The sequence below is a fragment of the Lytechinus variegatus genome, chromosome 10, assembly GCF_018143015.1.
Source record: "Lytechinus variegatus isolate NC3 chromosome 10, Lvar_3.0, whole genome shotgun sequence".
Taxonomy (NCBI): Eukaryota; Metazoa; Echinodermata; class Echinoidea; order Temnopleuroida; family Toxopneustidae; genus Lytechinus; species Lytechinus variegatus.
In genome coordinates this window covers 33179345-33249030 of record NC_054749.1, presented here as the reverse complement: position 1 = coordinate 33249030, position 69686 = coordinate 33179345, and the positions used below count along the sequence as shown (strand labels likewise).

The 69686-nt window shown below is 36.2% G+C and overlaps 2 protein-coding genes across 3 annotated transcripts; one reads left to right on the top strand and one right to left on the bottom strand.

Annotated features, from left to right (window-relative positions):
• Nucleotides 1-1894: 1894 nt before the first annotated feature.
• Nucleotides 1895-32131, bottom strand: LOC121422598 (ras-related protein Rac1). The gene is made up of 8 exons (XM_041617748.1): nt 31937-32131; nt 17512-17583; nt 16086-16203; nt 15052-15249; nt 13444-13591; nt 13252-13253; nt 4460-4657; nt 1895-2748 (listed from the first exon to the last, which is right to left on the bottom strand). The coding sequence occupies exons 1-8, from the start codon at nt 31969-31971 to the stop codon at nt 2587-2589; spliced, it is 933 nt and encodes a 310-aa protein (XP_041473682.1). The 5' UTR covers nt 31972-32131; the 3' UTR covers nt 1895-2586.
• A 6463-nt stretch (nt 32132-38594) lies between these two features.
• Nucleotides 38595-68157, top strand: LOC121422278 (U4/U6 small nuclear ribonucleoprotein Prp31-like). 2 transcript variants are annotated; one of them, XM_041617201.1, is made up of 12 exons: nt 38595-38658; nt 41457-41645; nt 42288-42345; nt 42701-42784; nt 43150-43247; nt 44577-44735; nt 56156-56273; nt 57508-57665; nt 58319-58536; nt 65924-66125; nt 66806-66904; nt 67335-68157. In XM_041617201.1, exons 2-12 carry the CDS (start codon nt 41475-41477, stop codon nt 67449-67451), a joined length of 1482 nt encoding a protein of 493 aa, XP_041473135.1. In that variant the 5' UTR covers nt 38595-38658; nt 41457-41474; the 3' UTR covers nt 67452-68157. The 2 variants fall into 2 exon arrangements, with proteins under 2 accessions (XP_041473135.1, XP_041473136.1); XM_041617202.1 differs by having other exon boundaries at nt 38625-38676.
• The last annotated feature ends 1529 nt before the right edge of the window (nt 68158-69686 follow it).

Sequence of the window (69686 nt, the reverse complement as noted above, 5' to 3'; positions counted from 1 at the left end):
GTAAGTTGGCTATGATAGCAGAAAAGTAGAATATACATTTTGAAAAATCATACTGGTGAAGGTTTCAAAATTAAAAAAAAGCAATTAATTTTTTTTTCAAAGCCAATTGCAATCATAGATATACATCCTCTGACAGAGTGATTCGGGGGGGGGGGGGCACTTCCATTGACGAGTGGATATACCACTGCGTATAAACATGGGGTTTCGAAAAGCACCATAGACGCATTTTCCTAACCGGCCCTAACCCTATTGCTTTTTAAGTTTTTTGAATTATTATACATTACCATAATTAAGAATTACCATGGCTCAACTTGACCCATGTTGGCTGGCTCAATTTAATTACCCCAGTCCGAACTTCATGCAATATTTTCACATCCACACATTTCTTATGCATCCATCATGACTGTAGAAGACTATATGACATGAGAACCCATATACCTGGGCTAACAATATTGTTCTTATTTCTTCATTAGGAATTTATATTTAAAGACTTGTGTGGGTAAAAAGCACTGATCTATTTCACACTCTTTATTACTTTGTTTGCTGAAATTTGTATTTTTCCCTCTAAAATTACTTGTTTCAATTAAAGTTGGAAACAATGTGGTGGGGTAAAGGGTTATATAATGGGTAATAAGACACCACCACAATGTCCGACTCATTCATTATTGGCCTGGGGTGCACATGGTGGCTCAACTGGCCCCTATGCTCAACTTCCCTACCCTTTTTTTTTTCCAGCATTTTAGTGTTTTTGACGCCCTTATTACGTTACGTGTTTTCTTTGGTATATCAATTCGTCAATGGAAGTGCCCACCCCCCCCCCCCCGGGAGCGATTGAACTTGTGAAGCCGTCATTGAATAGAAGCAAACTGATACAGCAAACCAACCAACGACATCTAGAAACCATATTCAGAGTATAATTTTGATAAACACAAGACAGGTATTTTATTCAACATGTCCCGTGTAAAAAAAAAGGGAGGAAGTAAAGTGGAACACAATATGGGGAAGCTGCATATGCTCACGATGTGGTCACAAATCAATCAAACTTTAAATGTTATTCTTTGACGATGATTTTTAATAATAACTTCCAACATATTTTTCTCTATTTTTCTGATTTATTAAACCAACTTATCCTTCTCCTTTGAAAACATTTCATTCCTTCTAAAGAGTGCATCCAAAAGTGTTCAATTGTCGAGTGGATGTAAAAATTAAGAAAAAAAAATATCATTAGGTTGATCCTTCGCTCTCTTGATATAATTTGAATATTATAAACAGGCTAGGCCTATTCTTGGCCACTGGAAACAAATCTATACATCGGCCTAATTTCTGAACTGGGTCGAGAGTAAAAAAGTATAGACCGCGGTGGGATATCGATCACACGACCCTCTGTTTATTAAGGCGAGAGTCGGGACCACTACACCAAGGCTATGAACCAGGGGCCGATTGCACGAAAGGGTCTTTCCAAGGACCGTCTTTCGTGTCGCCCATCTTTTATAATATACGCTATAGGCGGGGTGTTTCTGAAATTTATGATAAAGAATAAGATTCGTTAGCTTGCTTTTAAATCAAATTTTATACAATTTCATGATGTATCACACCATTTTATAAACAAATATTTTGTTTATTTTAACGGACGAATAAAACATGTTTGCAGATGATTTATCTAAAATGCGTTTAACATGGCGCATCATAAAAAATGGGCGACACGAAAGACGGTCCTTGCAAAGACCCTTTCGTGCAATTGGCCCCCGCTCTCTCCCTCTCTCCCACTTTCTCCCTGCTACTTCCTCTCCAACCCCACTCTTCCCCTTTCTCCCCCCTCTCTCTCTACTACCCCTCTTTCCATCCCCCTCTCTCTCTCCATGGAAAAAATATCAATCAAATAATCAGTCAACAATCATATTTACCTTTTATTTCCCTTTATAGTTACATTATTAATGATTACATATTTTTATCATTTCATACATTGTTCAAATTATTTTAACAAGATTATACTCAGGTGATAATGAATATCTAACATTTGCTTTCAATGTAATATAAGTTTAGCCGCACAAACCCCAATATCAAAAGGTATACAAATTCAACAGCTGACTATTTCTACAAAAAGTGCAAACATTACGTATAACGCATGAAGCTTTCTTTCCGGTAGTTCGTATTAATTTTGATCATCATGGTAAAATACAGAAAAATGGCAAACAAATCAGCTGTAACTTGCTTTTCTTACAAATTCTATAATACAAAATCTGGGTAATATAACATAAAAAACCAAAGAAAGAATAATGGAAGAATGAAGTTACATTATGGAACAGAAATACGGATCCCCAAAATTAGATATGAAGTACAAATAAAATATGCATAAGTAGGCCTACAAAGTTTGCTGTATGGAGGTAGGCCTACAACCTCTTGATATTTTTTTTACACCATACATTTCTGTTACAACCCTTTGATCAAAATGACATACTTTTTCTCAAGTAGAAAAATAATTATATCACGTGAAGTGATATTTCCTGACGCGTATACGGTTATGACAGATGTATTATAATTTATATAAGAACTTAAATTGAGGTATATAGACAACCTTGTATATCTTCAGATTAATTTACAACTCTTGCCCTTCTTCTTTTTCTTATGTTGATCTGGACAAAGTACCGCTCTGATGGCTTCATCAAACACTGTCTTGAGGCCCTTTTGAGTAAGAGCAGAGCATTCCAAGTACTTGACACCATTGATCTCCTTCATTATCTGCAGACCCTATAAATCAAAATAATTAATAAAAACATAAATAAAAATGAGTCAATTTTATGCCAGATTTAACAATACTTTATAATGTTTGAGTTTGCATTTTAACATTTCTGATTTTGTGGTTTACAGAGAATATTTAAGTTGATGATTAATTCAAATTCATATCAATCATTTCCTGCATTGGCTCCTGTTTAAAAAAATTATATGATATATTTTTAGATTGTAATATACTTCAGCCCAAATGGGAGAATTCTGGCTTCGGCAAGGAACGTGATTTGGGGCTTCGGGGCATGCAAACTTTGGGCTCATGGTTCAAATAGCATACACATAAGCTATATGACACCCTGAATAAATTATCTTGAGCCAGAACAAGATTATGTTTTCATTTACAAAAACATATTCCCCCTTATAGACAAAGCACTGACCTTTTAGGTAAATGAACTTCTCTGTTGTTTTTCGTTTTCAGATGATAATTGAAAGTTTGCATAATGGTAGTATGAACATTCGCGGAAGTGGCTTACGGACTCGTACGCCATTTGTAAAGTCTTGGGAGGACTAAGAAAAAGTGGATAGAGGTAGAAGTCTTTCTCCTGAAGACGGACAGTCAATTTGTTCTACAGTGCGCCCCCCCCCCAAAAAAAAAAAAAAAACTATACACCTTTGAAATGACTGCCAAATAAAAAGTATATTCCTTTAGGGAAAGAGACTTATACAATGGAAAGCCAATAAAGTCATCTTTCAAATGACACCATAATGTTTGAAAACTATTCATGTGTGAGTAAGCACTACCCACTTAAACAAAGGGTATGAAAATTAGGGTGGGCAGGAATTATAGCCTTTCGGTTTCTTTCAGTTTTTGAGAGGCGAGTCCCTTGGAACTTGCAAACTTGAGGGTGTTGTGATGAATTAATGGTCATTCATTATCAATTTAAATTGTTAGAGCAAATTTCATGAAAATTATCAAAATGAAATTCCATGCATGAGTGAGCGTGAATTGCAATCTTTAGTGCAGCATTTTAACTTTACAATGTGGGTCTCAGCAGTATGTTCATTGGAGTCAGGAGAATAGGGGTAAGAAACGACTTCAGTGGGTGAAGTAAGCTGATGGGAAAAGGGTCGACATAACGTTTAGTCTCGTACCCTTTAGCTTCATACCCTTTGTTTCAGTGGGCAGTATCAAGCATGAATAATTTTCCAACTTTTTGGTGTCATTTGAAAGTTCACTTTATTGGCTTCCATATATATGTGTTTTCCCCCGAAGTGATATATTTTTCATTTGGCAACCATTTCAAAAGTGTATTTTGGGACGCACAGTACACGTTGAGTCTTCTCTCCTGTTCCTTCTCTACAGCTCTATTCGCCGTCTCAAGCCTATCTCAGTGAGAGAGGCTCGAGTCGGCGAATGAAGCTGTTCCCTCTCCAATAACTCAATTAGCCTTCATCTACTCAAGTATTCTCAAGCTTTCCACTCCTGGTTTATAGACACATTTTAGGACTACACTCATTACGTAAGAAAACTCTCCTTCCTAACCTCCACTTTCTCGCCTCTCCATTTACCTTTTACCTCCCAATAGACTGCTAATTGCATCTTCACTACAATAATCTAAAATCTATGAGTGGGATACTTTACAAGATCAGAAATACACCCAAGTATAACCTGAAAACTTGGGATGATGGTGATGTGCCTATATATTGCTCAGGAGAAATTTGTATTAATTACCATGGCGTATGTGATGGGTCTGAGTTTCCTTTGGGCTAGCTTATCAACCGTCTCTTTATCTTCCCGAAGATCCAACTTGGTTCCTACCAAGATGATAGGTGTGTTGGGACAATGATGGCTAACTTCTGGATGCCACTTGGCTCGCACATTTTCACAAGATGCAGGGCTCACCAGTGAAAAGCAGATAAGAAATACATCCTGGAATTTGAAAGAAGAAAACAAGTAATGGACTTGAATGTATTGGTTATTTTCTTTGACACAAAATCACATCTATTAAGAAATATTCCAACCAAGTCCGTAGACATGGCAAACATTAATTCTTATTATCAAAGTGATTTAATATCAGTGATGCTAATAATAAACATCATCATCATCATCATTATCACCACCGGCGTAAATCCTTGCGTGCACACACATTGTTCAAGGGGGATCTATTTCACCCCCTACTTGAATACCATGACGTCACAAATGTACGCCCGTGATCATCATCAGAACCATGATCACGTACAGTCAGCACCACCATCATCAATAATCATCATCATCTTTATATCATCATTATTATCATCATCGTCATCTTTATATCATCATCATCATCACTAATCATCATCATCATCGTCACTAATCATCATCGTCATCATCACATCATCATCATCATCACTAATCATCATCGTCATCATCACATCATCATCATCATCACTAATCATCATCATCATCATATCATTATAATCACTAATCATCATCGTCATCATCATCATCATCATCATCGTCATCATCATCTTAATCAGCATCATCATCATCATCACTGTACCACCGTACCATAAACAACAACCAACAAATTATCGCTATAATTTTTTTATTAATCAGAGCTTACAGATATTCATGCACGCTCACATTACATTTATTTAATAAAGTGACCAGGGGGCCGTTTCATAAAGCTGTTCGTAAGTTAAGAGTGACTTTAAGAACGACTGGTGATCCTTTCTTACGCGCTAAACCATCGCCTATGGTGTATACCATTTACCAAGAGAAAGGATCACCAGTCGCTCTCAAAGTCGTTCTTATCTTACGAACAGCTTTATGAAACACCCACCGAGGGAACAATCCACAAAAAGTCCGAAAAATTTAGCTGAATTTTGTTAAAAGCTATAAAAGTCCTTGCTTTTAATCGGCTCGGAGCAAATTTGTGTGTGAAAACATCTTTGCTTCAAGCAGCAATCATTTTTTTAATCCAGCATAGAGAGAGAGATGGAAGGAGATAACTTACTGTTTGGGGGTATGAGAGTGGTCTCAGCCTGTCATAATCTTCCTGACCAGCAGTATCCCATAATCCTAAGTTCACTGGACGCCCATCAACCATCACATTGGCAGAATAGTTATCAAATCTAAATGAAAAAAAAAAATATATGACAAATGCACCTGCAAAAGTATTATTCCAAGGTTCAGACTATATAACAAAATTATTAGCATTATTGGCATTTCAGTGGAAGTTTTCATACACATACATAAAACAAAAACTCTACAGTACTTTAACAACTCATTATGGTGATTAATGTTTTCTTAATTATTGTCACTGATATGTTTTGATGCGAATGAGCGTGAAGACGTGTGCGTGTACGTTTTCCTATGTGTTCCGTGTAAATCTTTTTCATGAGTGTAATGTGTTTTATTTTGAAGCTTCTTATTCCTTATACAGTATATAGGCTATATGTCTAAAATGGACAATAAGAGAAGCAGCAAAAGAGACCACTAAATGTATTTTTCAATGACCTAAAAGATCATGACTGGAAAGAAGTGCTGGATTCAAACGATGTTGATTGCATATAGTAATCTTTTTACATGACTTTCAATATTTGTGATAAAAGAGCGATCTCCAGTGGATATGACAATATAAAAAAAAATCATGGATTACCCGAGCTCTTTTTAATTCTTTGTAAACGTTTTCATTCAAAGCCAACATGTGAATGAAGACAGGAATATTTCATAAATTTAATGCCCTTATACGTTCTGCAATAAGGAAATATCTTTATAACAAATTTAAAAAAGAATAAAAGGTAATAATATCTAGAGAAAACATGGACGTTCTTGATTAAAATTCTTTACGTATAGAAACAAACTGTCAACAATGAATGGCATGATACACTATGCTGTACAAATATATTTGATGTGGCAAATGTATTCAATTACTTTTGCTTTATGTAGGGGAAAACCTTACTCAGCCTTTACCGAATTCAAATTAAATATTTTTTAAATTTCATGCCAAAAGATAAATGCTTGTTTTTAAAACACATTTCAGAACATGACGTTGCTAATATCATAAAGAATATCAGTCCCGGAAAGAGCCCGGTACTTTGCCAATTGATATGATTAAACCTGCTGTGTATTTTATTACCCAATCATTGACTCGCATAAATAAATAATATTTCTACAAAAACCTGTTTTTCCTGATAAGATTAAGTTAGTAAAGGTTGTACCAATATATAAAAAAGAGATCGATTTTGATTTTATCAATTATAGACCGATATTTGTTTTGCCATGGTTTTCCAAAGTCCTTGAAAGACTATGTATAGTAGGCTAAAATAGGTTATACAATTTCTTGATCTCCAATAATCTACTCAACCTCAATGAATTCAGTTTTAAGCAGACTGTTCACTGAGTTTGCATTAATTGAACTGATTTTAATATTGAATTATATTTATTGAAATAAATATGCAATCGTTATTTTTTTCATGGATTTATCAGAATCGTAAATATACTTTGTCACACTCCATCTTGCCACTTAAGGTATCTTTTTATTGGGGCTTGCCTCGTTTTTGGTTCTGTAGTTATTCAAAAAATAGGAAACAATTTAGTATTACCATGTACAATGCATAGTCATCAAATTCAAAAATAATTTCTTCAGGTGTTCTCCAAGGAAGCATTGCTTGACCCTCTTTATTCTTAATTTACATAAATTATGATAGTCAACTGTTAAAAACTTCTTTAAATTTGTACAATTTGCAGATGAAACCTCATTGTTTGCCTCTCATATAAACTTTCGATCTTCAATCCACATGATCAATGTAGATCTAAATTTTGACTGGCTTGTTTGCAATGAATTGTCATTCAAAATATTTTGAAATTGTCTGTATGATTTCAGAAATAAGCAAAATAAAAGATTAGATATTACTCTAGTATTTCTGGGAATGTAGTGTTGTAATGCATTCATATATACTTACACAGTAGGAATGTATTCTGCTGTAATGCATTTATACTTACATAGGAATGCATTCTATTTATAAAGTGTTCATACTAACACAGTGGAAATATATTCTATAATGTATAGGTCTATTCTGTAATGTATACTTACACGGTGGGAATGTATTCTCCAGGGAAAGCATTTGTGGTGTAACTGATGAGAAGACATGTCTTACCAACAGCTCTGCAAAGAAGAAATACAATAGCATGTTAGTTCAAGGGCTCCCTGGGAGCATTTCAGGGGCGACTTTGCCCTGAACCCCAATGTAATTTTTTCCCGTAGAAAAGAGGTCGGGGGAGAAGGGGGGGGTCACTTAGGTACGGTTAATCACATGCATGACCTCCTCTGAACGAACACCATTCATTAATACCATTCATCCATTATACATGTACTTTCAGTTCTGTTCATCTTTTTGATAAGTGTTATCTCAAAAAAGGAAATTTCTGTCACAAAAATCCAGAGTAACACAAAGGATAAAAAATAATCAATTCTATAAACATTATCCCCCCCCCTCATATTTGGTTTGTAGATACCTCAATGTGCAGTGCATAAATAATCGAGACAAAATGAATATTCAATAAGCACCAGATCTACTCTACTTAAGAATTTCTCAGGTCAATAGTGTATACTCGTGTTTTCAGAAAAACAAAGGAAAATTAATTTCAGCTTAAATTCATATGATTTTGTTTTCATTAAAGTGAAGGGTTGAAAAAAAATGCTCGTCACTTAGCTTTTTCAAATCTTTTGGGACCACAAAATCATGTTGAGAAATTTGATTTGGAACAGGTTTTACATAGTCTGGTATAAAATGGGGGTGAAAATTAAACTTTAAAATACCCACGGAAATGTATCACAACCAAAAGAGATGTGTTTTGATGATTACTAGATTTATCTCTGTGTAAAACAAAGCTAATGTTTATTTCTTTTTTATCATTTTTTCTATCTTTATATGAACCCTATAAAAGGCCTAAAGCCTACACCTATGGCAATGTGTTGACATCAAAAGTCCACCTTTTTACTGCATTGCCTACCTCTGGAAAAATGAATTATTGAAGATCTCCATAACCCATATTTCCAATCTTCATAACACTCCTTCAAAAGAGTGTTTAAGATCAGTCAATTTCAATTCAGAAATTAAGAAATAATATATATATATCACCTAGTTGGTTCAGTCATTCACTTCCTTGTTGGTATATTGAATAATATACACAGGCCTAAATTCTTGGCCACTGAAAAAAAATACATCAGCCTAATACGTACATCCCTCTCTGACAAAAGATATAATAAAATGGTGATTTTTATTTAAAACACATATATCCCAACCCTGCAGGCAAGCAGAGTTTGGTCTAATCCAATGTGGACTTTCCAAGGCAACTCAAAGAGTACTCAGTCAAATCAATGTTGCATGAGGTGTTACATGTTTCTTAAATTAAGATCGGTCAACAAATTTAGTTTGGTAGAAATGTTATAGTTAGATACAAAAGGAAATGCCTCGTTATGCTATGCAAACAAAAAACTCGTCTTACTTTGGGATTTCAATGTACCCTCCTCTCTGCCACTCCACCCCCTCCTCTTTCTCTATCTCTCTCCAATGAAAAAAATGTCATTCAAGTAATCAGTCAACAATCATATTTACCTTTTTATTTCCCTTTATTGTTACATTATTCATGATTACATATTCTTATAATTTTATAGTGTTCAAATCTAACAAGATATAATATTCAGGTGATAATAAACTGGAAAATATTTGTCTTTTAGATACATAAAATCTTTCTATTAGGCACAAAAGTCATGCAATGCTTGTGATACAGATAATAACGATATAGTTGTATTGGGGCTAAACTAATAATCAAACATAATTATGTACTACATACAGGTGATAAACCAAACTTAAGATCAGGTCGTATATAAATTGCGCTTTGAAAGAATTTTCATGTAAAAACAGACAAAAAAATAAGATCATGTTTTAAAGAAGCCCAAAAGAAAAGAAAATATTTGTTTTGTATTGTTATCCAGACTGGTTGTTGTCTGAACATTGTGACCACACGGGGTGGTTTCATAAAGTGTTATGACAGATAAACAGCCATGATTAAGTGCCAACATGCATTATTTTCACAAAGATTAAAATGAAACTATAAATGGAACGTAAATTCCCAGTCACATTATGTACTAAAACATATAATTCCCACTGGAGTTAATCATTAAGTTGTAGTATGTAACTCAAATGGGAATTAAAATGCTATTTTAGTCACATTCAAATACTTGTGAAAATAATAATATAGGGTATTTTTACAGTGCATGTATCCACCATGTTAGGTATTCAAGGCACTCCTATATTACATCCCCAACTAGGCAAAAGATCGAAAGGGAGAGCCATTGTGTCTTAACAGTGGTAAGCCCAATCAATTCTTTGTCTGACCTCAATAGTCTGACAAGTGTGTTAAAGAAAACAAATCAGTCTGTATTAACTTGTGCAAATTTAAAACATGACATTTAGCAGAAAAAAAGATATGTTTGATCAACATTACAACAAATTTATTGGGTAGACTAACAGAGATAAATAAGAAAAATTATGAAATATACTGACCTGCATATATGATTATAGTGGTAAATTCATGCTAATTCATATCAAATGAAAAAAAAAAGTTGTGCACCTTCATACAGACTAAAATATGTTTCGCATTTTGGAGCCTGGAAGAAATGCTGAAATAAACTTCACAAAATGTCAGATCTGAAAATTTCTGATAATTCAGCATGGGGAATTCAAAAAATCTATTTACAGTTTGCATAATGTATGAAATGTAATATAAATCATGATAAAAAAAGTTTTGAAAAATGGATTTTCCAATCCCTTCACGCCCCCCCCCCCCCCTCCATATCAGGCATATCAGAATCTTGCAATTATAAAGACCTAATGTACTATCCACCCCACCCTCTCTTTCCCCCCCCCCCCCCACCCCCCGCCTCATCTGCCCTTTCCTGATATTGGTATGGTGATAATTACCGTACGTTGTTTCATGTTTATGTACAGAACACACTAAAACACTTAAAACATGATATTCAAATTAGATGAGGAAGAGAAAAGTGAAGCAGTGACAATGTGGTTAAAAGAAGGCCTGGGAACGAATTTACCATTAAAGTTGTCAAATTATTTTGATTATTTATATTTCGTGCAATTTTGCCCATGCAATTGGGATTTGCTGTGCAGATACATTAGATGACATGATCGTGCCATGAAGAATTTTGTCAAATACACAACGCAAAGCAAAAATGATATGGCATTTTTTATTGTCTGATGTGATACATCACTATTGGTGGGGGAACTACCACCACTCTGGAATGAATATTCAAGCAGTGAAAAAGTAACATTTCAGGTTTTAGGTTGGTGAAGAGATACATGTATTTAAACATCATCCCTAGGCCTAGAGAAAAGCACTTTAAAATATAAAATCTTCATATTCTAATAAATCAAAAGTCTTAGGCGCGCATTGTATAAAAACTGTTGTCCCCGATTCTTATTTTTCTTGTTGGTTGGAATTCTATCCCTTCCCGAAATAAAAACAAACCAATATCCGTTTCATTTTATCTACAATGGAAAAATTGCCCATCATACAAAATCTATATACATATTTCATGTACAAGAGGAACAAACATTGCAAACAAGCCGTAGGATGACTAGCAACTATACTCTAGACTCGCAACTAAGATTTTTTTTTTCAAATGTAAGTTTAGCCGCACAAACCCCAATATCATAGCTATACAAATTCAATAGTTGACCAAATATTTCATTTCAATATTTAAAAAAAAGTTATGACATGCAAATACATATGCATGAAGCTTCTTTTCAGTAGTTTGTATTTGATCATATCATGGTGAAATAAAGAAAAATGGCAAACAAATCAGCCATACTTGCTTTCTTTTCAAATTGAATTTATGCAATATCTGCGTAATGTGACTAGAAACTGGAAAATTTGTAAACTTCATAATCTATAACGACTTTGTGGATATATTCAATGGAAGACATTGGTAAAAAGAACATGTTTGTCTTTGGAATGTGGGAAACAAACAAAATCATAAGCAAAATAATGTATTCTGAGAGGAACCTCAACATGTACTCACTTGAGGGGTTCTTGCAAGAAAGTCTATATGGCACTGATAATCCATGGACCTATGCTAAGCTATGCTTGCAAAAGGTTTTAAGTTATTTGCGTGATTTAAGAATAGAAAACGTATCAACATTGGAGTGACAAAACCTTGCAATTTCAATAAAATCAATTTTTTTGTTCTGATGACATAATAAACAATCAGATAGAATCCTGTCCAAATTCCTGTTGTCAATCTCATCATTAAAACACTATACCACGTCAAAGGTTTTGATCCTACTGAAAAAGAAAGTCTGAAGTCTGCCATATCATTCCTCATTAGAACTTTGTTTTTCTTTACTGAGATAGGTTTTATTTTTCCAAGTAATGATAAAACATTTACCCTTTCAACAGAGAGTTACTCCCTTTTGCTAATGAAAAACAAGCCATTGACTAAGAAACCAACATTATAGTTTCCTCTGATCTTGTCTGCAGCATAATATATACATGTATATATCTCTGGTTATGAATCTTTATTGCGACAATAATAAAACTATGGATATAAGTAGACAGTCTTTTACAAGTAGAGTAAAAGTCTTATCATTTAACACGTGTAGTGTCTCTGGTCATCTGACAAATAAATTCATCTCATACCGATTAATCTATATGCAAGAATGTTTGAACTGTGTTATTTAAATGCCCCATACTATCCCTTTAACTCAAAATGCTTGCAGCTTATCTTCAATCAATCAAAAGGCCTTTAAATTGTTTGATGTCGAATGATCTTTGAAATGTTTTCATGGTGTGCGTCTACAGTACATTACCATATGATAACTGAGATCAGTATTTTTCCATGGGTAAAAGCTACCAGTATCTCGTAGAAGAATATAAAGTTTTTCCTTCAGGATTATCACATGATGATATACCATAAGCCACTCTATTATTGTTTCTTTGTTGTTCCAACTTCCCATGCAAAATCAGTGTTATAATCCACTCATCAAAATATTTTTGTTCAAATCTATTCTTTGCTTGATTTAAGTTCTGAACATTAATACATAATCCTGTAAAACAAGTTAACAAGTAAAATGCTAACTCCAAACTCAAATTAATACAAAGTTTATACATATAAAACGCATGCAAAACTGAACCACATTATCTGTGCAATTAATTAATTTGAACTTTCACATACACCTTGAAAAAATAAAACTGTTTACTTCATCAAAACTGAAACACATTGAGACCACAATTGACATGGCAATCTTTTAACAGTGCTGTTTTTATCAAAAGGTCATGGTTTGTTGCTCAACAAAATATGACCTTTCGATAAAAACTTTCAATATTTTATGACGTAAAAAAACCAAAGAAAGAATAATGGAAGAATGAAGTTACATTACAAAACAGAAAATTGTAATCCCACCAAATTAAATATAAAGTACAAATAAAAATAAGTACAGAGTTTGCTGTGTGGAGGTAACACCTCTTGATACCACAAATATTTGTTAAAACCCTTTGATCAAAATGACATAATTTTTCTGAAGTAGAAAAATAATTCTTTCACTTGAAGCGATAATCCTGGCCCGTATAACGTTTATGCCAGAAGTATGTATTTGTATAAGAACTCAAACTGCAGTATGAAGACACCCTTGTATATCTTCAGATTAATTTACAACCCTTGTTCTTCTTCTTCTTCTTATGTTGATCTGGACAAAGTACCGCTCTGATGGCTTCATCAAACACTGTCTTTAGGCCTTTTTGAGTAAGAGCAGAGCATTCCAAGTACTTGACACCATTGATCTCCTTCATCATCTGTAGACCCTATAAATCAAAATAATTAACCAAAAATAAATAAATAAAAATGAGACAATTTCATGCCAAGTTTAACAATAACCATAATTCTAATTTTGGGGTTAACAAAAGAATATTAATGTTCAAGATTAGTGCAAATCCATATCATCCACTTCCTACTGTGGAGCGTTGTAGTCCAGTGGATTAGTCTTCTCACTTTGAAACAGAGGGTCGTGGGTTTGAATCCCAGCCATGGCGTAATTTTCTTCAGCAAGAAATTTGTCCACATTGTGCTGCACTCGACCCAGGTGAGGTGAATGGGTACCTGGCAGGAATTTATTCCTTGAAATGCCACCGCACTGTAAAAAAGGCTGCGGGGATAAAACCAGGGTAATAAAGTCCTTTGGAAGTGCATAGGGATGTTATGACATAATGTGATATTAATATACGAGAACTGCGTTGTTGTTGTTATTATTATTAGTTTGACTACTTTTTTGTAAAATTCTTTTAACCTATCTATTCTATTTTATTTATTGATTAGATTGTATATGTCTGCGTTTTATTTGTCAGCCCATCAGCCCATGTGAAAGAATTCTCACCTCGGCATGGAACGACTTTGGACTCCAAAGCATGCACATGGTTCAAATCTTGAGCAAGAACAAGATTATGTTTTCAAAACCATATACTACACATGTACCCTCACTTGCCTTATATATTGCCCCATTTACACAAATCACTCCTTTAGTGTTGGAAATGAACTTTCTATGTTGTTGCTCTTTTTCAGATGATGTTTGAAGGTTTGCATATGGTATGAACAATCGTGGAAGTGGTTAACGGAACACAATGTGTAAATTTTTGGATAGAGGTAGAAGTCCTTCTCCTGAAGACAGAAAGTAAACCTGCTCTCCTGCTCCCGCTCTACAGCTCCATTCGCAAACTCAAGCCAGCCTTCTACTCGAGCCTTTCTCACCTCTCAAACTCAACCAGCCTTCTACTCGAGCAAATCACCATGCCAACTACTCAAGCTTTCCACTCCTGGTTTAGAGTCCTTTTAATGACTACACTCACTCTGAAATACTCTACTTCCTATTAAACCTTCACTTTCTCACCTTTCCATTTCACTTCTACCTCTCTCCACTTATTATCTCTGTCCTTCCAAGAATTTAAACACGGTGTACCATAATCCACATCAGCAGTTGCTTGTTTTGTTTTAAAGCAAGGTGGACACTGCACACTTTCTTAATTTATGTACCATAAATTCTATAAGAACTCTTTTATCTACATGTGGTAAAAGACCGTATTTCACCAGAAACCCCAAGGGCACATAAGACTGTAATCACAAGATGAAATTCACCCAACAGCCTAATTGCATCTTCACTACAAATAATGTTATGAGCGGGATACTTTGCCAGATCAGTAATACACCTAAGACAATCTGAAACTTGGGATGATGGCGAAGTGCCTTGCGAGGAGAAATCTGTATTACTTACCTTGGGGTATGTGATGGGTGAGGTGTTCCTTTGGGCTAGCTTATCAACCGTCTCTTTATCTTCCCGAAGATCCAACTTGGTTCCTACCAAGATGATAGGTGTGTTGGGACAATGATGGCTAACTTCTGGATACCACTTGGCTCGCACATTGTCAAAGGATGCAGGGCTCACCAGTGAAAAGCAGATGAGAAATACATCCTGAAATTTGCAAGAAGAAAAACTAAGTTAGTATTGGACTGTAATGGACTAGATGTAGGGTCGAATGTATTATTTATTTTCTTTCTAAAAAGAAATAATTCAACAAGTCTAATAGATGTGGCAAAAAAGTACTCCTCGTAATGTTTAAGTGAATTAATGGCAGTGGTGCTAAAAACATACATAAACATCAACATCATCATCATCATCAACTTCATCATCACCATTATAATAATCATCATCATCATCGCGATCATCATCAGCAGCAAAACCATCATTTTCTTTATAATGGTCATCATCACCATCTGTTCTCATCATCACCATTGTCTGCATTATCATCACCATAACAGCATCATCATCATCATCACTATTAACAGTAGTATTACTTCGTTGATGATGATAAGGTGCTACTTTGTACCTCCTCATCATCATCATTCCACCACCACCAACTACAACAGCATTTCTTGTCATTCATCATAGCATTCAGATATTAATATTGGTTCACATATATTTACTTTGATTAAAAAAGGTCCCGGGTCCCATAACACAAAGGTTAGCGATTAATCGCTCATTTGAAAGAACACGATCGGTTCCTTGTCAGTCTACATGTACCTAGCAAAATGCACATCGGCTGTTTCTTAAACCTTTGCGTTATGGGCCCAAGGGGAACATTTCATAAAACAAATTTATAGCAATTATCACATAAGCTCACTACGATCCTTGCATTTGATTGGCTCAGAGCCTTTTGAGTGAAAATTACTATTTGCTTCATGTAGCAATCCAAGTTTTTTTTTAATCCAGCATAGAGAGAGATGGGAGGAGGTTACGAGATAACTTACTGTTTGGGGGTATGACAGTGGTCTCAGCCTGTCATAATCTTCCTGACCAGCAGTATCCCATAATCCTAAGTTCACTGGACGACCATCAACCATCACATTGGCAGAATAGTTATCAAATCTACATGAAACAAAAATGAAAAATTGAGAAATTATATGACAAATGCACAGGCACAAGCTCTACTTCAAGGTTCAGACAATACCAGTGCAAGCTATACACATAATATGAACATAAAGGATTCTGACATTCTCAGATCAATACTTACACCAAATGCACAATCTTATAGTAAATAATATTTTCTTAATAATTTGCACTAAATTGAATGTGTTATGCTGTGAATGAGTGTAAATAGGTGTGTAGTGTACGTATTCCTTTCTCATGTTCCATATAAATCTTTTTCGTGAATGTAATGAGTTTTTATCTAATATAAATTGATTCCATGTAATTTAGAAGCTTCTTATTCTTCAATACAATAACATGTCTACAATGGACAGTTAGGAGAAGCAAAAGAAACCATTATAGAAAGATGGCCCATATTAAAGACAGGTCTGACTGGCCTACATACATGTACACCTCCCTTTTTTCTTGTTATTATGTCATTATTTACACACATGTAGGACAATTGGATGACGTTTTTAATTTGGTGTTCAAGTTCAAATGATTCTAAATCATCATTGAATCAACACAGGAAAGTCTGAACATGCAATTTTGAAGAAAAAAAAATTATCTGCATTCCACTTTTTTTTGCAAAATTAAACACATGGTAATACTACATAAAGTTCTGTTTACACTACATTTAATTGTATCGTCAATACATGGAAAATTACATAGTACATGTAGTGATGGTATTCATCAATTTATACATAAGGGTGTGTTTTACAAAGATTGAAGTATGACTTAGAGTCACACTTAAATGCCTTGTTGCGTGTGTTATGTATAAGTCATGACCACATTGGTCAGATAAGGTCAACAGGACGCGCACTACTGCGTATAAGCGTATTGATCAATAAGACTGCGCGTTGCCTGTCATATACGCTTCAGCATTAAGTGCGAATCTAAGTAATACTTAAATCTTTGTGAAACATCCCCCCCCCCTGGTAATATCTACATGTACATGTACATATTTCTCCATTGATGTGCTTCAGTAATACTTCAAGCATACCAGCTGCTAAAACAGCTGTTAAGGAGAGCAAAGTTCTACATGTACTATACTACTGTACTCATGCTTGTGTTGGTAAAGGAAATGTATGCTATTGTCAAGTCATCCATAGTGGAATGAATTCTGATTTATTACAATGTGGAAATAGGGTCCTGGGAACGATTTTAACAAGGGGTGCTGGTTTAAATTTGTGGTTTAAATTTGTGGTTTAAATTTGTGCTTCATGCTTACAGATTTATCTATACCGGTAGTACTGCATTCATACTTACACAGTTGGGATGTATTCTCCAGGGAAAGCATTCGTGGTGTAACTGATGAGAAGACATGTCTTACCAACAGCTCTGCAAAGAAAAAAGGATAAAAAATAAATTTATTGTTGCATACAACACTCTAACAAAATATAATTATTTCAATCTGAGGTACATGTACATTGTATATCAGTTTGAAAATGTGTACACCTACATGTACATGTATAAGAGAGGCAATGCATTTTTTCCCTCAGAGCTACTTTGAGCTCACCAGCCCCGGTGGGGGGGGGGGGGGCACTTCCATTGATGAGTGGATACCATGCGTGACCATGGGGTCTCGAAAAGCACCCTAAAGACCTAAACACATATTGTCCATATTCTGAAAATGCACCCCTTAAAGGACAAGTCCATCCCAACAAAAACTTGATTTAAATAAAAAGAGAAAAATTCAACAAGCATAACACTGAAAATTTCATCAAAATCGGATGTAAAATAAGAAAGTTACATGGCATTTTAAAGTTTCGCTTATTTTCAACAAAATAATAATATATGAACGAGCCAGTTACATCAAAATGAGAGAGTTGATGACATCACTCACTCGCTATTTCTTTTGTAATTTATTAAATGAAATATGAAATATTTTTATTTTCTCGTCATTGTCATGTGAAATGAAGTTTCATTCCTCACTGAACACATGGAATTCCATTATTTTAACATTTTTTGCTTCAGGCAAGGAGGTCCTAATCGTCAAATTCGTAAAAATTGAAATATTGTATAATTCAAATAAAAAACAAAAGAAATAGTGACATCATCGACTCTCTCATTTGGATATAACTGGCTCGTTCATATAACTATTTTGTTGAAAATAAGCGATACTTTGAAATGTCATAACTGTCTTATTCTACTTCTGATTTTGATGAAATTTTCAGCATTGTGCTTGTCTGATTTTTCTCTATTGATTCAAATCAACATTTTTCTGAGGTGGACTTGACCTTTAACAAGAATTGGCGTAATGATGTAGGTCCGGTTGTACACATGCAAGGGCGTAGGCTGGTGTGAGCATGGGGAGGTGGAACTAAAGTGGTACAGGGTGCACATTTTGGAAAGGTGGAAACATAGTTTGGAAATCAGCTGTTGAAAGCAGAAGGAATACAAATTTCTTTTTGCTTCGTATAGTGTCGGAACTCCTCTGCTTCAGTGCACCCTCCCCCAAGCTCTTGACATGCATGACCTCCTCTGAAAGCACACTATTCATTCGTAAAAACAATACCATATCTGAATGATACATGTGCCTTTGATGTACACATTCACATCTTATTTAACAAGTGTAAACTTAAATGGAACTTTCAGTCATAATAATCCAGAACAACACAGAGGATAATTCAATAAACTCTATTTAACATTGTTTATCCTCTCATTCTTTGGTGTGTAGATACCCTTAATGTGCATTGCATGATTACTATAGAAAACACATAGAATACAGTGGCAAGATCTGACATAATTGAATAAAGCACTACTCTGCTTTAATGCATTTCTCAGGTCACAAGAGTCATGTGTGTACTTCAACAATTGAGTGTCTTGTTCCAGGAAAAATGAGCATTATCTAAACATCTGTGCACACTCATATTTTAAGAAAAAGAAATTAAAATATAATAGATTTCAACTTTAATTTTGTATCAATTATTTGACGGCTGATTCATCATAATATTCACTATGCCTAAAATATATGCTGCATTTGCATTGGACTACAGTGTCGGCACAATGAAAGGAAAACAACCGTTTTGAGGAATTCTACACATGAACCACATTAAACGATTCACCATGCAGCCATCGTAGGCGAAATGTGACTGTGCCATTATTCAAAACTTTTAGTACCACAAAAATCTTTTAAGGAGAAATTTGACTCAAAACTTAGTAACTTGTATAAGACAGGCCTAATTTAATCTGGTCTAAAATGGGGTTTTATATTGCATTGTACACAATCAGGGTTGTAATAAATAAATGTTTTTCATTAAAAAATCAAATAAAATGTTTTTTATTGTTTAAATACATTTTAGATTGTTATTAAACATATTTTTCCAATGAATGATGCAATTTTCTGTAAATCAATTAAACCATACACTTTTAATACAATATGATTTAAGCTCTTGACGTTTTGAATAATTTTTTTGGAGTAAGTAAGAGAGGACTACATGTGCAATTTTTGTTAGTGAATTTCCAACAGAAAAGTTCATATTTCCCCCAAAATTACTAAATCATGGAAACTGAATGCCTAAAATCCCCCACTAAGTTGAGATTTTATAAGTTTATAGACCAATTTCACAACGTGAGAGGGCAGCAGACTGGTCGCCATGCTGCGGTGGGCGAATCAACTTTTATAGTACACAAGTCAATAGGGTATTTGGTACATTCGTTCGATTTTTTTTTATTTTGGATCAATTGAGCAGATTTCTTGTAAGATTCACAATGAGCATTAATCGGAGAAGTTCAGGTCGCAGCTGTGCTATGTTCAATTGCCACAACAATTGGAGAAAGCTTCAGGATTGGAAGCAAAGTGAATGTGAAATTCACTCGCCTTGGACTCATGAAGCCTGTTTGTGTGTGAAGCCGTACTCCCTGCATAGGTTTCCAGGCCGTGATGAAGGAATGCGTCGCCAGTGGATAAAAAACATCAACAGAAAGGACTTAGATGGAAATATCAGTCCCTCTCTCTCTCTCCCCCTCTCTCTCTCACACTATCCCTCTCTCTCTCTCTCTCCCTCTCACTATCCCCTTCTCTGTATTACACTATCCCTCTCTCACACACTCTCTCGCTAGCCCCCCCTCTCTCTCTCTCACTACCCCCCCCCCCCCTTCTCACTATTCCCCTCTCCCCTCTCACTATCCCCCTCCTCTCACACATACTCTCCCCTCTCTCATCCTCTCTCACTCTATGTCTCGTTCACTCTCCCGCACAATTTACTAGCAACAAGAAGTGAGCTCCCTGATGAAAACCAACAGCGATTCTTGGTCATCAACTCACTTTTACTGACAAAACTAAGGGGAAAAAGTAGCCAAAGTGCAAAAATTCATCATACCTTCATCGGTCAGATATGGCCATTGTCTTACATCGTCTACCCAGGTGTCCATGCTTTATTTTATTGTTTTATGATGAATGTTAATGACACAATATCAGAGCTTATCTGTAATCTTCCATTGAATTTGTACACAGAACCAATCGCGGTCAGCGCACTTGCCCACCGCAGCAATGGCGTCGCCGATAGAGGGCCAAATACATAAACCGGCCGTGAAATTGGTCTATACCTCATACATGTACATGTAGAATGTACATCCCCATGTAGTCCCAGGGTATTTTGCGAGTCTTGTCAATTAATTTAGGGGGAGGGAGAAGAAATTGCACAATGAAAGAAATTGACATTCCTTATGGGGTCTCAAAACTTACTTTCATTAAATCAATATCAATTATGCCAATTTCAGTGCATGAAATACAAATTTGGGTTTAAATCTATAGATATTAAGCCCTTAAATTGCTTATTCTTTTAATTGAGAAATTCTGATCAAAGGCATATTAGGAAAAAAATCAATATTAATTTTTTCCCTTACATGTACATGTACACTGTAAATCCAGATTGTTTGTTTTTTATTGATTTTTTATTAAAATTATTTTCTAATCATTAACAAAAAGTACAAATAATGATACAGATACAAATTTTGGCAAGAATTTACATTGGTTTTATACATGTACATGAAGTAATATTTTGTAACGATTCGGGGTGTGACATGCACTTGTTATGTAATCATATTAACCGCATACCCATGCATGAATCCCCAAAATAGTTTTAAACTATATATTTCACAGCCCTGTCATGTTTATGGATTTATAATATAATTTTTTAGGGGACCATTAAGGTCCCCTAGGATTGTAAAGGTAAAGGTTTGGTAGCTGGTTTTCTTATACTGTTAAAGGTACTTTTCTTCATCTTTACGAAGTGCAAAGTTTCACCAACTTTTGTGTGTACCTCAAGAATATAATGTCAGTTTTATAGTCTATTTGTAAAATATTATGATGCTTGTGCAATGCATCCATATCATTCAAGTACTACTATTACACGCATTTTAGCTTATTTTAAACAGTGTCTTTACCTGTCTAAAAAGTTAGCACAACACTGAGACATGTTTGTTAAAATGAGAATAGTCTTGATGTGCACAATTGAACAGAGAGGAAAGGAACATGACAAAGTGATGGAGAAAGGGAGAATAAAGGGGGAAAGAGAAAGAGGAGCAAAATGAGGTGTTGAGAAAGAGTTTTATTTAATTAGAGAAAAACAATACACCTCTTTAATAAGAAAATATTTCAAGTATTAAAAAAACATTCATTTGCGATAGCTCAGTCGGTAGAGCGGGGGTTTCGGATTCCGGTGACCCAGGTTCGTTTCCCAAGTGGTGCGCTTACTCCCTTTGGTAAGGCATTTATCCTCATTACCAGGTCCCTTGGAGAGGAACTTAAGCCGTTGGTCTCCTGGTTGCTTGCTCACAGGCATTCGTGCTTTCTTAGCAGTCAGGTAAAATACCTCGATATACATGTATGACTATAAAATCACATCCTTGCAAATTTACAACACACAAGTCTATGTGGTGTTTCAAAACAAAATTTAACGGGTGTTTTAAATGCGTTTTAAAACATGTTTTAAAACACAGTTTTAAACGTGCCAACCCTGTACACAATGTACATGTATGCTTACACATGCAATCTTATGTCCTTATCCCAGCAATATACCGGCAGATGAAATCAAAGTAATTATCCTCATTGAAATTTCCTGTCTATGAGTGCCAATTCAGTGATTTGATAACAAAAATATGCAGAATTAAATCACTCTGCAGTACATAAGTAAACATCAATTGCCATTATTGCTTCATGGTATGCAGCCAATATAGAGAGAAATATTTCCCAGGAAATATGGTGCAAAGGCATTTCCTTGTTTCCTCCTACGTACAAGTGTTCAGGACAGCTACATGTATGTACTGTATGAATACAGTATACAGCATGTGCAGTCTCAATAAATGTAGTTCAAGCTACATGTACATGATTTATATTTTGGTCATAGGCTAATTTTAATAGTGTCCAATAGTTATCTTTACAAAAGGATCATACATAATACATGTACACATAGTTGAAATTTGGACTACATGTTTGATAAAGTTTCTGACAAATTACAAAAATAAAAGCTTTGTGTATTTCTACATATATACATGTACTAAGCATGTACCATAAAATCATAAAACTGTGATTGAATGATCAATAATAAACGTGGTAAATGTATATTGAAGTTGGTAGAACAAAGCAAGGATGTACATAGAAATGTACAGTGTAACCGACATACACTTTTAGTGAGCAAGATACGTGTAATGTTTTTTTTTCCCTCATTGTTAGGAATACATCCTGTATGTGGTCAATGGAAGTTGAAGAGTACCGGAAATATTAGTCTAAAAACAATGACGAGGTCTACACGTACTCTCTCCAGATGTCATTTAAAGGGGAATTCAAATTTCCAACTGCGGTAGGAAAGAGATGTCTCAAAAGTCTTTAATTGACTTTACTCATGTAGATTTTTTTCTCACTCAGACCTTCATATTTTCTCATCTTCATAAAGACTATACTAGAAATGCCCTCTGACTCCTCTATTTAAAGGACTTAATGTGTATGCATTTCCCGAGCAAAAAAAAAATTAAGGATGCAATGCCAGACCTCCTTTTATCTTTACAAGCTTGATGTACATTTAACTATTGTATATGCATGCCAGTCACACATACCCTATTTAGTCTTGATCATACACTTTAGTTACAAGGATTATTAAAGGCTTTGCGATATCAGCAAAATATCACACAGTCAATAATATTCTCCTTTGCTTACTACATGAAATAAAAAATAGATATATTCCAATAGATATTAACACCCCCCCCCCACAAACAACCCTGGTGCTGATCCTGCAGTAGTGTGCATGTACATGTAGGTGAGGGAGTTGGGAGGGGGGGGGGGCATTTTACAACTGTAGTGCTTTTATACATGATGCCATGAAAGACTGAAATATGACAAACAAAATGGGCGTTTTTAATCATTTTAATTGCATTAATTATCCAAATTTGCAATATAGGCTACAGATGATCATCAACATTCTTCCAGCATTAGCAAGTTTACTCACTGTATTACATCATGCCATTGTTTTAAACAGTGCCATACAGTACATGTTTAATGCACTTCGGTGAAAAATATGTAAGAACGAGTTTGGAGCTTGCTAATAAAAATATAATATGCTTCACTCACGATGAAAGATAATTTTTTCTACACGGCAGACAACACATAATTTCCACAAGACCACGTCTCTCAATCTTGCTGCTGATAATTAAAACATGACAGGTGTATTTATCGAGGTTATATAAAATAGACAAACGACCCAGGTTCTGAAACTTGCTTACCAAATACCCATTGCTAAACACAATGGCATCTCGATACCAAATGAGCCTGTCGGACTGGAGTTCCACTAAAATGGGAATTTGGTGACCTTTTGAGCAACATCCATAGGTGGTTTCAGACCGCCTCGAAGTTCGTCAGTTCCAGGTATTCTCTGATCGGGAAATTTACCCCGATCAGAAAATACCAGGTGTTTTGGTAATGTGAAAGCAAACTACGCGTAATATCCCCGAAAGAAAATACCCGCTAAATAGTAGGTACTTGGCGAAATTACGAGAACTTTCGCGGGGATTTTTCCAAGGTCGCAGGTATTTTGGCGATGTGAAAGCAAATTACGGGAACTTTCAGCCCAGCGTGTCGTTGGGCGTGGCGGCGTGAGTGGCTGCTGGGCTAGTGATTTTGAATCTCGCGCCTTGCCTGCTTATCAGACCATACTTCGCATGCTAGCAACTTCGGGAACTTATCCCGAAAGGGTATGTTTCAGGGCGGTGTGAATGCAGGAATAATTAATGGGTATTTTTTAGCCCAAAAAAGTTCTCGTAATTTAACGGGGATTCTTGTGATCGAGGCGGTTTGAAACCACCTCATGTCAACGTAATTAACCACAACACAAATTCAGTAGTAATAGGATACTGTGATCTCCATTTCCAGTCAAGGTATTAAAAACATAAGCATCAGATTTGACCTTTACTTCCCAGGTCATCTTGCATTGTGCAACTAGCTGTAGAGCTGGAGGAAACAAGTTAAATCTGTGGTTTGAGAACACAAGAAGCATGGGGCAGAGATGGTGAGGGCAACTTGTTTCTATAAAATACCAATTTTCAATTATTTCTGCACATCAGATTCCCTCAATATACACATCATTTTATTATGTACCGAATCAGAACTTTGCGAAATCATTAGTTATTCCTGACAAAATATAATCTGTAGCCAATATCTGATCAGATTTTCTTCCTCATATTGATATTAATACATTATTTCATAATACATTTTTATATTTAATCAGTTCAACTCCAATACAAATTTTAAAAAATGGTACGTAGAAATTTATCAATTTGTAAGGAAAATATTGTTTTGAACTTATTATTAACAAATTTCAATGACTATGACCATAACAGTAACCTTTTCATCATTTCATGCTTTATTATTTTCAAACAAATGATGCTTGTGCATTTCTTATGAGTACAGACCAGTCATTACATTTGTATACATGTAGTTCATTTTTTAGTCTAACCACTTGTAAACAAGCGGTTTTGGTATTCTGTATGGAGGCAACCTCTCCAAACTTGTTGAAAATCCTCACATCACATCCACAAAACGTCTGTCTATTGTCAAAGTATTTTGATTTGTTCATATACTTCCTAGATTGTTATTAAATTGCCTTCTCTCCTGACTCTGACATGTCAATTTCTATACATAAGACTATTAAACATCAACTTGGACATGGATTTAGAGTGTGCTTCAAACCAACTAGAACTTTATAGCAGTTCTTGTAGCTCCAAAAGACAAGACTTGTAAGTTGGTGTGATATATCTAGGATTCCTTGCCAAGGAATAACTTCCAGTGGCATGTGTAAAGAATTCTATATAGTGATAACAGAACGATTCTAGTTAAATGCCCAAAAACTATGTTACAGTCATAAGTCTATCACCACTTGGCTAATCCTTACCCAATGGTAAGATGACTAACATACACAAATCAATTCATAGCAAATAGTGCAATTCATTTGTATTCAATACAAACATTAGTCAATGAAATAGTGATTCAATATCGAAAAACATACAACTTGTACAAATAGTGAGTAATTGTTTTACTGACTGGCCTTGTATTGCCGAACGCGTGCATTTACACATCAGAATATAATTTCAATACGACCAAATCTTTGCATCATCTTTCCAAAGGGAATTCAAATAGAATATGTTGAAAAAGGGCCAAAACGCATTATTTGAAGTCTTTATTTTCTTAAAAAACAACAAAATATGACCAAAATAGCTGATCAGTGACTTTGTAAATTTTCTAACTTTTCCCACAGAAAACACACGTTCGGTAATTAATACACTACCATTTTCAAGTGACCAAAATATTTCATTTGTAAGGTGGAGTGTGCAGTAAAATTCATGTAGCGTCGACATGGTCTGTTAGTGATGGCACCAAAGAAATAACGGCGAGTGGTTAGAGATAGACACGAAATAAGTTACAAGGATTATGACTCATCAAGATGACGAATGGGTTATGGTACAAAGCACTTACAACAACTTATACTCACTTGACATGTGAAATAAGTTCGAAAATTAATACACTTTTCAAGTGACCAAAATATTTCACTTGAAAAGTGGGGTGTGCAGTAAAATTCATGTAGTGTCGACAGGGTTCACCATAAGTTAGTGATGGCTCCAAAGAAATGATGGCGAGTGGTTAGAGATAGACACAACAACAGTTACAAGGATTATGACTCACCAAGACGACAAATGGGTTACGGTCCAAAGCATTTACAACTTGTACTCACTTGACATGTGAACTAAGGATGCCACACGGTAGATAAATAGCAGGTTGCTTGTAGTGGGCTTTAGTTGTAAACTAAGGTGCCAGGTGCAGGAGAAGCTATAAAGATGCATGCATCCACACTCGTTGGCATCTCTGGCTCTTCTCTCTTCATATGGCTGATCCCTGACCTGGCACCAACTTCTGTGTGTGCTGAGCATGCATGCACGTACAGTGTAGCGGGCGATGTGAGAGCACCTTTTCAGGCTGTGCTCCTTACACGTATAATTTACACACGAACTACTATATGTGTAGACTAATACGCATTATTGACCAGTACTAAATGGTAAATATACAACAGGTGCGATAGGAAGCTGATATCATAAAAAAAAAAAAAACTACATCTCGGCAAAATACAAATGCGTTTTTAATTTTTGTAGGTATTTGTGTATTAATGGTGGAAGCTTGATAGAAAATATTGTTTGATATGATTGATTGAATCTATGAAAAGTAATATGATCCACTGACTAACTCTTTTGAACGTGCAGCAGGCAATACAAGAGGTCACAGTATGAAGTTTTCAAAACTTAAGATGCTCGCCCAAGGCGAGGCAAGATGCATTCAGCCAGCGGGTCATAAATGACTTTAACTCACTCCCTGACGAGGTAGTTACAGCTCAGACAGTCAAGTGTGAATAGCTTCAGGATTAGACTGGACAAGGGGTAGGCAGGGCAGACCAGAGGTTCTGCTCATTAGAAGATGCAGATCTGAGCAAAAATGACACTGAGCAGACATCAAATCATTGGGACGGATGAAAATGCCACAAAAATGGAAGCCTGACTGCTGGGATCTAGAGCACTCTTCCAGAATCTCAGGAAATGGTAGAGGTAGAATAAAGTGCCCAGAATTTGACATGTGCTTCCATTAGACATGGCAAACTTAATCACAAGCCAGCACAGTCAATCACCACGAAACACACCAAACACCATTATCACTCACCCTATGAAAGTCCCGATTTGAACTCAAAAACCCCCTTTAAAAGGTCAAATATTGCCTTAAAAATGCGGAATCTGAGCCATAATTCCATGTACGCTTAGCTCCATTTAAAAAGAAGGGTTGCAGCAAAATGCGCTAAAAATGAAGAAATCTGTACCTTTCGTTCCGAGTTCCTGAACGTTCTCACAAAATTAGGATGGTATTTTCAAAGTGACCAATCATAAAAGATTTTAAAAAAGAAAAAACTAAACCGCATAGATGTTGCACAGATAAGTTGAAAAGCCTTCAATCAACATGGGGTCGACCGCCTTCACACGCCGTTGCGTCTACCCTGGCACGCAAGACGAATCGAGAGTGCAGTCAGTGCATAGCTAGTACGTGATATGATGAATGGCGTGCGTGCATTGCATACACTGACAGTGTAAAAAAATCAGGCCTTTTTTTCTCAAAGAAAAAGTCAAAGAGAAAATAAACCAAGCACTGCCAACCTTCTTTTGCCACACATGGAGTAGTAACAGATAAAAGGTAATATTTACATGTACAACCTTGTTCATTGAATGAGTGGCGATATACATTTCAAAATTTTAGAAAGATTGCGATAGAATAAGAAAGTGATTAAGGAAAAATTTATAACTTACAATGGGGTCTTGCACTATGCAAATTTTTAAAATAAAAAGACTTTGCAGAACAAAAAAAATTGCAGAAAAGATTATGAACATGCATACATGTAGCAAGGCTCGACATTAGCGGTGGCCCGGTGGCCCGGGGCCCCCAAAAATTCATCTCGGGCAACCATTATTGAAAAAATGTTAAGTTTTGGTGGCCCGAATCGGGCAACCAATAATTTTCAAATTAGCGCAATTTTTCTCCCGATTTTGCATGCATTTATCAACCTTCTACAGTTAAAATTGCAAGCCAATTCGTCATGCGCCTTTTTTGTTAATCTACACACAAATACACACACACAAAGATTACATAGTCATGACAGTATGTAGGCCTACCGCTAGCATACAGTAACTATTATTCAGCCGGCCACGCCGGCTGTCTGGCTGAGCTAGCTTTGCATGCATGAAACCACTGCAGCTAGCTGTGCACGAGCGGAGTATTCAGACCCAGGGAGCTGCGATACGAAATGTTACTGCTAAGAAATATTCCCGAAAACTTTGAAAATCTACGTCAAAGTCACATTTTACACCAATGAAATGCCCTTCTACAGTCCATATTACTGAAACCTGATTAATTGCAAGCTTTAAAAGGAGGAATTATGACCTCTCTTTTGACTCCAAAAGACCGATTTCCAAATGCATTAATACACATAAAACACATAGGTGAGTACATCACAGTCCCATATGTGCATTTGTATGTATGTTGATATTTGGTTTATTTCGAAGCTGTGTCTCTTCGAGCTATAAATAAATAGGCCGCTCTTTCTTCCTTGTTTACAAATGACTTCTTAAACCACTATTAAGAAAGTAATTACTTTGGGAAGGCATTTCATTGATATGACATGTGAATTTTTTCCATCATTTTGTCAAATATAGGGAAGGAATTTTCTCACTGTTTTTTCCAGATAACTTGCCATTTTATTTTTTTCTTTCTTTTTTTTCAGTGATTAAACCATTTATACCCCTTCCCATTGAAAATGCCTGATTAAAGAACATGTTTCTACTGAATAATAATAATTTTCCCCATTTTTGATAATTTTGTTTTATTTATTTTTCTTAAATTTTCTTTTGTTTTTTCTCAAATTTTTTTTTAGGACCTGTTCTTTGTTTTTTCTTTCTTCATTTTTTTCTTTTGTTTTATTTCACTTACCGTATTCACTTTTACAATTTTTGTTTTCTTTTTTCAATATACTATTCTAAAAATTATTTTTGTTTATTTCCCCCTTTTACACATTGTTCTAATTCTGCAGCATGTGATTTTCTCCTGCTATAATATGCTGGAAAAGAGAAAATAAACTGGATTTGGGGCCTGCATAATCTAGGTTTTACAATCAAAAAGGAAGAAAGGAAAAATCATTGTTTTGTAAATCTATCTGAGTTTGATATATGCACTATTTATTTACTTTGCCATTATGAGTGTGTCTATACGGAGATTAAAAATCTACACAACCTGGGAACAATACAATTCTTTTATTCTCTTTCAATCATTTCATATTTGCAATGATAGAACAATTTATATATTACCACAAAATAAGCAAAGTAAAATAACAGCAAGCACGATTTACAGACAAGATGTACAAAGAATAGTGGTATGGCAGTGTATCCTATTGCCGGACACTTTCATTTCAGTGCTTTAAAAATGACAACTAGAGGAAATACAATCAAGAAAAATTATCACTTGCTATTCCAAATATTCCGAAAATTATGAATATGATGAAATTATTTTATATTTTCCAACCGTTTTCTTTGCACCGCACTTGCCGCATACCCCTCCGCGAAAAACAATTATTTTCGTGCGTGACAAATTATATTGTAATTCCGGACGCGCGCCGGACGGGTAAAAAATATTCTTGATTATAATGATGTAAGAAAGAATTGGTGTGATTTTTTCGGGATTAATCATCTCATGAGTAAATTCTAAGTTTTTGTTTGCTTTCTTATAACGATTCTGAGCAGATCTTTGTTATAAATTTGCGTTTGCTAACTAATTTCCCTTTTTTTTAATTGCGCATTCGATATTGCACTTCCAAGTGTTAATCGTAAGACTCGGTCATCAAGTTCTATCGATGCGCTGTCGATCATGATCATGACGGCTCTCCATCACGGTAAACCTCGCGCACGGCCGGGGTATACCCGGTACATTGAGAACTAGCCGTCGACGATTTAATCGATGGAGCGTACGAGATTGAAATTCGGCAAATCAGGTCCGTATTTACATCAGAAAATAGATCAATTGGGATCAATTGTTAATGCCAAAACTGTGTTATATGTTATTTCAAGCATTTTCTGTCATTTTTAGAGAAAAATAAGGTAAAAATTATATTTTCGCCTTGTTTTTGCATTCTCGTTCTTTGAATTGATCTGTGATTTTGAACTGCGGAAGTCTTACGGTACGAAATTGATTTCCTACGCAGTTATATGCGCGTCCGGAAATATGATAGTGTCCGGTAATACAATACGTCACTATATATATGACCAAGAATAACTAGTGATTGCAGAATATTCAAGTTTGTTTTATTCATTTTAATTAATGTTTTTCTTCATATTTTTCGGGCCACCAAACTTTACTAGTGGGCCACCAAAAAAAATTATTTGAAGGTTTTGGTGGCCCGAATGGGCCACCACCAAAAAAAGTTAATGTGGAGCCTTGCATGTAGTTTTTTTTATGTACTCTAAAACTCTAATTGCAGGCAAGTAACAACTCGACTCAAGCTCAGCACCAAATTTTTTGGCGAGGACAAGAGTAAATACAGATAGACAAACAACTGTAGACCATTGATTAAGTTCACACAAATTTGAAATTTTGACTTTGCCTTCGAGACATGTAAACATGGCAAAGTTTCATGTCAATAAATGAAAATTGAAAGGTTTATCGCGAATTGGCAAATATCAGCAGAGGAAGCTGCACCGCTAGCGAAATAGTAAATCAAGACTAACAGTACTTAGATCTACACAGCTTGCCCACTACGGGCACTAACTTAGTTTTCGATCCCATCATCCCATGGTATGCCATGATGTAGACCAAAAGCTTCGGTCTCTGTTATGTTGGTTGTTCAGCTGAACTTCGTTGGCTTCACTCACCAAATACAGAGACCGAAGTTCTAGCGCGATCTGTACAGGGGACTCAATGGCCATATGTTTATGTACCGTACTTAAGATCGGATAAAACGGGGAAGTGAATTTGCGCGACAGCCGAGGTAAGTCACTGTTTTTGTTCCTTTTAACTTCATTTTTCTCCGTTTTTTGGCAATTGATGCCAAGAGGGAATTATAACTGTGCACTCTGCCTCTGGTCACTATAATTTTCGAAATTTTTATTCATTAAATACAAAAATTGAAAAGCCCCGACGGGGGGATTTTGCATTGCAAGTCCCCTAATGGTGGCTGCACGATAGCGAGCCGTCTGTGTACGAGAATAAAAAAAAAATGTTAAAAAAACTCCTCGAAACAGACGGCTGCCAGCTGTCTAGCCATGGCCCATGTCATGATGATGATGATGCATATTGCGGTTCTGATTAGTGATAAACCTTATTATGCACAGAGTGAGTTTGCTAAACGAAAGAGCTACAGACAAAGCCTACCCAGCCCCAGGAATTGACTCCTAAGTCATGTATTTCGAACGGCTGCGACTGTAGGCTACATGTATCACGGATTTGTGATATCCCCACTGGGTATGTGTGCATGAAACACTGCATGCGCCAGAATAGGGTATTGTCTCCTGACATTGCATGGAATGGAATAAAGACGAGAGTTGGAGTGACTGCTCACTCGACACAGTCACATTTCGAGAATATATCAAATTTTTTAGATAAAACTGAAAATCAAAAGTTTCTTACCCATCACCGACAACGACACATTTGATCGCCTGCATGTTAACTGTCGTATTTTCTTGTAAATAAGAATTGAAACTGTAATATTCGGTTTATGTTCCTCTTTCAAAATCGGCTTTCCCCTCGCGCAGGAGCAGGCAGGCAGGGTGTGTGTATGTGGCTGGCTTCAACACGTAACTTCTATTGCGTTTGCTTTATATGCGGAAGTGATTGTCGTATCTATATAGCATACACAGTTACGTTCTAAATATAGATTTTTTTGACCCGGAAACAAATTTTGCACAAGAAAACAGCCAGCTATATCGCAATAACCGAGTTGTTTTAATATAGCATATTATGAAGTTTACCCAGCCCCAAAACAATTGATGATATTGTGAAAATTCCAGGGGAAAATTTCCCGCAGTTTGATTCAGGGCATTCTTGTGCATTTCACTGCCTTCATTAAATTATGGGCACTGAACTCAACTGGCCAATGTAGGAATATATCAATCCGAGTCAATATCAATCTCTATAAATCTAGCAGTTCATTTCTGGATCCATCCATCCATTAATATATATATATTTTTTTTAGATTTATCTATCTTTCTATATCAATCTATCTATTTATGTATCTATCTAGTTATCAATCTATCTATCTATCTACAGTGCGTATCAAAAAAAGTTTACACTTTGAAAAAGACCTGGGAATTAAAAAAAAAACACGTGGGTATTTTTTCACATATAATCTTAGGTTTGGGTCTCATCTATCCAATGAAAGTAAAAGTTTTGACAGAATATACCCCTGAGTGAGCAATGTCCATTTTTTTTAAAGCTCGCAGAAATCTCTTTGCGCAAAAATGCTCGTTTTCACACTGTGTCAAGGGGAATTTGAGCTGGGCGATCGAAGTCAAACTTACCCTAGGCTGCGACACATTTCTCGTACATTTCCCTTGAAGTTTAGTCAGTTGAAATAAAACGGATACATTCAAGCATCCTGTAACACATTTTGCCGCCCAAATTGACCTTTCAACACTAAGTAAGCATAACCTTTACCCTTTTTGTGCGGACATAACTCAATCTGAACAAAAGTTTATTTCAGACATCTCAAGCATTTTTTCACTCAGTTTTTATCATTTAAAGTGGGTTTACATTTCATTTTTCATTTAATACTTGTTTCTCCACACTTTTCCCGAGCTTGACAATGTATAAAGTGTAAAGCAAATATCGTCGCGATGGCCTCGGTGTGTGGGGAACTGTGCATGGGTGGGGCGCAACAGTGCACTAGCTCTTCGAAGCTTAGTGTTTTTGGCAAGGGACAAGTTTGAAAAGATGAAAGATATCTTCAAATCAATTTTCCCAGCTAAATTCCACATGTTCTTCATGATTAAGGTCTACTTTTATCCGCATAACTATTTCAAAGTTCTGCGAAAATCATTTTTAACTAACTTTACAAAACTGTGCTCACTCAAGCGGAAATATTTTTCGACAGTCATATCGTCATTTGCTTAATGGATCTCTACCAATGTTAAAGTGTGGAAGAATCTTCAGGATATTACAAATGTATAATTTTACACGATTTTTTCAAAGTGTAAACTTTTTTTGATAATAATAATAATAATAATAATCCGCTTTTATATAGCGCTTAATCCATCGGAACGACGTTTCTAAGCGCTTTACAGATATATTATATACACACTGTATATCTATCTATTCTCTCTATCTATAGATTTATATATCTATATCAATCTATCTATCTATCTTTCTATCTCTAGCTATCTATCTATCTATCTAGTCTGTCAGTCTATCGAGATCTATCTCTATCTATCCCCTATCTATCTATATATCTATTTATCTATCAATCGTTATCATCATTCTCCACTTCTCACTCGGATATAATGTGTCGTGTATACGTGTTACAAAAATTAATAGGCCTATACTTTAGGTAGGCCTATATTTTAGGTAGGCCTATATGAGTCTATCTTTATAGGCCATCATGACTGATGATGGCGATGCGCATGCTACTCATTTCCCCCTAATTGTCAAATGAAACTTCAGTTTTTTTGGAGTTGAATGTTATCCGGATCCTCTTCATAAAAATGATGATTCTTAATAATACCAATAATGATAATAATAATTAATATCTAAGAGAATAGTAGCACACTGCATGTACAAGAGGAATCTTATACTATAATTATAAAAGGGAGCCAAAGGGGGCAATTAACATATTAGTTGAAAGGGATGATTCAATTTAAATGTCATGATATATCATATTGATGATGATGATGACAATGATAATTACGATGATGGTGGAGACAATCATTATTGTTAACTGCATATCGAAGAGAACAGAATGCTAAATAAGAAAAAGGCGTGCACTGATCTGATACTGAGGCACTTATTAGAAAGCAAAGGGGCGCTCGTTATGAAGTCAGCCCCCAACAAAAAATTGATTTGAAAAAAAAATAAAATAAAAAAGCATGGCACTGAATACTTCATGAAAATCGGGTGTCAAATGAGAAAGTTACGACATTTTGAAATTATGGTCAGTATACAAAATGAGGTGACTGATGACGTTACCCACTCACTATTTCTTATGTATTTCATGTAAAATATGAAATATTCTAATTTTCTCATCATTATCATGTGAAACAATGTTTTATTCCTCCTACATGAACATGTAAAATTACCAATATGGTTTAGTCAAGTTGGCCCCTATTTTCCACATCGGTAAATATTGAAATATTAATGTATAATTCCAACAATAAAAAACAAAAATATAAGTGAGGGACATCAATAATCGACTAATTTGCATATCACTGAGTTGTGCATATAGTGAAAAATAAGCAAATCTTTAAAAATGACATAGCTTTCTTATTTTACATCCGATTTCGATGAAATTTTAATTGTTGTGCTTGTTTGATTTTTTTCTCATGATTTATTCAAATCGTCATTTTTTTCTGGGGTGGACCGACCTTTAATACATGAACTGAGCCTTTCTTAGATGAAAGGGGTACCGAACACGTTTGTCAGGGGACCCGGCGTTTTCCTAGTTAAAAATGAAGACACTTTTGCCCCCCCCCCCATCCGTGTTATCGAATATCGAAGTCCATTCCCCTCTCAATTCCTCATTAATATTTTAGACTATTTCTCTTTTCTCTTGAGCCACTTGCAGTTACATAAAAGGCTATATTTGCAGTAAATCATACACGGTACTTTTAATTTGCGGAGAAATTTTAATAACACGGACATTAATTTTTTTTATATCCTTACCAGGGGCGGTTCCAGCCTTCACCAATAGGGGGGGGGGCGGAATTTTTTTCAGCCATATTTACCCGATCTGCCGCTTGAACATGATTTTTGTTTGTTTCTTGAAAGGGATAGCCCTATAGTTACTTCATGCATGGCTTTATTTTTTTTTAATAAATCAACATACATATATCATAATGCTCATTTACATAGTGCGAGCGCGAAGCGCGAGCAAATTTCTTTTTGGATATTTTATGTATTTTTTCCTAAAATTTTTGATACACGCCTTTGAATTGATGGAAAATGTAGGCTTACTTGCTGCTTGCAGTCAGCCATGAAGAGGTTACATATTTCAACAATTAAATAATGCGAGCGCCAGGCGCGAGCTGGAATTTTTTGATATTTTTACTTAAAGAATTGAAATTCTAAGCACTTTTTGTAACTTAAACAGAGTTACTTAACAATTAATGCGAGCGCGAAGCGCGAGCGGAAAATTTTTAAAAATTTGGACCTAGAAACGAGACACTCTATTCATGTTTTGTAAATCATGAAAAGGATGAATAATTGGGGATCTTCCTTACATTAATAAAGAACTGATATTTTTCATTATTATTACTTTGAGCATTGACCTAGGACCGGGACATCCTTTAGGACATGTGATCATATGAAAATGCTAACTATCTTTCTATTCCTCTTGCTAATTAAGCGCGAGATGAAATAAAAGGGACAATTTATTTTTTAATTTGATATCTTATCCATTAATGCATAATGAGGGCGCTGAATTAATGCGAGTGCAAATTGCAAGCATAAATTTTTGATAAACTGTCATGAAAAGGGGATTTTAAGTATGTAATCACTCGCCAATCAAAATGCGAGCGTGCAGCTCTAGCTGAACGTTTTGACAATCAGGCCTGAAAAGGGATATTTTGAAAACTTTATGGAATACACGAAGATAATAAGTACCTGATAAATCAAAATTTGCGAGCGCATAGCGCGAGCAGAAAATATTAATATTCTGACCATAAAACTGACATTTTTACAGAACACATTATGAAAATCAATTTGTAAATCACATAAAATAACGAAAGTTTGATATCCGAGGTGAAATGAGTTTTGTATATTGACTTCCAAACTTGATATTTAAGCTCCATATTGAACAAGTTATGTAAATCACCGAACAAGCAATGCGAGCGCGAAGCACGAGCGAAAATCTTATATACTGACATGAAAGATTCTTTTTATTTTCTAAGTGTTCCCCTCATTTTAATCTGTTTAATTCAATCATCTTCTTACTCCTCTTCTTTTTTTTCTCCTCTCTTTTCCTTTTTTTTCTTTCTTTACTTTTTTCTTTTCTTTTTTGCTCTGCCAATAGGGGTGGGGGGCGGGCCCCTCGGCCCCCTGGATCCGTCTTTGCCCTGCCATAAACTGCAATGCCATGTAAATCTATTACTGGGAAAGTTGAACTTTACAAAATATTGGTGAAGGTTTAAGGAAAAGGCTAGGTGTAAAAATGGCAGATGTAAAAGTACAGAGGTAAAAATGGCAGAGGTAAAAATGGCAGAGGTAATAATGGTAGAGGTAAATATGACAGAGGTATAAATGGCCAGTCTTAAACCCCCATGCAAAAACAATCCAAAAGCCCCTCCATGTACAGTAGATTGAATAAGAAAGGTTCTGAGAAGAAAATTAGAATTATGTTTGACTAATGAAAAGGGTAACATTTTCAAATCATACTGTAATTTTTCTGCACAAAATTGATAACACACGAGGTTTTTTTTTCTTAATTTATTCCTGGACTTACATTTACAGCCTTCTCGTGTCAAATCGCTCATGTAATCAATTTGAAGCACACTTTGGAGTTTGGATCCCAAGTATTGTAATTAGTTCATTAAAGGGGAAATTCACCCTGACATAAACTTTATTATAAAAATAGCAGAAAATAATTAAAATGATATTGGTAGGGGTTTCAGGGAATCCATCAAAGATTTAAAAAGCTTTTAGAATTTTATATTTTAATGATGACGCTATTTGCGAGCATTTTTTTCCAAATCTGGTGTAACAAAAAATATCAATGAAATGTCATTTTAAGAAAATCATTTTTTTTCTTTTTTTTCAATTTCAATTTATTTCATTTTCAACAGAACGAAATAAAGTGATCGAAATAATTACTATGAACTTATACAGACATATAAATTGAGGCATGTACAATGTATGATATAAGTATCAGCCTATATATTAGCAAAATATCATTATATTCTGAGAAAATGGAGGGATCCACGTAAAAAGCATTGCTTTTATTGTAAGGACCCCTCTAAATAATCATTCTAGTATATCAACATACAAATCATTTCACATCCGCTCCTGAAAGACTTTTTTTTAGTAATCATGAACCATGGATTAAAAATTTAAAAAGTAATACGGGGCTGATGATCCTTACCTCAGTCATTTTTAACTCTTGCCATTTTCACCTCTGCAATTACTACCTCTGCCATTTTACCTTTGCCATATTAACTCTGCCATTATTACCTCTGCCATTTTTACCTCTGTCATTTTTACCTCTGCCATGAACCATGGATTGAAAATTTGAAAAATAATACAAGTATACGGCGGGGCAGATGATCCTTACCTCAGTCATTTTTAACTCTTGCCATTTTCACCTCTGCAATTACTACCTCTGCCATTTTTACCTTTGCCATTATTAACTCTGCCATATTTACCTCTGCCATGAACCATGGATTGAAAATTTGAAAAATAATACAAGTATACGGGGCAGATGATCCTTACCTCAGTCATTTTTAACTCTTGCCATTTTCACCTCTGCAATTACTACCTCTGCCATTTTTACCTCTGCCATTATTACCTCTGCCATTTTTTCCTCTGCCATTTTTACCTGTGCCGTTTTTACCTCTGCCATTATTACCTCTGCCATTTTTACCTCTCGCTGCCATTTGTATCTCTGCCATTTTTACCTCTGCCATTATTACCTCTACCATTTTACCTCTGCCATTTTTACCTGGCACTAAGGAAAATCCATCAAAGATTTTAATATTATTTTTTTTTATTTGTCACGTCATATGCGAGCAGCTTCCCATATATCGCACATTTTAAAAATTCAAGGAAATGTTATTTTCTCAAATAATTTGAAAATGATTTTAATTTACCACAGACGGCCAATTTCACATCCACTCCTGAAAAAAATTAGGGGTCATCACGAACGGTCACGAACTTCCCCCACACACATAAAAAAGAAATTCATGCATTTTATATTACATGAACATAAACTATAGGAAATTTTTGACGTCACGAAACAAAAACTTAAACTCTAATGTCTTTCTTAATCTATGATGGCTTTTCCTCAGAATTTCATTAATTATTTATTTTGTCTGAAAATTTAACCAAACTTTTCGTGAGAAAACAGATTTGTCACCGCGCCCTCAACGTTCGTTGTTTACGCCAAGAAATCGTAGTGAGATTCTCCAGTGCTTGTGCAGGACCCCTACCGGGTAAAATATATTAAAAATGTACTTGTAACTTAGTTTGTATAGTCTCAATTCTTATTTTTTATAATGAGTGGTGATATTCGTAGGTTATCTGTGCAGAAATTGCTTAGTTAATGTAATTCTAGTGCGCTATAATGCGATCGTAACGTGTGCGATCAGCCGATCTGCAGGCACTGAGGCAGCCTGCAGTGCAGGCGCAACCAGCTCCTAAATCAGGGAGCTACGCCTACGGGCTGCTTCGCTTCGCGGCCTGAGCCGAGCAGCCTCACTCGTCCGTGTAACGTATTAATCACTCATTGAATCAATGAAAAAGGTTATAATGTTACCTTGTTCTCAGTTATATCTCCATGTGTGACAAAATAAGGGTGGCAATGTTTGGCTTATTTTCTCTTTTTCTTTGGGGCAAATGCTTGATTTTTTTACACTGACAGATTTCATTAGACCTGTTAATTCATACTAGGCCTACTGCTTGGCTCTTATTTAAATTTGATTCTTTATATCATTTATTCTTAATTAAAAATCGAGATAAAATATGAAAATTTTCTTTCCATATTACTTTCCACCAATAGAGGGTGTACACAAAAATATGCCCAAAATTCAAGTTTTTGAGCGCTCTGGTGAATACAAAAATTATTCCCACATTACTAATGATAAATAAATTGCAACTGTATGGAAATTAGTAATTTTGGTCACAAAAGTGATATTTTAATAATTTTTTAAAGTGTGCTCTACAGCATTGGCATACCATAGTCCTACCTGTAGATTCTCCACAGGCCAGATGGTAGCAGTGAACAAGTGCGTGTAATGAGACTACCACATATCGACCACCTCTTTTGAAACCGACCACCTTGCGCGCGTGGAAATTATTGCGTATTCTTCTTCTGTTGGTTTCCTCCAGTCCTGGAGAACTGCGAGATCCAGTGGATATGCAGAAAAAAGTGGTTTGATAAATATGTTTAGACTCTTACTAAGTCTTAACTCTTAGAGTTTAGAGACAAAAGAGAATGGCTCAGAACGAAGTTGGAGTAAAGTATCACAAGGCTGTATAGTTGTTCACTAGCACAGAACGTTTGACATGAAGCTCATGCAAGAAATGAAGGGAGTAGTAATGAAGTTGGGGAGCTGAAGCAACAGGTATACTTGTTGCTTTAGAGGTAAGTGTCCAATCCAACAAGAAGTAGGCCTACAGTACTAGTAACATCTGCTGCGACTTGTGATGCAGGGGTCATGGCAAGATCATGTTGGAGATACGGAGGAAGGTTGGCAAGGAACCTTTTCCTTTCATCGCAGTAGAGGGTACATTCTCCTAACAGTAGAGGCACACAGCCAATATGGGAGACTCTCCAATAGGGGAGACAATCTCCCACATTGGAGACTTGCTTTGTAAAAGGACAAAAGAAACAACACCAACAAAAGCATGATTTTTTTCCACCCAAAATTTTGTCTCACTGAGGTCAGAAGCCCATTTGTTTTGTGTGTGATTGACAACAAAAATCCTTATCAAAACAAAAGTAGACGGTGAATTTTTAAAGTAGACGGTGAAAAGGGGTAATTTTTTATGAGGAATCTGCTTATCACATTTTTATTTGCCGCCAAGGTAATCCTTTTGCAGCAAATGTAAACAAAGGAAATTGGTCTCCCAAACTGGAGACTGTCTCTGAAATTGGATACCCAAATTCTTTACAAAAGTCTCTGATATTGGAGATAATCTCCCACATTGGAGACAGTCTCCAATATTGGCCGTGCGCCTCTACTGCCTAAGGTGGGTTACTGTCTCATCCTTGACATTGCAATAGCAGGTGCTATCGTGACGCTAAGCCCCTGCCCGTGGGCTTACCGTGTATTTGACCATACTCACGGGACTAGCGTGATTTATGGTCTAAATATTTCTCCAAATTGTGAAAAGAGAAATTATGCTCTTACCATGATTGTATGGATGAAGGTCTAATGAGTGGCAGTTTTCCTGACATCTGGGCACAGACTGGAACCGTTCCGATTGGCCATTTTGTTACAGTTCATATTAACGATAAGGGGTAGTTCCAACCATATTAGTCAAACATGATACAGGGCCTACACCATAATGGGGTAGAATGTGGTTGCAATAGCACTCCAAATAAAAGGGGAAAAAAATACCTCAATTATATGGATGAAGGATCGTGACACAGAATTCCTGACATTGAATCACAAACTCAACAACTGGACTCTCAAAAAAAGTAAAAGTTCTGTCTCGTTCATTCTCCTGACACTAGTCCTGAATCTGAAGTTCTGTCAAAATTGAAAACAAAATGACTGATCGATACCAAAATGAACGCGATATAGACATCTAACTTTTCCTTTTTTGATGGTCCAGTTTGTGCCTTGATGTCATCATGTCAGGAATTCTGTCTCACGATAGACCTTCAATTCATTTATTTGTTCCCCTTTTATTTGGAGTGCTATTGCGATCCCATTCTACCCCATTTTGGAGAGTACCATGTCTGCCTAATATGACACGAAGAAGTCCTGGGCTCTGACCCGCTTCGCGGGCCGAAGATTCCTGGGTTTGATCTACATCGGAATGTGAAGTCGTCAAACACCCTAAGTTCCCTGACCATCGGCCATCCCAGGAACGCACTAAGCCTAAGCTAGGAAAACGCCTTGGAGCCAAATCCCGCTTTTGGACCAGAGCACCGGCCTTCCTTTTAGCTTGATTGACTTGGCATTTTACAGTGTATTTGCAAATATGCAACAAAAAAAAAATGGTGCTGCAGTCAATTTTCATAATGTTTTTATTGTTGTCTGTTTTGATTTGACCTTTTCAGTGACTTAAGGTAGGCAAGATGTCTCTGGCTGATGAACTCTTGGCTGATTTGGAGGAGATAGCTGAAGAAGGCAATATAGTTGACGATGATAATGATCAAGATGATGATATCATTCAAGATGTGTCTATGGAGATGGATAGCAGAGAAGCTTCTATCACATGTATTGCCAAGCTTCGTGATAGCCAGGAGGTAATCTAAATGGGGGCTGATCCAAGATTGTATGGGAGAAAAAAAAGAAGAGAAAGGATTATCATCTTCACTTAATACTGGGAGGTGTGAGAGCATTTTCCTGTATTATTTTTATTGTTTAGAATTGTGACAAGCACACAAAGTAATAAAAGGAAAACTAAAGAATGGATTTAGGGAGGGGCCAAGGCCCGCTCACCCCCTCCCCACTCCCTGGATCCACAAAGGACTTTAGAAATTAACTCGTTATTCAGAGATATCAAATTCTAAAATAAACAATGAAAAAATGACTTCTGATATGTGACCATGGCTTCTCCATCTAACAATGAACAAATGAATTTCGAAATGAAATAATGAACACAAATTTTTCTATGGAGACACTACGATTAGGTCCATAATATAGTATGGACTAAAAAGTAATAATGTGAATGTCTTTGGTAGGCTTTAACCGAAACAAAATGAACGAGGAAATATACAACACATTGATAGTATTTGAAAATAGTTTTGTGAAGGAAATAAAAATCAAAGGAAGAGCTTCTTCCACTCACCTCCCCTCCCCCTCCACAAAAAAAAGCTTTACATTTGAGAAAATTTAGGATAATTTGATATTTTAGTGCCAATATTTTGTTGTTTCCTTCCTTACAGTTGCAGGGCGTTTTGACACAAATCAAATATTACCAAGAAAATCCAAGAAAAGGAGAAGGTGAGATATTGTACACATAAGATTAGCGTCGGGTCATTGCATTATTTTTTGCAAACCAGGTTTGACGTCTTCAATGAATTGAAAATTTAATGGCAGTGGCCTCTTTTTTTTCATCAGTAGATCACTTTTGACAAATTGTAATCTGGGTCCCGACTTTGTGTCGTTTGTATCAATTCCACTATATAAAGAAGACCTAAGTAATGATTTATTACAGCTAATGATAACGCTGATAATTTTGTTCAGTCAGATGTATGATAAGAAAGCTATTGCAAGTTTTTGATTCAAATTTTTTTCCAAATGCTGATTATTAATCAAGGAGACTGAAGCATAGTTTTAAATTCTAATTTTATAACAGTAATGGGACCTGTCGAGGCTAATCCAGAGTATCAACTTATAGTACAGGCAAACAACTTATCGGTGGAAATTGACAATGAAATCAGTAAGTATCGTTATTTGTTCGATAAAGTTTTTTGTTCATAAAACCAGAAAATAGAAGTATCACTTCAGGAAGGTCCGGAATGTAGGTCAAAGGTACATACTTTATGGGGTTGCCCTTCTAAAGTAAATGAACTCTTTGACTCCAATGTTTCAAGAACAGTATTTTGTAACATCTTTGATAATGTTAACTAAAACTAATAGGACTGAAAGAGCTTTTTTCCAGCAAACACAAGTCGCTGTAAACTCAAGGAAATTTTTTCCACTTTAATCTTGTTAATAGTTTTTAAAAATGTGTCTGTATGAGGTTTCATTTGTGTGAAACTGATTTTTATGTATAAATTCTAAATTGTGCTCTTATTTATTCAGATATCATCCACAAATTTGTCAGAGACCACTATCAGAAGCGCTTCCCTGAGCTGGACTCCCTGGTTCCAAATTCTTTTGAATATCTTGGTACAGTAAAGGTAAGTCTGACTTTGTATTTGGGTATATAATAGTGTAGTTGCGAGTCAAGATAAAGGAGTTGGAATGGCTGAGTTTAAGATGTAATAGTAATTATATTTGAGTAAGTGTTTAGTACTGCAAAATCAGATAATCAAATTAAATGCAATTTTACATGCTTATATGGTGCCTTTTTTGTAACAGAATTCTCTATTAGAGCTCACCAAGGCAGCATAACACCCCTGGCTTTAGCAGGTTTACTGCTAGGCACTTATTGGCCCGAATTCACAAAGGTGGTTTTAAAAACCCATGGTTGTGTCCATGGTTTATGCAGATTTCCTGTTTAAATTAGGCTTATTTTACTACGTATTTAAAAAAATGTCCAATGCTGATCCGCGCTTTTGTCACAGTGCGCCAAAGTGATGCCTGTTGCTGTGGTTATCCATGATGTTTTATTCATGAGTCCACTTTTTTTAATAATGAGTCCACTTTTCAAACAGTGGACTTGTGAATAAAATAGCGTATCTGTGAAAAAAGCGTACATCCGCATTGGACATTTTTTATACACGTGCCTGCATTTTTTATACACGCACCCGATATGCACTAAATTAAGCGTAATATACACAGGAAATCTACATCCTTGGATTCAACCGTGAGTTTCAAAACCACCTTTGTGAATTTGGGCCTTTAAGTTTTACTGGTTCCATTCTTCCGAGGTGTTTACTCATCAACAAATCTTTAAGAATGGCAAAGATTTGGATCATAACAATAGGAATAGGTCCATTTGTATACCACAGCTACTTTTCTCTACTGTACTGTATGCAGTATGGTATTATAACCCTGGCTGTAACTTAAGCATTGAAGGAGCAAATTCTACCAGGCACCCATATATAAACACTGTATTCCAGTTGTTTGTGAAGTCATGTGTAACTTTACAAAGATCTTCATGGGACAGCCCCAAGTCAATGTAAATGGTTACAAAATTTGTTTCTTGAATACACAGAGTGCAACAGTTCAAGCTATTAAAAGACCAATGCACACTCTATGATTGGAAAAACAAATTGATTTTCAAGAAATTTGATGTAAACATTCAAACCTGTAAAATCTTGAACGATCAAGGTTTTGAATAGTGGTATGAATACTAAAATTTAATTTCCAGGCTATTGCAAGCCTCTCTACAGGAATAACGGCACATTCAATTCCAATTTGTTGTCACGTCGTAGCAGTATTGCCTTCATCTGTGATTTGAAGCCATTATAGATGCATATTCAAGAACTGCATTTAATTGAATATTGATTATTATTGAATATTGATATAATTGAATAATTTTCATGTGTGATTGAATAAACCAGGAACTTGGAAATGATTTAGAGAAAGCCAAGAACAACGAGAAGCTACAGGAAATCTTGACTAATGCTGTCATTATGATTGTCAGTGTGTCAGCTTCGACAACACAAGGAACGTCACTCACTCAACAAGAACTGTCAACAGTCTTTGAAGCATGCGATATGGTAAGTAAACACCAAAAAAGGCTTGCTCCGATATGATGCAACAAACTCTTTGACAATTTTCAATGTCATGAGCCCTGTTGCAGAAAAGACCTACTTTCATGGAAAACTTGATTTTGATTGGCTGCTGAGCCCTGTTACCATGGTACTTATGGAAGTTTTTCTGCAACGGGCACAGATGTAGTGCAAGAAACCATCCCATGTATGTTAACGGGATACATCACTCAAAAGCAAAACGGAATAAAGTCAAAGCATTTTGAAGTTTGCATTGATCCTGAATTGTGAATGAAACTGAGCAATATGATCATATCACAAGCCCACTAACAATTTTAACTACTCTACTCTATTGTGATGTAGAATGTAACTTGGTTGGTATTGCTGTTCATTGAATATGTTCAATCATTGATAAATGTATAAGGTAATGATTCTTCATGTACGTGTATAAAAAGGAACCCAAAATTTCTGATTTAAAAAACAAGGTTGCAACTGAAAAGAAGGTTCATGACATTATTCATTATTTGCCTTTTTTTTGCATATTATTAAAAACACAAATGTTGATCAAATGACACCAGTTGAAAAATCAATTACTGCTTTTCTGCTTCATATCCTGTTGACGTGTAAGCTAGAAATGTTGTAAGCCTTCATTATTAAAGGTGGCTATTGCCCTAAATGTGTAATAAAGCATATACTTATTTTTGAATTTTATTTCGTAATTCTCCTGGAGAAATTACAGGAGATCCCGCCCGCGCATGCGCAGTCATTACGTTCGCAGCATTGATTTTGGCAGTCATTTTCCGCCATTTGGGGTAAGATAAAAATTGCTTTTTCTTCCCCTTCTTCGAGTTGGTTGCTGGAAATTATGCGCTAGAGCTCTTTTCTATTACAACCTTCTTCTGATATCGAATTGGAGTACTTCATGACAAAAATACGATTATGATTCGTGATTTCTTGAATGTGGGTACCAGCCCGCCGGCGACTCAGTCGCAGCGGAGTGCGGTTTCTCCACCGGGCCAGACGCCGGCGAAGCCGGGCGCAGGGACCCGTTCCACGAGCCAGCAACCAGCGTCGCATCAACAGTCTTCGTATTCGACTTCGTCGAATACAGTTAACTTCATGATAAAGGAGATATGATTGAATCTCCGTCGGGCTTTTCGGGCATAGGTACCGATATGGCACTATTGAAAGCCAAGCCCAATAAAATTGTCAAAAACAAAGATAAAGGAGATATTAAATCTCCGTCGGGCTCTTCGGGCATAGGAACCGATATGACAACAAAGCCAAGCCCAAAAAGAATAACCTTCCCCCCTCAACTTCAAACTCTGAGTTTGAGGAGAGACTAAATTAGAATCACTTTGACGGAAGCACTGGAGAACCAGGCTTTTCAGAACCAGTCAGGGAGCTAGTTACTCCCCAAGCATAGGTCAGCCATTATCAAGATAGTATTCTAAGGCTGTCTTTTTACGATGATAATAATGGTTATGATGATCAGAATTCTTAAATACAGTTCCACGCAGGTCAGGTCCATGTGACCAATGTCAATGATGACAATTCACAAGCTCCAGATTTCGAGAGTGGGGAAGGTGAATGTGATGTGGGCCAATTAAGGCCCAGGCATACCGGCATTAGCCGCGAAGTTTTCCCAGCCCCAAGAGATGGGGCACGGCAATTGATAACCTTGGTCAATATGCCAAGAGTTAATGCTCCCATTGGGCATCAAACTAAAACAAGTAGGCCTAACTAGACAAAGAAACCTGCAACTACAAAAAATTCAACGTTCACTAACCAGAGGTTTGACAGCATTCATGCAATCCTTAGACCCAGAGAATATTTCTGAAGCTCAACAAGATTGCCTCGCTTTGCTCAGCAATACCAATTTTGAGCTAAATTGCACAAGGAAACGTTTTATCAGACCTGATATGAATATGAAAATTACACCATTGTGCAAATCTTCCCAAGTGGGCAACTTTGGAGATGATCTTGCTAAGCAAGTGAAAGACCTGAGTGGGCAGCTGCAGGGATGATGAGAGCCCTGAGAGGCCAATTGAAGGACAAGCATGTCTCACACATATCACCCATATGCCAGGAATAAAACCAGTACTCGTGAATCTGGATGGGCTCAATCAGCCCAACATGATTTGTGGTCAGGCAACCATAGGGTCCTTTTTTAGGGCATCCCCAGTGGAAACGACACAAGAACAAGGGTCATGACCAGTGGCAGAACACAGGCTCGCAGAGCAGAATGCCTCTCAACAGCCCCTTTCCCCCAAAGCAGGGTGCATCTTGGAAGAAAACAAAGTAACTACTTCTACTGAAGAGGCGAGTTAACTCAATGATTATCAAAGTTTCCTATTGGTGGCCGAATGAGGCATTTTGTAAACAATTGGAAAATATTACTTCTGATCACGTCATCTTATCAGCTGTTGAAGGGTATAAATTAGAGTTTGAAAATTTATCTATTAAACCATACCGTTCACTACCCCCACACTGTTTTCATATCAGAACAGTTGAAGTAATTCAAATCAAGAAATTATACACTTACTTGAGGAAAAGGTGATTGAACAATGCTCCCATGAGAATGGAGAGTTCGTGTCCAACATTTTTATTCGGCCCAAGAAAAATACTGGGCTAATTAAGAGTTATTCTGGATCTTTCTGACCTGAAAAAGTATGGCTGTCAGCATTTTAAGATGGATAGCATACATACAGCAACACAATGTCAGAAAATTTGTTTTCTTGCCTCAGTGGACCTCCGGGATGCTTACTTTTCGGTCCCAGTTCACCCTTCAGATAGAAAGTACTTAAGATTTATTTGGCAAGACACGCTTTTTCAAATTACATGTTTACCAAATGGTTTGAGTACTGCACCACGGCTCTTTACCAAAATTTTGAAACCAGTGTTTGCCACACTGCACCAAGCAAACCACATCTTAGTGGGTTATCATGACAACACCATCATTATTGATAACAACAAGGCCCAAGTACATAAGGCAATTGATGCCACGGTTGGCCTTTTATCAGAGCTTAGGTTTATTATTCACCCTGATAAGTCAGTACTCAAACCATTACAGGAAATTACTTTCCTTGGATTGGTCCTTAATTCAGTGAATATGTCCATTACACTCCCTTCTGACAAGGTAAATGAAGTTAAAAAGTGTTGCTTATAGGCCTCCTCCAAACTAACTTGCCTAGTATTAGAGCAGTCTCCAGAACAATTGGGAAAATTGTACCATCATTCCCTGCTGTCCAATATGGCCCTCTTTTCTATCGGGCTTTGGAATTGGACAAAATTGTAGCACTGAAAATTAACAAAGGTCATTTTGATAGACCCATGCAACTCTCGCAGGCAGCTCGGTACGATCTTGAATGGTGGATAGCAAACCTGCACATTGTATACTCGTCTTTGAGAGTAAAGAACCGGACCTGGAGTTGTACTCCGATGCAAGCGGTTCGGGATGGGAAACTACATGTATAGAGCTAAATTCTAGTAAAGATGGGCGATGTCATGCCGAGGAGCTTGCCAAAGCTCAGAATAATGAGATTGATTATCTTGAATTACTGGTAGCCTTTTTCGGACTAAAGTCCTTTTGGACATCTATGAAAAATACCATATCCTACTACGCATAGATCATGTAGTTGTAATGAAATTGCAAATGCAATCTGTAAATGGTGTTTAGAGAGAAATATTTGGCTGTCTATTTCTTATATTCCAGGCAAGCTAAATGTAGTAGCTGACAAGCTGTCTCGTAAATTCAATGATAGGACAGAGTGGACACTGGATAAACAAGCTTTTAACCAATATACTCCTTACTTTGGCTCACCAGATATTGACTTATCTGCATCTCGACTAAATAATCAATTGCCTAGGTATGTCTCTTGGCAACCCGATCCTAGTGCATTCTTGGTTGATGCATTCTTTTTTCTAAACTGGGCCAAGTTGAATTTTTATGTCTTCCCACGTATTTTGTCTCATGCCAAGTTGCTTGCAGAAAATTCTGAATGACAAAGATATACGGGCTTGCTAGGTGTCCCATATTGGCCCTCACAATCGCGGCTTCCCTTGCTCCAAATTATAGGGAAACCTGTAGAATTCAAGAGGAGGAAAGGGTTACTAACTTTACCCTTCTCAAATTTCACCCCTTTTGAGATCACATTGATGTATATGTTGCACGATCTCCGGAAACTTTCAAGAGACTGAATAAAAAGACCACGGAGATCATAAGGTCTTCACGGAGAGACTCTACTAAAAATCAATAATAATAATAATGATGCTCAATTCTTGTAAAGCGCATGTAGCATAGCATGTCCCTATGCGCTGTATCTACATAAGAAAATGGAAAAATTTTATTTAGACAAAGGTTGGAGTTATGTTCAATCATCAAGACATTTATTGGAGTTCCTTACAAGTTATGTGAACACAGAGCTGGTTATAGTACCTTGAACACTACAGAAGTACCTTGTCTAAATTTTTAGTTTTAGATGGTCCTTTTACAGTGGGAACTCATTCATTAGTGCACCACTTTATGAAAGGAACCTTTCAACTTCGACCACCCAAACCCAGGTACACTAACATATCTGGGACGTTAAATTAGTGTTGAACCATTTAAGGAATTAAGCTAGCACCTGAGAGAACCCTTAGCCTCAAGCTCTTGAGCCTAAAAATTGTCACCCTCTTGGCACTAACCTCAGCGCAGCGGGTGCAGTCGCTTCATCAGTTAAACATTGAGCATATGACTCTTAAAGATACTAGTAGTGGAGCTACGTTTTGCTTTGGTCAACTACTGAACAAGACAGACCAGGGCATATGAAGATATGACATTGGAAGCTTACCCTCTAGATAAGCGACTGTGTGTTCTTGATTATCTAAAGCATTATATTCGAGGAACAGAACGTCTGAGTGGATCATAAAAAGTTCCTTTTTATCAGCTATCAGAAGCCTCATGTGAGGATAAGTTAATTTATAACAAACCATTTCCCTTTGGATACGAGTAAATCTAGCTGCAGCTGGGGTATAGACACTGATTTCTATAAGGCGCAATCCACGAGGGCTGCGTCGGTGTCAGAAGCTGAGAGGTCAGAAGTTCCCATCGCTGCTATTATCTCAGACAGGCTGGATGGACTAATGAGAAAACTTTTAACAACTCTATCATACGCTTTGGATCAGAAAAGTGACTTCTCAGCCTCCTTGTTAGGCAGTGCCTCATACTCGGTTGTAGAGGTTATGTTGTGTTCACACCAGGGTTGTGACTTGGTGTAATTTTGGTATCAAATATGCCTCCTGAGCTTTGAAATCTCCTGTAATTTCTCCAGGAGAATTACGAAATAAAATAGAAAGATTAAATGAGAACAAAGTTTGAAATTTAATATTTATTTTATGAGTAATTTGGAGGGAGAGATTACAGGCCCCCCACTCCCTCCCATTACTCAAGGGCAAAATTAGCTCTAACTTGTTCTCATCTTAGTTTAATCTTTCTTGCTGTTTTATCAGGAGTCATATTTGATGCTTTGAATGATGACTGTGCATGCGCGGGCGGGATCTCCTGTAATCTCTCCCTCCAAATTACTCATAAAATAAATATTAAATTTCAAACTTTGTTCTCATTTAATCTTTCTATTCTAAATGATATTGATACCTTTATGTATGTAGAATGAAAGTGACATTGGCATATCCCACCAGAACCAACCTTTCAATCATCTCCCCCCCCCTCGAAAAAATAAAATTAACTAGAATTTAATTCGTCATGCGGACGAATTAGGTGGTCTGTCATGATTTTTCATTCAGAGTCGGCTAATGTATAAAATGAATCACTTAAATATGATTGATAATCTTGATTCTAGACACCCTAAGAATAAATTTTGACCATTGCTCAATGTGATTATTAATGTGGTGATGACAATCGTCAGACATACATATTCACACAGATATATAGAAGATAGATCATGACTATATATATTGATGGATGGCGCGATGGATAGATCAAGTGATGGATTGAGAGATAAATGAAAGGTGGTTATATTAATAAAACATAGATAGACAGACATATAGATAGATTGAGAGATAGAGACAGATAGGTTGATATAGAAAGATAGACATATTGAAATAGATATATATATATATATAAAATAGAAATAGACAGATGGATAGATAGATATATAGATAGATAGATAGATAGCCAGACAGACCGACATACATATAGAAAGATAGATAGACAGGCAGATAGATAGATGGATATATAGAAAGATAGATAGATATACATATCTAAACAGATTGATATATTGACAGAGAGAGAGATAGATAGACAGATACATATGCAAAGTAGGTAGATAGACATATATATGGATAGATAGGGTGAGAGAGAGAGACATATTCAAACATGTAGATATATATTTGACAGAGAGATAGACATATATGTCATGTAAAAGGGTCTCTTTGATGTATGACAATACATGTGATATGAAAAAAAGTAATTAAAATCTGTTTTATCTTGCTAAGTTTTAACTTTTTTACCTTTAAATTATCATGAAGGATCATGTACGAGGTGGTAAAAAGAAAAAAAATTGTTTACCCCAGGACTCGAACCTGCGCCCTTTAGAAAGCAAGTCAAATGCGTTATCCATTGAGCCACGATATTCCCCATAGAGATTACACGTAAGCAATTTTGAGAATTACAATTTCAATTTTGCAAGCGAAATACGGGCATGATCCCGGCATCTCATCAATAAATGCAGGGCACATTTCCGAAAGCTCAGAATCTCAGCTACAACATACTAAAAGCTCAGGGAAAACTGACAAGAAACAATGGAGATATGGCTCACGAAATAGAGGAATGTCGAATCTATTTTTGACAAAAAGTCAAGTCCCATAGAGATTACACGCAAAACACATGTGATATGAAAAAAGCAATTATAATCTGTTTTATCTTGCTAAATTTAAACTTTTATACCTTTTAATTATCATAAAGGATCATGTAAGAGGTGGCAAAAAGAAAAAAAAAAGGAAAAAAAAATCATCTTGTTCACCCCCAGGACTCGAACCTGCGCCCCCGAGAACACAAGTCAAGTGCGTTATCCATTGAGCCACGATATTCCCCATAGAGATTACACGTAAGCAATTTTGAGAATTACAATTCCAATTTTGCAAGTGAAAAACGGGCATGATCTCGGCATCTGATCAAAAAATGGAGGGCACACTTCCGAAAGCTTAGAATCTAAGCTACAACATACTAAAAGCTCAGGGAAAACCGACAAGAAAAAATGGAGATATGGCTCACGAAATAGAGGAATGTCGAATCTAGTTTTGAGAAAAAGTCATGTCCCATAGAGATTACACGCAAAATGAGGAAAAATGACATGCCTCTTTTCATCGCTGTTTTACGCAATGATGCGTTTCTCAAAACGAAAATTCATGTTAACTAAGGAGAAAGAGTACATTCTAAACTACAACATATCAAAATCTGGGCGAAAAACGATCTATATTCGAGAAGTTACAACCAAATTTGCATAAATTTGATGACGTCATTTTTGAAAAAATGAAATTTTTAGTTTAGGCGCCCTTTTGATGACGTCATGATATAATTTAGGGATATTGATGACATGAAATCAAATCTACAACTCATACTCTATCGATATATGAAAAAAAAAAGGGGGTCAACGGACTATTTACAGAGCTACAGTAAATTTTCAATAGGCATGTTTTTGCCCATATATGGCCTATTAGCCCAGTCATTTTAGCCCAAATTTTGACCAAACTTGGAACAAATTGCAACAGAATTTTTTTTATCACAATGCATTTCTGTAAGGTCCCTAGTACAACATACTAAAAGTCCCAAACTTTCCGAATAGGGGAAAGGCATCTAATTTGCATAAATCCAAGATGGCTGCCAAAATTAATTGATATGCCTTATCCTTAATATTTTTTGTACAGATAATGGAAAAATCTTGAAATGAATACGCAATTCACTATGATTAAGATATCATAAATCGGTTGCAATCGTTTCCGGAACTGTCCGTTTCATATTTTTCGAAAAATGTGAGAAATTATGCCAAAATTTTCGTGTTTTTGGTCAAAAATTTGCATGTGCATTGAAATCTTTCTGTTTTAACATTAGCATCAACAACTAATGTAAAATATCAGCATTCGACAAGAAAGGGGATATATCAACGAAAAAATTGATATGCTTCATAACAGTATTAATGTCTTAACTTGCTTAGATTAAGGGCAAATACATCCGAATGTATTATGCGATATTGCGATAAAGTGACACCAAAAACCAACCTCCGTGTCCAGTCACCCTTTTATATCGACTACAACGCGATCGCTTGGATGCCTTTGAAGATAGTACAATAAACTAAATCGGTCTTGCCTCGCCTTTGTTGGTGTGACTAACACGCGTAAATACAATGACGTCTAGCGATACAAATGTGTATATTACTTAAATTGATATGTGGGAAAAGGGCTTTTTCTTCATTTGAAAGTAACTTTTATGTTAATGAAATTTCTTAGAAAAAGTTAGAGGATGCATATGCAATTACGTTCAAGAACATCACAGCATAGTCCCGCAATAGCTTGTCAAAGTTACCCCCTTATCCGTAGCTCAACTATTAAAAATATCGTGCTTTTTGGAGCCCCCAATGTGACAACGCGGTGTTTTGCTACAAAGAAAAAAAACTTTTATTGTCTAGAAATCACTTGGAGGCAAAAGAGCAGGCTTTTCTCTTTGAGTTACATATAGAAGTGATGGCACATCAAAGCCTACCCTTTCAGGGGTCTTCTGAAGTCACCAACCCCTTTTTGTATTTTGCTCATTTCTTGGAAAATTCGCACAAATTTTAGCTCCATTGAGGCAATAGGCGTTTCCCCTTTGCAGTAAACCGATTTAATTGTTTTGTAAGCACTTGGGGATGGAAAAATAGATTTTCTTCTATCAGCTAAATTTAAAGAAGTGCTGGCACAGCAAAGTCTATCCCCTGCGGGGTTCGCTAAAGTCAATCACCCCTTTTCCATATTTTGCCAATTCATGGAAAAATCTATAAATCCGGAGCCCTCATTGAGGCAAAAAGATGTTTCTGCTACAGTGTAAGCCACTTTTAGTGTTTTAAAACCACTTGGAAACAAAAGAGTAGTCTTTTGTCTATGTGCTACGTATAAAGAAGTGCTGGCACATCAAAGCCTACATCCTTTAGGGAGCTGCTGAAATCACCCCACCCCTTAAGCGTATTTTACCCATTTCTTGTAAAATTTTGGAGCCCCAATGAGGTAAAAGGCGTTTCCCCCCTTTGCAGTAGACCACTTTTATTCTTTGGAACCACTTGGAGATACAAAATTAGATTTTCCTCCATCAGCTACATACAAAGAAGTGCTGGCACAGCAAACCCTACCTCTCAGGGGTTTGCCAAAGTCAACCATCCCTTTTCCATATTTTGCCTATTTATGGAAAAATCTATCAATTCGGAGCCCTCATTGCTGCAAGAATGTTTTATAGCAAACCACTTTCATTGTTTCGTAACCACTTGGAGATTAAAAAAAAAATCCTTTATATCAGCTACATAAGAAGTTCTGGCTCAGCAAAGCCTATACCTCCCTTAGGGGTTCCCGAAGTCTCAAAATTGCAGTTTTTGACCCCCCCCCCATTCGGGCAAAAGGCATTTCTGCTATATGGTTAAGTCACTTTTATTATTTGAAACTTAAAGATGAGTAGGTTTAGTCTATCAGCGCATCGACCCTTCCCTCTTCAGGGACTCCAAATTGACAGATTTTCCCATAAATTGGCAAAATACGGCGCATCGACCCCTTCCCTCTTCAGGGGCTCCAAATTGACAGATTTTTCCCATAAATTGGCAAAATACGGAAAAAAGTGCTACTTTGGTATACAGTAGATGTGGCAGGTCTAATAGCTATACATCTTATTTTTCTCTTGAACTTTGAGATCGAGCAAGCAGAAAATGTCATTATTTTGGTGTACAATGTCACGTGACTAGCATATGATAGTTTCCGTGCCTAGACCCTTTCATGTTAAACAATTAATACAGTCCAAACAGAATCGAATTTATGTATTTAATATCAATAGTAACAATGTTCTTGTGGTATAAATCTTTGCTTACTGATATTTATGATACAGCGATAGTTTGAGGAAGTCAATGTTTATAGTATATCGAGGCCGGAATTGATATGATTTGTAATCGGGTCTGAGTACATAGTATACACTGGCGTCGTCTGCTACGTAAACTTAATGAGCGAATATGACCAAAATTAACCATTATGTTTATGCAAATTAGAACACTTTCCCCTATTCGGATTTTCTGGGACTTTTAGTATGGTCTTCTATGGACCTCAAAGAAACGTTCTGCATTGAAATAAATTCTGTTGCAATTTGTTCCAAGTGAAAATTTAAAATGACTGGACTATATAGTGAGAGCTCGCGCGCACACGTGCTGCAAACTTTAATGGGTGTTAATTTCTATATTAATGGTTGTAGAAGGTTGATCAAGGTATCAAATTGCTCAGAATTTTATTAGCAATGCAATGATATTAAAAGAAACGGTTTTTCTGCGTTGCGTTAAGGTGTAACGCGCGGAAACACACGCGCATATGTGCGCACGTGCAAATTTTTGAAATGCTTAAAATGACCTGAAACGTACCCAAATTTTTTTTTAGGTCATTTGGACGATTTTTTTACCTTTGACGCGCGCGTACGCGCGCGTCATGACCTTTACTTGACCTTTGATGACATTGACAGTTGACCCTTGACATGAAATTAATGTCATGTAAATATTGTTAATTTTTGATAATTGATAATGAAGATATGATCAAATGAAGAATTTTACAAAATGGCGCGTAGATGACGTCATCATGACCATATGACCTTGAAAAGCTTATTTTGCCGTCTCTATGATAGATTCTATATAGGACGAAAAAATCAGCAAAATTGATTCAGCCAATTTCGAGAAAAGTTGGCGACAAACTTAGGTGTCAAAAATAAAGAAAGAAAATTCTGACGAAAACAATAGGTGATCTGTCATAGACAGACCACCTAAAAATCAGATGTAAATTCATAGTACTGTAGTATATAGTACCTGAAATGATTTATTTGGTTGAGACTCCAGGATAAAGAGTTTTTGTACAATTTTTGGCAACTTTAAAAGTGTAATTAACCCGCCTCTTTTTCTTAAAGCTTTTTTTTTTCTTAAAAAATATTAAGTGTCCCAAGGATTTTCTTCTTCCGTGGTATAATTGCAATCTGTGAATTGGATGAGAATTATTTTATCCAGTAATTTCTCAAATTTGTGGTCTGAATTTTTCATGTTTTTTTTTATACTATATTTAGTGTAGATAATATGTTATGTTGATTTACTTACTGATGATTTCTAATCATGGATGTTTTCATTTGTCAATTTGTTTTTGTGTTTGCTTAAATTATTTTCCTTCAGGCCTTTGATTTGAAGCAAGCAAAGACAGACATCTTCACCTATGTTGAATCAAGGATGTCTTTTATTGCTCCTAATCTTTCTATCATTGTTGGTGCCTCAACTGCTGCTAAACTTATGGGTAAGTCAAAAGTTTTTAGTGTTTTTAGGGTGTATCATATGTTGGCCAAAGTGACGTTGCAATTATTTTATGTAGATATACTTTAGAAAAGCAGCTCATTATTCCTACGCTTAAAAATGTCAGAAAACTTGTTAGAACTGATCAACTAAACAAATCTTATTGACCTTAAATCAAGAAGAATTTCTAGAAATGATTTTATTAAAAAAAAAGGCATTTGCATGTGCTACATGTAATTCACCATTTTGAAATCTCAGCAATCAAAAAAAGGGGGGGGGGGGATGAAAGAAACTCTTGTATCATTACTAGATGAATTTTATAATTTCATATTTTAATTGAAGGGTGACAAACTATAGTTTTCTTACTGAATATCTGTTTGCTTAATTTTGTTATAAACATGTTTTTCTTGTTACGAAGAACATTGATGACATTATCATTTGTTTTGGGCTGGGTCGCATGTGGTAAGATATTGGATTGATTCAATAAAGATGATGTAGTGTGCATTTCATCTCATCTATTCTGCACAAATATCAACACTGGCTTGTTAATGATTTCATTGGCACCTGACTTTTTGCACTAGGTGAGCAAAAATTGTCTCCTTTCATGGAAACCCAATTTAGTTTTGCTTAAAGCTTGGTCCCACTGCACTTACGGATGCAGAGAGGATTTACAGCGGAAAAGAATCTTGCCATCCGTTGGAAAAGGTGTATCCATTGTGTACTCATTGCATACATGTTCCATACGCTCTTTATCTATTGCGCATCCGTCCACTATGATTTCATTGTTCGCCTATTTTGTCCATTGTCTGGAGCGGATGAAAACGCATGGAGCTACCCCGAATTTTTGCTTGTCTGCTGTATCCATTATGAAAAAAATTTGTGTATGTCGGCCAGTGGGACCAGGCCTTTAAGCAGTGCGTTTGCTCAGTTGGTAGAGTGTCTGTCTCACAACCGGGAAGTCAGGAGTTTGAGCCCCAATTGCATCTAAGACCAAAAGTTGTTAAAAGATGGGAGTTGCTTCTATACCCTGTTTGTCGTTCAAAGATTTAAGGGATAGAGCAACCCTGATCTGGTGCTGCACAGTGACTGCTAGGCTCGCAATTAATTGGGCAGAATGAATTTTCAGAGCATTTCCATTTCAGATTTCTATTTCAGATTTCTATTTCAAATAATAAAAAAGGATTTTCATTTCGTTTCAATTTTTCATTATTATTATTCCTTATCTATTCCTTGTTTAGGTGTTGCTGGTGGTCTAACCAATCTCTCTAAGATGCCTTCCTGTAATGTATTAGTATTAGGAGCTCAACGCAAGACTCTCTCAGGGTTCTCTAGTTCTGCTGTCTTGCCTCATACTGGATATATCTATTACAGTGACATTGTTCAAGCAACACCCCAGGTTAGTTGTACTCTTATTAATTGGTAGGGTTCCATGACGATTGCTCTGGCAACAACCGCTCCGCTCTGAATTCCACACACTATTCAAATGACCAATTTCTACTCTCGGAAACATAAAACCCTATTGCAACCTCAACCCTGACCCTAACTCTACATCTTTTGTTCAGAGTTTAGGGGAGTGTTTCATCAACATTTTTGTCCGACAAGTGGTCAGATCTGACAACTTTTCTTGATTCTGATTGGCCGAGAGGTATTGTCACTATGGTGATTGTCGGGTAAAACAAATCCTTTCTTGAAAAGTTCCCCTAGACGAAACTGCTGTTGTGATTCACCAATTTTCGACAAAGACTTCTTTGGGCATTTGAAATACATTTTCTATGATCTTTAACCTGTCGTGTGTAATAGTGCGAGAAATCCCTAATGAGTCTGAACATATCCAATTAAATGTCCACAAAGTATTGTTCCATGCCAATGGTTTTGGTAGAAAATGTATAGTTAGTGAGTAATGAGGAAAATAAGCACCCTTATCTTACATTGTACATTATGATGTTCATGTTTTATAGCATGTAAGGAAACGGGCCAGTGATAGTGAGAATGGATTCTTAGATTGAAAATAAAAATACGTTCTAATGATACTTTTGATTTATTTGCTAGGACATGAGGAAACAGGCTGCTCGTCTGGTGTCGGCCAAGTGCACTCTAGCCTCAAGAATTGATAGCTTTCATGAGAGTCCTATAGGTACGATGGGATTAAATCTCAGAGCAGAGATTGAAAGAAAACTTGCCAAGATGCAGGAGCCTCCTCCACCCAAACAAATCAAAGCTTTACCTGTCCCTCTTGATCAACCAAGGAAAAAGAGAGGAGGAAGAAGGTATGTGAGGGTTTTTTTTTTTCTTTCTTTTTAGACTAATAGATACAAGAACCTATGTTTGTCATCGCATTGATTAATGGTCAAGTCCAAGATGTTAAGAATTAACAACAATTGTATGCCAAAAGAAAATAATCAAACTAATGTATAATTCAACCTTATATAACCATATGAATGAACATGTTATTAGGTGGTCTGTCTTTGACAGATCACCTCTTAATTTCGTCAGAATTTTCTTTTTATTTCTTTATTTATTTATTTTTACGGATTTTCTTGTCGCCAAGTTATCTCAAAATGGACTTAATCAATTTCATTGAATTTCATGTCATTTATAGGATCTATCATGGACACGTCAAAATAAGCTTTTCAAGGTCATCAGGTCATGATGACGTCATCTAGGCGCCATTTTGTAAAATCACATTATCAATCATATCTCCATTATCAATTATCAAAAATCAATTAAATTAACATCACATCAACTTCAGGTCAAAGGTCATCAGGTCATGTCATCAAAGGTCACCTGGAGGTCACGACGCACGCGTACGCGCGCGTCAAAATTTCAAAATGCTCAAAATCACTTTTTGACCAAACTAGAGTACGTTTCAGGTCATTTTAAGCATTTCAAAAATTTGCGCGCGCACACGCATGCGCGCGCGTTTCCGCGCGTAATGCCTTAACACAGTGCAAAAACACCGTTTTTTTTTTACACCATTGCATTGATAATATAATTTTGAGCAATTTGATACCCAATTTGGCTCTCTATGACCAATAATTTGGCTGTAACTTCTCAAATATAGATCGTTTTTCGCCCAGATTTCGATATGTTGTAGTTTAGAATGTACTCTTTCTCCTCAGTTAACATGAATCTTCGTTTTGAGAAACGCATCATTGCGTAAAACAGCGATGAAAAGAGGCATGTCATTTTTCTTCATTTTGCGTGTAATCTCTATGGGACATGACTTTTTCTCAAAACTAGATTCGACATTCCTCTATTACGTGAGCCATATCTCCATTTTTTCTTGTCAGTTTTCTTTAAGCTTTTAGTATGTTGTAATAATAATAATAATAACAATATTTATAAAGCGCAACATATCCATCTCTAAGAGATGCTCAAGGCGCATACAAATAACAAATAACAAAAGAAAAATTAACAAACTAAACATAAGAATAAAGAACTAGACTGTAAACTGCTGGTATGATTTAGCAGTATGCATTAAGCATCAGGTGAGTTTTAAGTGCTGCCTTAAATGTAGAAATAGTATTAGCTTTCTGAATAGATAGCGGTAACCTGTTCCACAAAAAAGGTGCAGCAGATGAAAATGCTCTATCCCCCCAACTTCGTTTAGTACGTATTTCTTTGAGCCTTACATTATTTGAAGAACGCAAACCAGAACGACCTGAGGAATGGGTTAACAGAAGCGATGAGATGTAATCAGGAGCTAGATTATTTTGTGCACGATAGGTTAAGAGGAGAATTTTGTAGATTACACGCTGTTGAACAGGGAGCCAGTGGAGGGATTTTAGGATAGGAGTGATACGTGAGGATCTTCTTGATTTGGTCACAAGGCGAGCAGCAGTATTTTGGACTTTTTGTAGTCTGTTAACTTGGTTGGCGGGTAAACGAAAGAGTAAAGAATTGCAATTGTCAAGATGTGAGGTAACGAAAGCATGTACTAACTGTTGGGTGGATTGAGGTGAGAGATATTGTCTAATTGTACGGATATTTCGAAGATTACAATTAGCTAGTTTCACACAATTCGAAACGTGAGACTCAAATGACATGGCAGAATCAAATAGTACTCCAAGATTCTTAGCCTGATGTACAGAAGTTACACGGGCAGAGCCAACTTGGACATGAGATATATGAACTTTACTAAGCTGTATTCTGTTACCAAATAAAATGAATTCTGTCTTTGCATCATTTAGTTTTAAGTGACTCTCAATCATCCAGTTCCTTATATCAGCTATACAGTTTTCCAGTTTTTGTACATTTTCATCTATTTCCGTTTGAACTGGTCTGCAAGTGAAATAAAGTTGTAGGTCATCCGCATACATATGATAACTGACACTATGTCTCTGTACAATATGTTGAATGGGTAGTGTGTAAATATTAAAAAGTTGCGGACCGAGAACAGATCCCTGCGGGACCGAAAAATCTATACTTACTGAGGCAGAGTGAGCATCATGTATACAAACTTCTTGTGATCTATGACAAAGATAAGACTCAAACCACCTTAAAACTATACCACTTAGACCTATTTCTTTCAATCTATAAGACAAAATGCGATGATTAACAGTATCAAAGGCACTGCTGAGATCAAGCAATACCAAACCTGTAACGTTTCCATTATCCATACCAGTAAGTATATCATTGGTTACCCGTAACAAAGCACTTTCCACACTATGCATCTCCCTGTATGCTGACTGGAAAGGATTATGCAAATTTTCATTCTTCATGTAAGTTTGTAGTCGATTTGAAACAACTCTTTCGATCAGTTTGCCAAGGTATTTCAGATTTGCTACTGGTCTATAATTCTTCAAATCTTGTCTGTCAAGTGAGTGTTTTTTCAGTAGGGGTTTGATAATGGCATGCTGCAAACATTCAGGAAATGATCCACACTTCAAGGACATATTAACTATGTCAGTGATGTAAGGAGCAAAGTCACTGACAAATTCTTTAATTAGACAAGTGGGTATAGGATCTAAACCACATGAAGATACAGGGGAATTCATGATAATTTTCCTAATTTCAATAATTGTGGCAGGAGCAAATTCAGACATACCAGTGGCAGTGATAGGAACAATATTTGAAAAGGCATCAGTACTTGTGTTAAAACTAAGAGTGGCTAATTCTTCTTGGATACCTCTTATTTTACCTACAAAATAATTACAAAAACGATTCGCTAGATCATGATCATTATCTGTGTTAGGATATATGGGATCCTTCTTCCTGTCTAATAATTTGTTAACAATTTTAAACAAACGTCTCTGGTTTCCTGAACAATCTGCAATGGAAGAAGAATAATACCGTTTCTGTGCTTAGTCCATCATTTGAGACACATGTTGCTTCTGCTCCACATATAGAAGTCGGTCAGCAGGATTTCTAGAAGATCTCCAACGCCGCTCAAGTCGACGTCGAAGACGCCTTGCACTACGAATGTCATCAGTCATCCATGGTGCCCGAGGCTTGATAACGATTGTTCGAGTCTTCTTTGGAGCAAGCTGATCAAGTAAACTATGTAGAGAGTTCTCATAATGGTTGACACATGAAGAAACGTCGTTGTGTTCAAAATCGATGGACGATAACGCTGCATGGACACCGGTTTGAAACTTTGCACGATCCATCAGTTTTAAGTTTCGTGTGACGATTGATTGACGAACAGCTTTAGGTTTCCTTAAAAGCAAGTTGCACTGAATTGCAAAGTGATCCGATAGTCCCGGAAGAATGGCGACATCTGAGAGGACATTTTCTGATTCTCGAGATATAAGAAGATCTAAGGTATGTCCATAGCGATGAGTCGATTCCTGAACATGTTGCTTCATCCCAAACATAAATAACAGATCTAGAAACTGTCTTGCGTTTCTGTCAGTTCTATCATCAACCCAAATATTGAAATCTCCTGTAATCAAGATTTCAGACGGACAAAGAAGGTATGCATCTAACAGCGTACTAAACTCTTCGAGGAATATGCTAAAAGGTAGGTGGCGTCCTTGGTCGTCAGAAACTTCTGGACGATAAATTACAATAAGTCTAACTGAACGGGAGTCACTTGAAACCAATACATGAAGACATTCAAAGGATCTGTATGGTGTAACCTGCTGAACAGTTATGGACAAGGAAGATTTAAACAACAGACCAACTCCTCCCCCTGGCTTCTCTCCTCTTGATCGATGCTCAAAGCTGTAACCATCTGGAGTGATTCTACTAATAACAGCGTTGTCACCATCTCTCAACCAAGTTTCACATATAGCTATGATGTCAAAGTCATTTTCAAGAACAAAGTCAGTGAATGCTGAAGACTTATTCCTGACCGATCTCATGTTCAAGATACACAGCTTGGTGAAATGAGGAACAGTTTTCACAACAGTCAGGTTTCCCTGTCGTTGATTTAAACATACTTCATTCTGTGGCTGAGCTGGTAGGTCTGCACGTGGCCGAAAAACAACAGGAATAGAATAATGTTCGCAGGAAGAAGTCCTCTTACGCTTATGGTGACTGCCATGTGTTCCCCTTCGGGTTTTCTTCTTACGCTTATTAATTCCAAGAGATATAATCGTCTGACGTAAACTATTCGATATTGGTAACTTACAGTCTTTCCATTGAAGAAGCTCCGTTGAAGTATACTTCACTTTGGGTTCAGAAGAAACCTCATTGGAGCGAACATCGCTAGTTCCAGGAGTGAGTGATATCTTAGACGGTTGCCCTTCAGGACCAGGATTTGGCTCAATGTCTCCATTTTTAAGTAACTCAAGCTGGAAGGTAGCATCACAGTTCGAGTTGTAGGAGATCCTTCTCTGTAGAAATTGTTTTCTAGTGAGGGGTTGCTGTACTAAAGGATGACCAAATGGCTTTTCAATGAAGTGCTCAGTCCCATTCAGGCAAACAATAAGACACACAGGAACAAGCAAGCTCAGATGAAAGAATCCCATTGTGTACAAGTTCTGGTTCAACTCTAAGTTACACAAAAGGCTTATATAACATGTATTGAAGTACACAGTACACAATACTTACAATGTACATCATGTATAGGCAGCCATGGCTTCTTGCCTTGACTACGATATGCAATGCTGCCAAAAATTTAAATGCAGTAAAGATACATTAAAACATGCAAAAATGTTATGAAAATGGTCTAGCAGCACCTTGACAACTTGCTGAGACTAGTACCAACAAATACAAATAACAGCTATATAATTAACACAGTGAAAATAGCTAAAAACTAAGAGCCCTGTGGAGAGCAACACAAGGTGTGCTAATCCACAATAAAGGTGTTGTAGCTGAGATTCTAAGCTTTTGGAAATGTGCCCTCCATTTTTTGATCAGATGCCGGGATCATGCCCGTATTTCACTTGCAAAATTGGACTTGTAATTCTCAAAATTGCTTACGTGTATTCTCTATGGGGAATATCGTGGCTTTGACTGCTTTCTAAAGGGCGCGGGTTCGAGTCCTGCGGTGAACAAAATGATTTTTTTTTCTTTTTTTTTCTTTTTGCCACTTCTTACATGATCCTTTATGATAATTAAAAGGTATAAAAGTTTAAATTAACAAGATAAGGTAGATTATAATTGTTTTTTTCATATCACATGTGTTTTGCGTGTAATCTCTATGGGACATGACTTTTTCTCAAAACTAGATTCGACATTCCTCTATTTCGTGAGCCATATCTCCATTTTTTCTGGTCAGTTTTCTTTAAGCTTTTAGTATGTTGTAGCTGAGATTCTAAGCTTTCGCAAGTGTGCCCTTCATTTTTTGATCAGATGCCGGGATCATGCCCGTATTTCGCTTGCAAAATTGGACTTGTAATTCTCAAAATTGCTTACGTGTATTCTCTATGGGGAATATCGTGGCTTTGACTGCTTTCTAAAGGGCGCGGGTTCGAGTCCTGTGGTGAACAAGATGATTTTTTTTTCATTTTTTTTCTTTTTGCCACTTCTTACATGATCCTTTATGATAATTAAAAGGTATAAAAGTTTAAATTTAGCAAGATAAAACAGATTATAATTGTTTTTTTCATATCACATGTGTTTTGCGTGTAATCTCTATGGGACATGACTTTTTCTCAAAACTAGATTCGACATTCCTCTATTTCGTGAGCCATATCTCCATTTTTTCTGGTCAGTTTTCTTTAAGCTTTTAGTATGTTGTAGCTGAGATTCTAAGCTTTCGCAAGTGTGCCCTTCATTTTTTGATCAGATGCCGGGATCATGCCCGTATTTCACTTGCAAAATTGGACTTGTAATTCTCAAAATTGCTTACGTGTATTCTCTATGGGGAATATCGTGGCTTTGACTGCTTTCTTAAGGGCGCGGGTTCGAGTCCTGTGGTGAACAAGATTTCTTTTTCATTTTTTTTCTTTTTGCCACTTCTTACATGATCCTTTATGATAATTAAAAGGTATAAAAGTTTAAATTTAGCAAGATAAAACAGATTATAATTGCTTTTTTCATATCACATGTGTTTTGCGTGTAATCTCTATGGGACATGACTTTTTCTCAAAACTAGATTCGACATTCCTCTATTTCGTGAGCCATATCTCCATTTTTTCTGGTCAGTTTTCTTTAAGCTTTTAGTATGTTGTAGCTGAGATTCTAAGCTTTCGCAAGTGTGCCCTTCATTTTTTGATCAGATGCCGGGATCATGCCCGTATTTCGCTTGCAAAATTGGACTTGTAATTCTCAAAATTGCTTACGTGTATTCTCTATGGGGAATATCGTGGCTTTGACTGCTTTCTTAAGGGCGCGGGTTCGAGTCCTGTGGTGAACAAGATGATTTTTTTTTCATTTTTTTCTTTTTGCCACTTCTTACATGATCCTTTATGATAATTAAAAGGTATAAAAGTTTAAATTTAGCAAGATAAAACAGATTATAATTGCTTTTTTCATATCACATGTGTTTTGCGTGTAATCTCTATGGGACATGACTTTTTCTCAAAACTAGATTCGACATTCCTCTATTTCGTGAGCCATATCTCCATTTTTTCTTGTCAGTTTTCCCTGAGCTTTTAGTATGTTGTAGCTGAGATTATAAGCTTTTGCCAGTGTGCCCTCCATTTTTTGATCAGATGCCGGGATCATGCCCGTATTTCGCTTGCAAAATTGGAATTGTAATTCTCAAAATTGCTTACGTGTAATCTCTATGCGGAATATCGTGGCTCAATGGATAACGCATTTGACTTGCTTTCTCGGGGGCGCAGGTTCGAATCCTGGGGTTAACAAGATGATTTTTTTTTCTTTTTACCACCTCGTACATGATCCTTTATGATAATTTAAAGGTACAAACGTTAAAATTTAGCAAGATAAAACAGATTATGATTACTTTTTTTAATCACATGTATTGTCATACATCAAAGAGACTCTTTTACAGTGCTTTATCATCTCCCGTCTTTCACAAGTATTCTATTCATAATCAACATTCAGTCGTCATCATGAAGATCACATTGATCTGCATGAACATGGTAATAGTGATCAAGATGGCGAGTATAAAGACAGACCACCTAATTCGTCCGCATGACGAATTAAATTCTATTTTTTTTTATTATTATTTTCAAAGCAAATCTGTTGTACACTGTTGAGAAATATAATACATGTATGTAAACTTAAATTGTTTGATATGAAGAGGATCAATTGAATATTTAATGATACTGACAATTTCTTCTTTTTCTTTCAATGCAGAGTGCGGAAAATGAAAGACAAGCTTGGCATGACTGACATGAGAAAACAAGCGAATAGAATGAACTTTGCAGAGATTGAAGAAGATGCTTACCAAGAAGACTTGGGATTCTCTCTGGGACAGGTTGGCAAAAGTGGCACAGGAAGGGTGCGAGCTGCTCAAGTAGACAACAAGACACAGGTCAAAATATCCAAGAGTTTACAGGTATGTTAGAGAGATGTCATGAAGTGGAGGGGGAGAGGAGTTGGACATAGAAGATCAGGTGGGTGTTTCATAAAGCTGCTCGTAAAGTTACGAAAGACTTTATGCACGACTGGAACATGTTCTTGGGTCATAACTCAATTACATAGGGATATCGCAGAGCAAAAGAAAGGATCACCAGTCGTTCGTAAAGTTATTCGTATCTTACGAACAGCTTTATGAAACACCCACTGGTCAAAGTAGATACCTGCATTTATAGATACGTTTCTCCTCAGGACCTAGGCCAATCAGAGCAACCAATCCCACTGGGATAATCAGTCATGCAATAGTGTCTTAAAGAAGACTAACCTTATTGATAAAATTGTCAGTTGAACCATATGGGGACAACACAGATGTATTGTGGTAGTAGTTCTGACTTTCATCTGGTAGTCAGATGGTCAAGGATTTATATCCCAGTGATGGCTTTAATTTCCTTTAGCAAGAAATTTATCAACATTGTGCAACATTTAACCAAAGTATAGTAAATGGCTATCTGTCAGAAATTGTTTGAAATGCTTGTCGACCAGGATAGTTCGAATGATAGTAATCTGCATCTTGAGCAGTTCGCAGAGCGAATACAAGTATTTTTTTTATTCAAATATTATTGTTGTTGAATATATCTATTTTATACCTACTTTATACAGAGACAACTACATCGACAGCAGATGCATGGTGGGAGATCAACGGTTAGAGGACGAGAGACAGCTGGTACTGCATCTAGTGTTGCCTTCACGCCGTTACAGGTGAGAAGTCATATTCTTGTTCAAACAAAACCATTCTTTCAGATAATATAAAGAATTTTAGTACTGTAATTTTATCTTTGAACAAAAAATACACTTTACACTCTGCTCATGGTGACTCATTCAAAGTGATTGTCATTTTAAAGGTAATTTATAAAAAATCTAAAGGAAAAGACACTGAAGTAACCAAAGTGATGATAGGTTTACATACCTTCACTGCACATGAAAAGGCATGTATATCACTACACACAAATGGTCAGCCTGACCTTTCAGTGGTTATTCATAATGTTATTAATGTAATGCTATGTGAGGGTATTTGTATAGGAATCCTTTGAAATAGACCCATTCGACTGTTATTCTGCTTAATATCATTGAAAAATTGCAAGCTTTTCTTAGTTATTTCTATCTTTCCATTTTGTTTTCCATCATACAGGGTCTTGAGATAGTGAATCCCCATGCCAATGAGATCAAAGCCAAGGAAGCCAATGATCGATACTTCTCAGCAATGTCAGGGTTTCAGACTGTCAAAGATAATGCTGTAGGAAACTGAAACTTTTCTCACACACATTGTATCATAACAAGATGAAGCAATGTGAACATAACTATGTGCATCAATGTTATGAGGACGTACAAAAGTTGAAGCCATAAGGAAAACGTGTGGTTCATTGAAATGAGGATCTTGAAAGTGTGAACACATCTGTATGCATCAACATGAGGATTTGAGGAAGCTGGAATCCTGCAATTTACTGTGAGGATGTCAAAGGAACCATGACACATCTTGACTTGTCAACAACATGATGATCTTGTTATATTCAAGCAACTTGACTACATCTTAATGCATAAACAGTATTTATAACTCATGAATTTATTTTTTTACATCAACGATGTGAAGCTCTTCTTAGAACGTCAAATCCATGTAGACACATCATAGGTCTCAACAATTTTGTTGCTGTCAGCAGTATTGACATTTCTGTATGTATCAAAATTATGAGGAACTAGGAATGTCAAAGTCATTTGAACACATCCTTACCAGGGGCCTGTTTCATAAAACTTGTTATGATAACAAATTTGCAATAGTAGTTTAAAGCTTTTGAAATTTGGCCAATAGTAAACTTGTTATCAAAATTTGGCATTTGTTATTAAAACAAGTCTTTATGAATGAGATCCTGGTCTTGATTTTTGTTTTCTTAAGACAAGGGTATAATCCTTAAGGACACATTTCTATATTACAGCAGAAATAAAAAAATAGTAAAAGCCCCCCCATCTCCATTTTTAAAGAGCATCCACGGCCATGACCTTTGATGACCTTGGATTGCAAAGATGTGACAAAGATATCTTTATCCTAACCAAAGCAGGCTTTTTGGATTGTTCTTTGGCCGGGGTAGGTGGAGGGGGTTAATCAGTATGCCCTCAGTCCCTATGTTTTTGTTTGCAGTAAAGCAAAGCGGTTACACTTCGTAATTCCGAAACACGTAAATTGCCTATACCTCGATGTTTGTTAATCTGAAAACGTAAAAGGGTTCGTTAATCCGAACATTTGTGCCAGTATTCCGAAGGTTCGTTAATTCGAAAACGAAATAAGGTTCGATGTTCCAAAGGTTTGTTAGGCCGAAAGCGAAATAAAGTTTGTTAATCATTACAATTTCAGACTAACGAACTTTCGGAATTACGAACTCATTTCGTTTTCGGATTAATGAACCTTAGGAATTACGAACCTCACTTTGTTTTCAGACTAATGAACCTCCAGAATTATGAACCTCATTTTGTTTTCGGACTTACGAACCTTCAGAATTATGAACTTTCGGAAATACGAATCTTCGGAATAACAAACCTTCGGAATAATGAAGCTTCGGAATTACGAACGTATGCGAAGCAAAGCAATCTGCATTCCCACTTGGGTGACAAAACCTTATTCTCAATTAGCAATATGTTCAGAAGAGTAGAAAAACATAGATAATTTTTTTTTGGCATGGCCTGGTGTCTCTAGTTTAATTGTGTAAGATTGAGAACTCAGATTTGGTCAGGATATCTTTTGATAGTTTTTGTCTCACCTGCATAGCAGAGTGAGACTATAGGCGCCGCTTTTCCGACGGCGGCGTCAACATCAAATCTTAACCTGAGGTTAAGTTTTTGAAATGACATCATAACTTAGAAAGTATATGGACCTAGTTCATGAAACTTGACCATAAGGTTAATCAAGTATTACTGAACATCCTATCAGAGTTTCATGTCACATGACCAAGGTCAAAGGTCATTTGGGGTCAATGAACTTAGACCATGTTGGAGGAATCAACATCAAAATCTTAACCTGAGGGTAAGTTTTTGAAATGTCATCATAACTTAGAAAATATATGGACCTAGTTCATGAAACTTGGACATAAGGTTAATCAAGTATCAATGAATAACCTGCATGAGTTTCATGTCACATGACCAAGGTCAAAGGTAATTTAGGGTCAATGAACTTTGGCCGAATTGGGGGTATCTGTTGAATTCCCATCATAACTTTGAAAGTTTATGGATCTGATTCATGAAACTTGGACATAATAGTAATCAAGCATCACTAAACATTTTGTGCAAGTTTCAGGTCTCATGATTAAGGTCAAAGGTCATTTAGGGTCAATGAACTTTGGCCGAATTGGGGGTATCTGTTGAATTACCATCATAACTTTGAAAGTTTATTGGTCTAGTTCGTTAAACTTGGACATTAGCGTAATCAAGTATCACTGAACATCCTGTGCGCATTTCAGGTCACATGACCAAGGTCAAAGGTCAATGAACTTTGGCC

Bases quoted from the DNA above. Each gene is read 5' to 3' on its own strand.
- LOC121422278 (XM_041617201.1), top strand. From the start codon at position 41,475: ATGTCTCTGGCTGATGAACTCTTGGCTGATTTGGAGGAGATAGCTGAA. The intron at 57,666-58,318 runs GTTAGTTGTACT...TTTATTTGCTAG, and splicing joins TTGTTCAAGCAACACCCCAG to GACATGAGGAAACAGGCTGC. The intron at 58,537-65,923 runs GTATGTGAGGGT...CTTTCAATGCAG, and splicing joins AAAAAGAGAGGAGGAAGAAG to AGTGCGGAAAATGAAAGACA.
- LOC121422598 (XM_041617748.1), bottom strand. From the start codon at position 31,971: ATGCAGGCGATCAAATGTGTCGTTGTCGGTGATGG. The intron at 17,584-31,936 runs GTAAGAAACTTT...TTTTCTTTGCAG, and splicing joins TGTGTCGTTGTCGGTGATGG to AGCTGTTGGTAAGACATGTC. The intron at 13,592-15,051 runs GTAAGTAATACA...TTTGATTTATAG, and splicing joins CACCCATCACATACCCCAAG to GGTCTACAGATGATGAAGGA.